At 45.1% G+C, this 63,174-nt stretch overlaps 1 protein-coding gene across 4 annotated transcripts; it reads left to right on the forward strand.

Moving 5' to 3' along the window:
* The first annotated feature begins 32,853 nt into the window (after positions 1-32,853).
* On the forward strand, positions 32,854-60,668 carry DCTD (dCMP deaminase). Of its 4 annotated transcripts, none has more exons than XM_030829827.3 (6): positions 32,854-32,969; positions 34,769-34,883; positions 35,473-35,608; positions 54,898-55,014; positions 56,576-56,672; positions 58,620-60,668. In XM_030829827.3, exons 2-6 carry the CDS (start codon positions 34,776-34,778, stop codon positions 58,696-58,698), a joined length of 537 nt encoding a protein of 178 aa, XP_030685687.1. In that variant the 5' UTR covers positions 32,854-32,969; positions 34,769-34,775; the 3' UTR covers positions 58,699-60,668. The 4 variants fall into 4 exon arrangements, with proteins under 4 accessions (XP_030685687.1, XP_030685699.1, XP_030685679.1 ...); XM_030829839.3 differs by lacking the exon at positions 32,854-32,969 and adding an exon at positions 33,207-33,256; XM_030829819.3 differs by lacking the exon at positions 32,854-32,969 and adding an exon at positions 33,431-33,571.
* The last annotated feature ends 2,506 nt before the right edge of the window (positions 60,669-63,174 follow it).

The raw sequence follows: 63,174 nt of genomic DNA on the forward strand, positions 1-63,174 counted from the left end.
GCAATATTCTCCCACTGTGGTGGAAGGGATGCTTTAAATTTCAACATCGGTTCTTTCTGATCTTTTGAGAAGGGGCAAACACAATTAAAGGGTTAGTGAAATATCCTGTTTCTTTAGAAGTGGGCCCTTCCTAATAATGTATTGTTTCACTAAAGTCTTTCTCTGCACCAACTCCAAATTTCAAGTAGAAATCTCCCCCTCTTTTACGGTGACAAAATATACATAACGTAAAGTTTACCATTTTTAAGTGTACAGTTCAGTGGCATCAAGTACATTCCTATTCTTGTACAACCATCTCTACCATCCGTCTCCAGAACCTTTCTATTTTCTTCAACTGAAACTCTGTACCCATTAAATACCAACTCCCCATTCTTCCCATAACCTCATAACCCCCAGCCCCTGATAGCCACTACTCTACTTTCAATTTCTATACATTTGACTAATCTAGGTAACTCATAAAAGTGGAATCATATGACATGTGTCCTTTTGCGTCTGACTTACTTCACTTAGCACAATGCCCGCCGGGTTCTTCCATGTTGTAGCGTGTATCAGAATTGCATTCCTTTTTAAGAGTGACTGACATTCCATTGTATGTAAAGACCACATTTTGTTTATCCAATCATCCGTTGACAGACATCTGGATTATTTCCATCCTTTGGCTATTGTGAATAATGCTGCTGTGAACATGGGTGTATAAGTATCTGTTTGAGTCTCTGCTTTCAATTCTTTCGTATACCCAGAAGTGGAAAGCTAGATCACATGGTGATTCTATGTTTAATTTTTTGAGGAACTACCATGCTGTTTTTCTCCCCCCCCCCCCATTTTTTTTGTACCTTAAACATATGTGGCTTTTTTATTGGGCAATATATGAAATTGGTTCTGTACACTGAATAGTTTGAAATAGGTTATAGTTTGCACAACAGCATTGGTTGCCGTTTATAGTCTCCGAACAGTAGGTATCTGGACAGTAAGGTAGCAGGTGAGAGATACCCAGTAAGCATTGTTTCCCATGAGACATTATTTCAGTGAGATCAAGCGTGCAGTCCTTAATGTCAAGCCAAAGACAGCAACAAAGTAGATGTCACTAACCCAGGGTGGCTATTCTCCACTTGGGACATGGGACTTGCAGCCACATAAGAACTCCTATGTGTTCTGAATTCAGTTCACCAGTGCAGAGTTCCCTGAGACCTTGGAGTAGTGGCGGTACAGAGAGATTTGGGAGACCTGGGTGCTAATCCTAATCCAGCCATAAATAATGTGTGACATTGAAAAAGACCTTTAGCCTCTCAGACCCATAGCTTCCCTAAGGACATTTGAGTTCAGTGTTCTCTAAATTACTTAGAGCTTTGTAATCCTCTGATGTAACAGTTACCTTGATACTATGCTGTTGTTAAACACTGATGACTCCTTTTAAATCTGGCTCCTTTAATGAATCCAGTAATTTTCAAAAAACCTGTAATAATTCTTCACTTTTTGTTCCCGTTTACTGAAAGCTCAGTTATGGAGGATTTCTAGTTGCAGCAACATTTCAGCAGCTCCACTGGGTGTTTTTGGTTTTGCCTATTTGCTTAGCACTTGTGAGTTTCCCTGGTTTCACCTCTCTCAACATTGTGAGGTCTGAAAAGCACCCTTGGAAAGAGAAAAACATTGGGGGCCTCCCAAAGGCTGGGCAGGTCCAGTGAGTGTCTGTAATTGTACGAAGATACCAATTTCCCTGCAGTTGAAATAAAATTAAGTGCAGAAAATAAGATTTTATGTCTGTACAGAGTCATAGGTTATTGTCCTCTCAAAGGCTACTGTGAGATAAATATGATTTCTCAGGTTTTCATGAAAAAATGATTTGAATATTGGGCCTAGAGTTCCAAGTTCAAACTATTTGTTTATTATAGTTCTTGGTATAACAGTGCTTGAAGGCTGACCAAAATTTCTAGGGCCATTGAGAAAACCCGTTGGTGGGAATTTTTGATTTGCAAGAAAGACAATACCAACTTAAAGTATACTTTCTTATTAGCTAAAATCTTGGCCAAGCTTCTGGTAGAAAAGGCTGGTCCTGTGAAATGTGCCCTCCAGGTCCTCTGATTCTGCGAGGGGTTTATTTGTTCTAAATGGTAGGCACAGATGTTTGTGTTTTGTTTCTGACGTTGCTTAACTTTCTGTGACGAATGGTAGGATTTCAAGCAGTCTCAAATTTCTGCAATGATAAGGAAAACCAGCAAATGACTGTGTCACAGCATTAGGGAGATCATGATATGATTAAATAATGAAACTTTTGCACTGCCACTACTGGTAAGGGGGTATTTGTGTTACACTGAAATCTAAAATACAACGAAGTATATAAAATATATATGTATGACAAAGACCAGTGTCCAAAGAATCTATCACCCAAAGGAAAAAATAGAACGTTTCTAGTGCCTGGGAAGCCCCATGTGTCCTTCCTCCAGTACCTCCTACTGTTTTCCCCTGGAGGAGTGGTTTATAGCCCTCATTACACATTAGCATCACCTGAGGGGCTTTTGAACCATACTGATGCCAGTACTGGCTATACATTAGAATGGGGGATTATTCTAATATAGTATAATATAATAGTCAGCTTTGATTCTATTATGCTGCATAGAGCTAAGGGTAAAACCCGCTGCACTAAAGAGTTCTTCTCAAACTTCAATGTGTTCAAATCCCCTAAAGATCCTGTTAAAGCGTAGCCCCTAAAGGCTTGTACATACTGTTAGATTTCTGATCAGGCCATTCATAAAAGGGGATATTAAAGGGCCAATAAACATACAAAAAGGCACTCAATCTCATTATTTTTCAGGGAAATACAAATTAAAACCACAGTGGGTTAAAATTACAATTCACCAAAACGGCCAAAGTTAAAAAGGCTGACACTATTACAGGATGGCAAGGCATGTTTTGTGGTAGCGTAGTGGTACAACCCCTTTGGAAAATTAGCATTATCTATTGAAGTTAAATATATACTTGTATATACCCTATGCCCAAACAATTTCACTATGAGCTAGAGACCCAACAGAATGCATACTCATGTGTTTAAAAGACATTAACAGTAGTGTTCGTACAGCATCAGTCAGCCAAAACTAGAAACAACCAAATCTCCGATTAACATTAGCAGGGATAAGTAAATTGTGTTATACTCCTGTGATGGAATGCTATTGGTGATGAAAATGAACAAACTGCTGTTCTACATAACAGCATGGAGGAATCTCACAGACATGATGCTGAGTGAGAGAAGCCAAACACAAAAGAATATATATTATGAGTTTGATATATGAGAACATACAGAGTCCATTTATATAAAGTTCAAACACAGGCAAAATAAATCTACAGTGTTAGAAGTCAGTGTGGTTGCTACCTGTGGGGCAGAGGGAAGAAGTGGTGACTGAATGCAGGCAAGGTAAGGGGGGTCTTGGGAATTGGTAATCTTTCTTTTATTAACCTGGATGGAAGTCCCGTGCGAGTATTCACTTGCTTATAGTTCATCGAGCCGAACACTTATGGTCTGTGCCCTTTTCTATATAGTGCACATCACTGTACTTCACGTATGCTGTATATGCTGTCCACCAATAAAATAGTGTATGTATATGTTTTCAAACCTCGGGCTGGGAACTGAGCAGGGTTTCAGCTGAAAAGTGCAAATCACTGTCACTTTCGTTGACCGAAGCCTCTAGTAATTTCACCTTACAGCAGCTTTAAAAAATTGCTTTTTTTTAGGAATGAACAAACTTTTAAAGGTTGAATCTGCATACCTAAAGCAATGAAATGATGACAAATGTCAAGGGTCTTCACTTATGCTTTGACATGCAGACATAATGATAATTAAGAAATCTCTCAAGTAAAGTTTCTTATCTTCCTTCCTCATTTTTTGAACTCTGGGTTACTTTTCAAATTTACAAATTGCTGCTAAGCACATGCTAGCATTAAGTACATTAACGTTCCTCAGAACAAATGTCACAGTGAATACAAACCCTATCCTTACTTAGAACATATGGCTTTAACAACAGTGATAATTTTTCATGCACCAGAGATGAACAGTTTGGCTTGTGCCTTTTTTTATGAATTCAGTCTGTTCTGGTCCCAAGCTTGTAGTATGCCTCTTTCTCTCTGAATGGCTCTCAAAAATGAGATGACAATCTGTAGACATTTCCCTTTACCACCAAGCGTCCTAATCTTTTGGAAGACGTGGGAACAGATGAAAGTATTTGGTTCTGGGAATGGAAATTACAGATGGATAGAATCCCACTACAGTGAGCTTCACTGGCATTTTCTATTGAGCAATTAGCCCTTGTCCGACTGAAAAGGCTTCCTGCCATGTCCGGCAGGGAATGCATAAGGCAATGTCGGTTTTTATTTATTCCAGAAAAAGAAAATATTTTTTTTATTTTTAGCTTCCTTAAATTCCAGATAAATGTATTCTTTTGCCAAAGAGAATGATTTTCCACATCAAAGGCTAAGACTCTGTATGTGTGTCTGTATACATAGTATGTCCCTTATCTTGTGACTGGAATATAAATGTGACTGTAAATAAAAGGTGTATTAGAGGTACTATTTGTTCCATTAATTTGTTTTACAAATTATTTAAAATCCAGTTAATTTAATCTAAGTTTTAATATAGTGAAGCTACATGCCAGAAGGTTGCGTGACAAAAATGCTATAAATGATATAGTAACTCATCTAAAACAAGATTTTCTCAAAGTAGCACAGACACAATAAAAACCACCAGGTGTCTCTTACTTGGGTATATGCTGTCATTAGTCAAAAGTAAGTACACATGCAAGGAAAAATACTGAGAAAGACTTGTTTTATAAAACTGACCAAAATATTGATGGATACTCTCCTTTATGTGAACAGTCTCAGACCTTTTAGAATAAAGCATATTGAAACGCTACCAGTTATTCTGTGTACTTCTGTCACTAGTTTTTCCCAGTCTTTAAAAGGCTATATACTTCTACTCAGACATGCCAAGAACACATGGCTTATTCCTATAATTGTTATAATCTTGTTTCAGACTTCCAGTCTATGTGTATAGTAGGTTTGTGGGAGAGGAGGAAGGATTTGCCAGTTAATGCTTTCTCTTCCAGTTCAAATACACTCCTCCAGGTAAATGCTCAGATGTTCAGAGTTTTTCCCACTTGCTTTTTCCTCCTCCAGATGTTGGGTATAGAGACAAGCTTCAGTGTCCTCTTGGTGGTCAGAAGAGGAGGCCTCAGGTCGGCAAGTTCAGGTCCTGTGCTGTGCTCTGAGCCTTTGTTGCTGTCGGGGTTGAAGTCCCCATCGCCTGCTGCCTGCGCACTGCTGACAGCCACTGTGCTGTGCTCTGAGCCTTTGTTGCTGTCGGGGTTGAAGTCCCCATCGCCTGCTGCCTGCGCACTGCTGGCAGCCACTGTTGGCACCTGAGGCTGATGAGCTTGTGGTCTATCCTCTCGGCTGGTCAGGGCTCTATTGTCGTCCCGTGCTCTCTCAATCCTACCTCAGCTCTTGCCGTTACTGACACTATGACTCTTAATGGTTTCCAGCTTCTGCCTTTGCTTCCTCCCTTCACTCCTTCCTTTCTGCCTTTCTCCCTCCGTGCTCCCTTCCTCCATTTCTCTCTCCCTCCCTTCTGTCTTCTCCTCCACTAATATTTGTTGAGTATCTGCTATGTGTAAAGCACTGCATTAGGTACATGGAGTCCAGGAATAACGCTAAGACCCCTGCCCCCTTGGAGCTTACATTTTAATGAGGGGGCTCAAACAATAAGCAACAAGCAGTCAATCGAATAGTATGTTCAAAGGTGATGAGGGCTATGGGAAAAAGAAGAGAAAAATTAAAGCAGGGTAAATGAGGTCACCATGGGGGAACGGGCAGTAAAGCAGTAAAACAGAGTGGATGGAAGAGGCAGGGACAGCCAGGCTTTGTGGTACCCAAAGCTTGTAAAGTTTGGGGGGGTTCCTCCTTAAGAAATAAATGCAAAATTGGGAATTAAAAACTTGGTCCCCAAAGCGAACATTTGTGGAATGAGAAAAGATTATAAGGAATTTGTCACATCAGAGTTATAGGTCCCTATCTTCTGCTTAAACCATTTATCAGAAACGTTTACATAGAAATACTTCCTAACTGTAAACCCATGTCCTGTTCTCCACACTCGACTACCAGCAACTTCCAGCCCTCATGGAGGCTTGTGTGAGTGATGTGTCTGGCAACTTAAACTTCGCTAGCTTCACACATCACTCTGCCTCTACAGGTGTGTCTCACTGAGAAGGGAAGATTTGTCCAGGACTTGAAGGACAGAGAAATCTGCAAAAGACTGTTCCAGGAAGAGGGAACAGCTAGAGCAAATTCCATAACAGTCTCCACCTGTGCCACCTGGCTGCTTTGTTCATGAGCACTTTTGCAAGCACTGGGGTGGCAAGGATAGAGGCTGGTTAACATCAGCTGGATGAGCCATACCATCTCTCTGGCTGTTTAATGCCCTGTATGTGGCAGAAGCTCTCTGATAGGCATTATCGCACAATGGAAAGAGCCTCACACTTTGTGTCCACTTCCGTAGGTTCATCCATATGTCTCTTCCCTATAGACCTCCTTGTTCCCTTCCAAACCTACCCCTCTGATGCCCATAACAAATGTGCCAAAAGTATTCACCACTGCCCGAGAGTCCACGTATATACTTACCTTCGACCACTTCTCTCTCGATACAGAGGGATCACTAGGTACAGTGCCCATTGCTTTGCCCAGTGTAATCGTTGCCTTTCAAGGGCATCTCTGAGTGGATCTACAGGGCAGCAACTGTCTGCTCTAGCTCACTTCAACATAGCCTGTTGACTCATCTTTGAACCAGCCCTTATTTTCTTCTGGTGAACTGGCCGTAGCTGTGAGGTGAGAGAGAGGTGATGGTGCATGAATTCGTTTTCTAGGGCTGTTGTAACAGAATATCACAAACCGAGTGGCTTAAAACAACAGAAATTGTGCACTGTACATTGGTGTCTGGCCAATGGTGAGAATGGAGACTGAAATGCACGCAGTGATTTTCAGGACTGCATCTACACAAAGGGAGGACTTCTAGTTGCACAAAGGCTAACAGAGGTCCTGTGGGAGAATTTTAAGGTGCACTGGTGTCATGTAGTTTAGCCCTACTTTATCAGGGGCAGAGCCAAGGTTAAGGTGATTTGAAGGTTACCCAAAGATTTTACACCTTAAGCATCCCAATTACTTTGTATCTTTGGAGTCATAGTGGGGTCCAAGAAACAGAAAGCAACATATCCGAGTCAAAAATCAGAAAGAAATTTGGCGGATAAGACTCAACAGCAACAAAGAAATTTTTTATTATGTATTTGTCCAACAAAAAATAAAAACAGGTCTTCCCTGGTGGCACAGTCGTTGAGAATCTGCCTGCTAATGCAGGGGACACGGGTTCGAGCCCTGGTCTGGGAAGATCCCACATGCCGTGGAGCAACTAGGCCCGTGAGCCACAACTACTGAGCCTGCACGTCTGGAGCCTGTGCTCTGCAACAAGAGAGGCCGCGATAGTGAGAGGCCCGTGCACCGCGATGAAGAGTGGCCCCCGCTTGCCACAACTAGAGAGAGTCCTCACACAGAAACGAAGACCCAACACAGCCAAAAATAAATTAATTAATTATTTAAAAAAAAAAATAAAAACAAATTTCAAGGCACGTCTTGAAAACGGGTTAGGAAGTACCTGAAAAGTTCCCAGTATATTATAGCTGGCAAATGAAAATAATTTATAGTTACATATATATGTACATTTTATTGCTATTTCCTTAATTGATTGCTGTTTCTTATCTAATATTTATTACTTATTTTGTGGATACAAAACTACTCAGAGGGGTCTCAGTATTTATCATTTTATTTTTCTGAACATAAAAATTCATACAGCTTTCACAAGTTTGGGTACAATCCTTGTCCCACAATTCTGTTTTTTTCCTATAAGGTTTTAAGTTATTCAACTATATATCTCCTACTATGGACTTTTTCAGGATCTTAACTTTCCTGTCCAAGAAGATAATACTGTAGATTCTGCATTATTTACGTGGGCCGTTTTGTCAGTGGCAATTACAGTGTGGTTCACGTCTCATAACTAATTCCCCTTGCTCCTTCCCACCCAGCCTAGCTCAAAATTTCCACTTATTCTTTGATATTTTTTTATTCCTAATATTTAAGATTCTTCTTTTACAACATCTGCATGGCTTTCTGCTTCCCCCATGTCACCACCCTATAGCTGCTATTTAGATTCTTGCAATGCCTCCTAACTAGTCTTTCTAACTTCAACATCTACTCTATCCAATCTAACCCCTATACTGCTTTTAGATTGTTTTTCCCCAAATTCTCCTTTCATCATGTCATTTCCCTGGCCAAAATTTTCAGTGGTGCCCCATCATCCCTAGTAGCAATCTCAAAACTCATTTGATTGTGTACATATCAGTAAAGGTATTTTGAGCGTGCACCCCTAGTGTGTCTGTGTCTGTGTGTGTGTGTGCGCGCGCACACACGTGTATTTATTTATTTATTTATAACTTATACATGTATACTCCTATCTCTACATATACTTAATTAAGCTTAACTTTAAACTCTTTTAGATAAAAATAATTATAAATGGAAGTTCTAATATTTTTCTCCTGCCATCCTAAAGGAACATTTAGTGCAACTCATTTTGGGTAATTATATGTAGGCAGAATATTTTTAAAACTCAGAGAGGGGGCAGTGGAATGCTGTTCCGCTGTCCGTGGTGCTGAACTATGATTGCACATTACCACATCATTGTATCTCCTGACCTTCGGATACTGGGGATTCCTTTCTAACTTTCCCCCATATTAAAAAACAAAAACAAAAACAAAAACTTTCTGTTTATTTTGCTTGTTTGTTTGTTTGTTTTGGGCCACGCTGCGCAGCTTGTGGCTTCTTAGTTCCCCAACCAGGGATTGAAACCGGGCGCTCGGCAGTGAAAGTGCCACATCCCAACGACCTGGACCTCCAGGGAAGTCCCTCCTCCATATTTCTTAAACAAAAGGAAATGCTATAGACTATGCTCTCAATAGGATTCTAGTTCCTAACGTGGAATTCCAGAGGAGTAAAGATTCTTTTTCCTCCATACTGAAGAGCAAAGTATCTCTTTTCCTTGGAAAGAAGCAGACTGAGAATAAAAAGAAATGGAGGGTTTAAGTAAGTCTCCATATTAGCTGAATCATTTCGTTTCTCTGTTGAAAAACACAGTCAAGGAAGATGTTAAAAGAAGATTCTAATACTCATGTTTTCTTAATTTTATAGCTTCATAACCAAGAATGATTGAAAATAGGAGAAAGAAGTACTGTCAAAGATTATACAGTACAATGAAGTTGTACAGTGAGGCTCAAGAATATAAATGTTAGCAGGTACTTGAATACTTCTGTGACTGTTGGCTATTAGAAACAAGACTGTAAATGTCTGCCTTGAGGAAGATTCTGATGATCTATAAAATGTCAACTGATGTTGTCACAAATCAGTGGTTCACATGAATCTCATAAAGATTGTAGAACCTGCAGCACTTGTTATATAAATGATGAAAGATTATTTCCTCTTTAAATCTCCAGCTAGCTGCAGTTCAACTGAATGCAAATTAGAAAGCTTAAGTGACATCCAGAGTGTTGAAAAATAGTTAGGGGTTTCTCATATAAGTAAAAATATATTGAGAACTTAGAAAAACAGAACAATATCTTGTTATTAATGGTTCTACTTTAATGTTATTAGAGAATTTACAACGATTATAGCAAATTCCAGTAGACCATTTTAAAACTTACTTTTTCCTCTCTATGGCAACAACTCTCTGGTCACTTGACACTGAGAAAAACTAGTATTTGATTGTGGATATCACCATCAATGTTCAACTTCAGTATTAACTGTAACATTTGAATACTCAGTGCACTGAAATTCTTCTGTGATGCAAGTTTTTAACATAGATTTCCATTTAATAAATGTTTGTTTGCAAATGTTATGTGCCAGGCCATGCAGATACAGAGATTAAAAAGACAAAGTCTGGGGGCTTCCCTGGTGGTGCAGTGGTTAAGAATCTGCCTGCCAATGCAGGGGACATGGGTTCCAGCCCTGGTCCGGGAAGACCCCACATGCTGCAGAGCAACTAAGCCTGTGCACCACAACTACTGAGCCTGTGCTCTGGAGCTCGCAAGCGACAACTACTGAGCTCACGTGCCACAACTACTGAAGCTCACATGCCTAGAGCCTGTGCTCCGCAACAAGAGAAGCCACCACAATGAGAAGACCGTGCACCACAACGAAGACCCAACACAGCCCAAAATAAATAAATTAATTAACTTAAAAAAAAAAGACAGACTCTGACTTTAGAAATTTCATGATCCAGTGAAGGACACAGACAAGAAGATAAACTAATATCACTATATTATATTGCATGGTAGATGTATAAACAGAATAGCATGTCAGCACATAGAGAAGTACCTAATCAGACTGGGACAGTCTTCCCAGATGAACTGATGCTTCAGCTCACTCTTCCAAGGACAGTAGGAGTCAGCTAGGAAAGCAAATGGAAGAAAGTCATTGCAGAGAAAGAAAGCAGTATATGCAGGGGCAAAGAGGTGTGAGACAGCAGAGCAAGATTTGGAAATTAAATGCACTTCATTATCGTGACACAACAGGTATGAATGGGCAAAATTCAAGATCAGAAAGAGCTATGTAGAGGATTCTAAGGAGTTTGGATGTTCCCTGAGAATAAAGGGGAGGTATTATTAAAGGAATCTGAGCAGTGAGGGGACATGATATTATTTGCATATTAAGAAAGTCCTTCTGACAATAATGTAAGGAGTAGATTCACAAATAGTCACAAAAAAGGGAGATGATTTTGGAATATCAGAGAAATATTGAGTCATCAATCAAGTCATTGAAAGTGAAGATGGAGAATAACAGATAGATTTAAAAGATATTTAGGCTATAGTTTCAATAGACATAATGAACAATTAATTTTTGGGCAAGGAAGAGAGAAAAGTCTCAGATAATCCCAAAGTTTTGTGTGGGGAAAAAGATATCACTTGCTGAGCACGGGGATGCAGAAGGAGGAACATAGTTGGGGGACAGATAATGTGAGTTTTGGACATGCTGTGCTTGAGTACCTACGGGTCATATAAGCAGAGATGTCCAGCAGGAAGAAGCATACTTGATTTTGAAGCTCTGAAGAGCAATGTTGGCTCAAAGGAGATATTTGGGAGTCTTCAGTGGTAGGTGGAACCATGTGTACGATCCTCAGAGAGAATGTGTAGAATGAAGAGAGAATCAGGTAAAGTCTCCAGGGAAAGATAATATTTAAGCAGTGATTGGAGGAAGAGGAACCGTCAAAGGAAGAATAAACTTGAGTAAACAGAGAGGTCAGAAGAAAACAAAGAGAATGTGTATCATGGAAGCCAGCAGAGGAGGAGTTTCCAAAAGTGGAAACAGTCAACAGTGACTACGAAGACAGAGTCTGTACCTGACTCACCCTCGTTGGTCATTTTTTGACCAATTGAAATTTATATTCTATTCATATTAGATACTAAATATAAAAATATTATGTTTAAATAAATTACTTAAAATATACATGGTCAAATTATAGACATTACAGCTAACAATTATGACCAGACCAGTACATCTTCACTCTTTTATTCTTATGGTTATGCCAGAGGCGTTTCTTATTGTGCTTGAAGCAAAGCCTGGAACCATATAGAGCAACTATTCCTGAGATTCCCCAGTGTAAAAATGAAATTTTATGTTCTAGAAATGAACTCTAATATATGACTGAGGGGACCCTTTTGAGAGAGTCTTTATAATGCCATAATATAACTACTTGGCACTCACAAATTCAGCCATTCAGGTTTTTATATTTGTCATAATGTCAGAAATTACCCTGAGGAGTCCAGAGAGTAGAAATACTTTGAATATGATGGAAACATATTCAGAGTTCTCAACACTGTCACGTAAACGTTGAACCTAAATAATTGAATGAGAAAAATACATTTTAAAAGGTTTATTCCATGAGTTAAGGTCATAGCATTTTATAATAATCTCAAAAAGAATGCTGAAATCTAAAACTGGGATACCAGTCTTTCAGGGCTAAAATACAAGTTAGTTGAAACTCAGAAAATTACTTGTTAGATGTGGTGCTTGCATGTGTGTGTATGGGAGTGTGTCAGTTTTATGGGGTGTCTGCCCATGACACATCTAGAATCTAGATTGCCTAAGAGGCAGGATGGCATATATGAGCAGGAAATGGTGCACACCTCCCAAAGGGGTATAAGTTTTAGATGATCTGCTCAGTTTCCTTCTGGTTTCTCAAAGGGGATGCATTGTTTTTTTGTCTTTTGTTTTTTTTTTTTAGCCGTGCAGCATGCAGGATCTCGGTTCCCTGACCAGGGATCGAACCCATGCCTCCTGCAGTGGAAGTTCGGAGTCCCAACCACTGGAACGCCAGGGATGCATTCTTATATCCCATATATCTGCTCACTTAAACAAGATGTGGTTTGAACAAAAGTCAACCAGTTTTTCACAACTAGTTAATTTGTTAGGAAATAAGTGTAGGCATCATATCTGCGAGAGCTTATGGTGGTTGCCATAAACAACCACCCACAAAACATACACTAGTTCCTTCAACTTATTATCTTGAAAATTTACAAAACTAAAGAAAAGTTGAAAGAGTAGTGCATTTATTTACCTTTCATCTAGAATCATCAGTTGTTTAGCCACATTTGCTTGATCAGTCTGTATGTAGGACCATTTTTTTAAAAAATAGTTTTCTTTGAACCATTTGAAAATAAGTTGTAGACATCATGACACATATTCCTAAGAATGAGGACATCTCCTGTATAACCACAGCAGCATTAGCAAACCCAAGAAGTGTAACACTGGTATAATAATCTTATCTACCCATGTTTAGATCTCCCCAGTTGTCCCTTTAATAGCCAGGATCTAATCAAGAGTCACACACTACATTTAATTATCATGTCTCCTTAGTCTCCTTCAACCTAGAACAATCTCGCACCTATTTTCTCTGTTGGCGCTGTTTATGACATGGATATGTTTAAAGAATCAAACTAGTTGTCTTGTAGACTATCCCACAATCTGAATTTGTGTGTTAACAGTTTACTAGGGCTACTGTAACAAAGTGCCACAAACCAGGTGGCTTGAAACAACAGGAATTTGTTGATTCACAGTTCTGGAGGCTAGAAGTCCAAGATCAAGGAGTTGACAGGGCCACACTCCCTCCAAAGGCTCTAGAGGAGAATCCTTTCTTGCTTCTTCCAGCTTCTGGTGGCTCTTGGTGTTCCTTGGCCTTGGATAACATAACTCCAATCTCTGCCTTTGTGTCTTCACATGGTGACCTTATGAGGACACCACTTGTTGGATTTAAGGTCCACCCTACTCCAGTATGACCTTATTTTGACCTAACTAATTATATCTGCAAAGACCCTATTTCCAAATAAGGTCACATTGTGAGGTACTGGGGGTTAGGGCCTCAACATATGAATTTTGAGGAAAACACAATTCAACCTGTAATAGTGTGATTGTTTCGTATGATTCAATTGAGCTTGAAGATTTTTGTCGAGAATATTTCGTAAGTGATGTGGGGTACTCCCAATTGAATCAGTTTGTCCCATTATTGGCGATGCTAAATTTGTTCACTTAGGGTGGGGTCTGCCAGATTTCTTTTGTTATTAATAAGTAATTAATAAGTAATCTGTGAGGGTGGGAAAAAAACAAGACAAGGTGAAAAGCAAGTCATTATTTGGAAGCTCCTACACAGGTAGGAGAGGGGAAGAGTGAGACAGGGCAGGAAAGCAGCCTGTGTGGGGAAGAGCATCAAGCTACTCATCGCTGTGGTTGCGAGCTTAATCCCACTGGGAATCAGTGCGGAACAGAATACTTTCTCAGTCCCCAGCTGGGGGCCACGGGGGTGGGGCTGAGTTGCTTAATTCTCTGGAATTTCCACCCTCCCCTGCTGCAGGCAGAGCTGGCTCTGGGACTGGAGAAAGCCCTGAGGCCTTTGGGTGCTTGTGCTTCACATTGTCAAGGCTGAGGCGATGGCCAGGGCACAGACACCATGTCCTACAATCGCCTGCCTTTACTTATTTATTTATTTATAGTTGATTTACAGTGTTATGTTAGTTCCTAGTATACATCAACGTGATTAAGAATATATATATGGAATGTATATGTACATGGAATATATTTATGGAATATATATATGTACACATGTATATATATATATATATATATATATATTCTTTTTCAGATTTTTTTCTATTATAGGTTATTACAAGATGTTGAATATAGATCCCCGTGCGGTACAGTAGGTCCTTCTTGTTAATCTATCTTATACATAGTAGTGTGTATCTGTTAATCCCAAACTCCTAATTTATTCCTCCCCTGTCCTCTCCCCTTTAGTAACCATAAATTTGTTTTCTGTCTGTGGGTCTATTTCTGTTTCATAAATAAGTTCATTTGTACCATGTTTTTAGATTCCACATATAAGTAATATCATATGATATTTGTTTTTCTCTGTCTGACTTACTTCACTTAATATGATAATCTCTATGTCCATCCATGTGGACTTGCAAATGGCATTATTTCATTCTTGTTTATGGCTGAGTAATATTCCACTATGATGACCTTTTAAACTTACTTTATGAGCAAGTTATAGACCTCAGCTACTTGGTCTTTAACCATACTTTTAAGAGTTTTCCCTATACAATGTCCTGCCTTGTCAATTTCAATTAATTTTGATTTCATTTTGATGACCTTTGGAACCAGAGTTAAGAAAGAATCCACTACTCACACTCTACAGATTCTGAGTTATCAGTGACATGGCAGGGGAGCAAGGGAGTGAAGTGAATTACCGGATGGCCAAGAATGAATGAATGGTGAAGAAACGCATATGGTACAACTGCAGGCCGGGAATGTGTCCATCTCCCTCTCTACACAAGCTTGCCGTACGTCCTGCTGCTGCCCTGTAGCCCACACTGAGGACAGCTCTCTGAGTAGCGGTCAAGGCCTGGTCCTGTCATGGACTGAATTGTTTTCCCCAAAAATACAGATGATGAAGCTTAATCCCCAAGGTGACTGTATTCAGAGGTAGGGCTTTTAAGGAAGTAGTGAAGGTGAGGTCATAAGGGTGGGGCCCTAAGGATATGACTGGTACCCTTCTAAGAAGAAGAAGAGACACCAAGGATGCGAGGACACAGAGGAAAGGCCGTGTGAGGGTGCAGCAAGAAGGTGGCCACCTGCAAGCCGAGGAGAGAGGCCTCACCAGAAGCCAACCCTGCCGCCACCTTCACCTTAAACTTCCAGCCTCCAGAACCATGAGAACATAAATTCCTGTTGTTTAAGCCGCCATGTCTGTGGTAATTGCCATGGCAACCCTAGCAAACACATAGAAACGGTTGTGCTTGCCTCCTCTTTTCTCAGCTCGTTTACCCTCTTATATCCCTCTTTTAACTTAAAGGAAGAGATACCTTACTTCCTGGCTCTAAATCCCTTTTCCCGCCCAGGAGGTAGTTTATTCCCAAACATATCCCATTTGCTGTCTTTCCAATTCTTTAAGAAAATAAGGTAGAATGTAAATCATAAATAGATAATAAATAACATTCTTTTCTTTTTCTTCTATTATCTTCATCCTCTCCTTCGCCAAAGACTCTGTTCCTTTTCTGGCCTGAGGCATGTGGATGGCTCTCAGGTAAAGCCTGCCAGGACAGGAGGGCAGGTAGTGGTGTATTTATCACCGAAAGGAAGATGCTCTTACCATGAGTTAACTACAAACATGAATCTAAAGCAGTGCTTCTCAAATAATTTCTGAAAAAAAACCAAAACGAAACAGAATTGCTGGGCTCCCCTGGTGGTGCAGTGGTTGAGAGTCCGCCTGCCGATGCAGGGGACACGGGTTCGTGTCCCGGTCCGGGAAGATCCCACATGCCGCGGTGTGAGCCATGGCCGCTGAGCCTGCGCGTCCGGAGCCTGTGCTCCGCAACGGGAGAGGCCACAACAGTGAGACGCCCGCATACCGCAAAAAAAAAAAAAAAACAGAATTGCCCCCCACAACCCCTACCAGATCTATAGTTTTGTAAAATAGGATAAAAATGAATTTCTAGAAAAAAATAAAGACATACAAAATACAAATCCCAACTTTCAACAGACAGAAAATTACTCTGTCAAATTGCTTTTGAAGTTTCTAAACCATTGTTTCTGTACTTGCCACATACACTTAACAAATAGTTCAAGGACAGGCACTGGTGTATGGACCACACTTTGAGGACAACAGTTTCAAAGGACAGGTGAATTATTTCCTTCCTTTCTCATTGGTTCCTATCATCTCATTCAGAGTCAACCGAGCTCTATGTCTAGGAGAGCTTCTTCCCTTTGACTCTCTCTCTGTCTTTTTCTGCACCTCTGCCTTCCTGTTGGAGTTCATCCTACCAGACTTTCCTGTATGGTCAAGGGCATGGAGAATTGAGTTATCCTAGGAGGATCTTGGGAAGACCGCTAGTCCTCTGTAAGAATTAGGTTTCTCAAATCCCTCTGATTGGAGCGTCTATAAGATAGACCACTCTCTCTCTCGCTAAGATCGATAGCCTGGCGTATTTGACTCTCTGATCAATCTCACTTTTCTGAAACTCTTCCTCTGTCTCCTTCATATCAGTCTATCCATGGACAGTCAGACTGGCAATGTGTCAGATGAAACTAGGGTAACAGATTTCTGGGTCTAGGGACTTCACCATCTGTAATGGTAAGTGGGAGGGCAGAGAGATTGGCAGAGATTCCTGGAACTCTTAAAGAGGCTTGGAGCCTAAAGATCTACATAATTTACTGGAATAAACCCTCTCCAGGGAAGTGACTGTCCAGACAGTACGTTTAGTTTATTGCCCAGCAATAAATGAAAGGTTGAAGGACGACAGTCGTTATGTGCCGGCATACTGAGAGTGTACAGCCAAAGCCCAAGCGCATGGTCAGTACTCACAGTCTCCCATTGTTACCTGGACAACAGTCTTTATCCTGTCTCTCACCTGTCTCATGAACATCTATGTGACAATTGGCCTCTAGCGGGGTCAGCTTTGTGAGGCTGGAGCCCCAGGAATTATTCCAAGTGGTTTAGAATATAAACCTCTTATAAGAGATCACTGCATCACCATGGTGTTTCCCACACCAGGACACCCTACCTCAGCAAGAAAACATCATATCCAGCCAGAGCACCTGGTTTCTAGAAGAGGTGATGCACACGCCATTCCTGTTCTCTTGGATGACAAACAAGGACAGCGCTCCGGGAGCAAAGGTCATGTGGTCAGGCTGTAACAGACGCGGGTAAGTCTGGTCTGAGCCTAGCAGACTAACCCTGACACTAGCTGATTCCAATAAAAAGTGGTCCTATTATTCACCCTAACTTGGCCTTGCCTAGAATATGCTGAGATGTTAAAAGATGGAAGATTCTGGGCTTTTTTAGGAAATGAGCTAAGGGAAAATTGAAAATGAAATAAGGGAAAACTAAGGAGCAAATTCCTTGAGAAGGGATGAGTTCCAGAAAACACATGAAGCATTGCCCTTGATAGGAAAGGAAGTTGTTTGCTCAGTTGCCAAAGGAAGGGAAACATGGACAATGGCACAAGTGCAGAGAAGTTTGTAAATCAGGTGGTGCAAAGGTCCTATTTTCTCAACCAAGTAGAAGGTGAAGTATATGGAGGACGTGAGGAAGCCACTAGGAAGGGCAGAAGGTTTGAGAGAAGAAATGCTTCCCTTGGAGACAACAACAATAATCTTATTGGCAAACAAGCACTGGCTTGCTGGGTTGTAATGACAGCCCATCTGGGGTGTGGGATCGTGAAGTATAAAGTGAAGCCAGTTTGCCCAGTTGTGTGAATCTGGCAGAGTTCAACTGCTGGGTGCAGACTTGGAGCTGATGGGAATCTGGGTCTGTTCGGCCAAGTGTGATGGAGGGAGAGAGAGACGAGGTGATTAAAGGATAGGTCGTGGAGTCTGACCTGGAGAATAAATTCGAAGAAAGGAAAACTAAGTTCAAATGCTTGCTGGCTCCGCCATTTACTAGCTGTGTGATCTTGGCCAAGATTCTTAAATCTCTGACTCAGTTTCCACAATTTAAAAATGGAGAGAATAGCAGAACGAATTATGTTATCAGTAAGTATGAGGATTTAAAGGAATAATTGTATATATAGCAGCTTACCACAATGTCTGGCCTACGGTAAGTACTCAAGAAATTTTTCTCTTTCTTCTTTAAGATATTATGAAAATTTCCCAACTATTAAGTGTTTTTTCAAATGTAGGATTCTGTCTGGTTGTTTAGTATTCCATAGTATTTATGAACTCTATGTCCATCCCTTTTTGATGAGAGCACAATGTAGAAACTAGGACAGCATAGCACAGTGGCAGGCTCCAGAGTCAAACAAAATGGCTGGGTTTGACTCCTGGCTTCACCACTTACTACCTGTGTGACTTTGGAAGAGTTACTTAACTTCTATAATCTCAGTTTTCTAATCTGTGAAATGGGTATAATTTTATTTCTCCCGAGTTGTTACGGTAATTAACTGATGTAATACACGTGAATGCTCAGTAAATCTTAGTGGCAATGATGATGATAATGATGATGATGTTGGTGTTTCCAAACATTTAAGACATTTCCAGAGTATGCCAATTGCATTGCTAGTTTTATAATTTCTAGAAAGTGAGGTTAACCGAGAAGGGTGGCTCTGGTTGGACAGAATATTCTTCAAGATTCTGAAAAGCACAAGTTAAATAAAACTTGTGCAGTGACAACTAATACGTCATATTTTTTTAAGTAAGACGAATGAAAGAAAAAGATCAACCATCTCAAGAGGACATGCAATTTGATTATAAAGTAATGAGACAGACTCCACAACAGTCAATCGTATTATTTTGAGTTACAGCTAGAATGCTTACTTTCTTCTGGAGATAGGAAGCTTTGGTGAGCCTAGTGATTATGTCACTGGATATCAGTTTATGATAAATAAAAGTACACACATAACTATTAATATTCTCTCTGGCTTCAAGCCTTGATACTAAAAATATGACTTAGCATATGTTGTACTGGCTTTCATGTGATCACTAAAATTATTTTCCCCAGGTATAATCCTCTGTTTGATGACTCACATACTAATGAATTCCATACAATATTTGTTATTGTCGGAGAAAAATCCTGGTAGATTTTCAGTTATTATCTCAGTTGATGATACAGGTCTGAATTCAAAAAAGTAATTCAAATTCTTTTGAAGCTGTGTGAGATCTGTTTGCTTCATCTTCTACTCCATGCGTGAAGCAATTAACTTTGGTTATATTCATATAATACTTTCCCATACTAAAAGAAAAATTATTCCAACTTTTTTCAAACGAAGCTTTTTCTTAATATTAAAATCATAGCCTTGAGAGTATCAAAAATAATGGAAGGTAGAACCTGGCCAAGAGCAATACAACAAAAATATTGAAGATTGCTGCCTGCCAGCCAAACGCTGTTGCCAAATTAGAGGGAGGAATGTGGATCGTGACCCTTTCTCACCCTTCCTTTGATCGGTCTTTTGACGGAAACATTGATGGAAAGGATTTGTGCCTAATGATAAAGGCTGTGTCTACAAGAGGCAGGAAGTTGGACTGGGTTTTTCATGTTCTGTAGACGATGGTCTATAATAATCTAGAGTAGTGAAAATGTCATCTGTAGTGATAGATTACAAAATGACGCTACAACAGCTAAGTTGAGATCAATTACATTAACTGAACTTAATTTAACTGAAGTACGTTTCCAGGCGGTAGGAGTAGAAAACATAAAGAGAGGACTGTGATTATTGGAAGAGCAGCTACTGGCCACAGGATGGAGCCTAAAGAGGTCCAGGGCCCCAGGACCAGTATTTCTACGGGGGTGCCTGGGGAGCCCCTTTGGAGAGCTCAGATACCCTCGTGACCGTGATTCCTGCATAAGTATGCTGTGTTGAACTTTGGGTCTTTGATTTTCCCCTGTGAGTTATTTTTTTCCTTTTTTTCTCTTTTAAAAACATCTCAGTTGTTCCATATTTCTTGGCTTCACCTATTTCTTGTATTGTCACATCCAGAGGCAAGCTTTACTCCCCTGGTGCGTGGTCTATGGATAGTGCATTGAATTTGTATAAATATTTGACAGATGTTCGCACATATAACCCATGTCAGGCCATTTTGTGGGTGTTCAATAACCATATACGGTGCCTCGTGCTTTTCTATGCACAGACTGTCACATCTTATCTGAGCCTTACAAGAGCCCTGTGAAGAAAGCAGGGCAAGTGTTAAGGCCGTTTTGCAAGTGAGGAACTTGGAAAAGAAATTAAGAAATGGGAACAGGTTCCCAGAGTTGTCAGGAATAGAACCAGAATTTGACCCTTGTTGAGCTTCTCACTCTGAGGCATTCAAAACAGATCAGCAAATATTTGGAGCATAAGACCCTCTCCCAAAACCTCCAGTGTCTTACATGCTTCTGAAATGAAATTCGTACCGAGCGTGGGCTTCGAGTCTCCACAGCAAGAGGTCCTTAATCGAGAACCCACGGATCTCTGTGAGATTTATGGATGGGTGACTGAGAACTCCCCAAAACTGTGTTCAAACTATGTTTTTGCACCTTTCCAGAGATGCTTCAAGGCTACCAGAAGATTCTCAAAGTGTCCATCACTTGGGTCAATCTTACACCTAAATCTCTTAAGGATTTCCAAACCGCTAGTCTTTTCTTCAGTAGGAGATACAGATTATTAGTCACGTTTCAACATCATGAGAGGTTTCTTTACACCAGAACCTTATTAAAATAAATACACAAGAAATTTCTAGTCAACAGGAATTTGGAGATAAACAAAGCCAATGCTTGGTTTCATAAAAGTACAGTGGGAGGATAATGAATCAGAGCTACCTGGAAGAGACTCGCGTCAGTTAATATCAGTGATTCCAAACTTTGGCTTGTGTAAGATACTCCTTGAGAGCCCATAATGCTTCAGGTCCTGACCCACTGACTTAGAACCTCTGAGGGAGGCATCCTGTCATTTGCATTTTAAATGATGACTTCGGGTAATCCTGATGCTGGCCAGTAGTCTACACTAGGAGAAAAAGTGCCTTTTCCATTTCCGGCATGTCTTTTCTTATGCATAAAAGAGTTTCATTTAAAAAAAATGTTATTGAAGTAAAAACTGCATACAGAAAAGCACACGGCGTAAATGAACAGCTCAGTGAATTCTCACATGGGAACACACTTGTGTAATCACCTTCCAGGTTAGCAGACAGAGTGTTTTCAGCTTCCCAGGAGCCTCAGTCCCCACCCTCACCCCATCCTCCCAATGATGATTCCTCTCCCTTCTCTCTAAAGGTGCCAATATTTTACCTGTTTCTGGACTTTATACAAATGCAATCATACAGTATTATTTTATGTTTGGTAGCATCAGGTTACAGAAGAGCCACACCAGTCCCTTTAACAGAGACAATTTAATTGAATATAATGAATTGCTAACTGTGTATTGGAGAACCGAGAAGGCAAAAAGAGACACTAGAGTCGAATCAGGAAGTAGCAACCTCAGGATGCAAAAGGGGAGACGCTGGAATTATTAAAATTGAGGAGACCAACTTTGGGGGGTTCCGTGGAGCTGAAGCTCAGACCTCTGAGGGGATGTAATGATGTTTTTTCTGTGAAGAAGGAAAAACCGAAAATAAGAAATAATTGATGCTACAGGAAGGAGCAGGTCCATTTTCCTCCTCCAGCCTTGCAGTCCCTAGTGTCCCCTATTGGCAGAACCTCTCAGGGAGGCAGCTAGCAAAGCAGGAATGTGCTTCACAGAGTCCCAGCCTCAGCGCTGCAAAGCACAGACTGGAAGGCTGGGCTTGCAGGTGGAAGACAGCAGCTAAATAACTCGCAGAGTTTCTTTAGCTCAATATGTTTGTGAGATTCATCCATGTTATGTGTGGCAGTAGTTCAGTTTTTTTATTGCTGCATAATATCCGGTTGTATGAATATACTGCAATTTACCATTTTATTGTTGATGGGCATTTGGGATGTTTCCTTTTTTTTACTATTATGAATCATAATGAAAATAAATATTCTTAGATATGTTTCTTGGTGCACATGTGTATATTTTCTACAGTATATGCCTAGAAACGTAATTGCTGGGCCATAGGGTTGCATATATTCAGTTGTAGATAAGGCCAAACAGTTGTCCAAAGTGGTTCTACCAATGGACACTCCCACCGGCCAGTGTATGAGAGCTGCCAGTTCCTACGCATTCCAGTCAACTCTTGATGTTGTCAAACTTTTAAGTTTTAGCCAATCTGGCATGAGGATGATGGTATGTCATTATAGTTTTAATTTTCATTTCCCTGAAGACCAATGGCATTGAGCTCGTCTTACGTATATCTATCAGCTATTTCTATATCCTCTTCTGTGAAATGTCTGTTCAAAAAGTCCCTTGTACATTTTTCTATTGGACTATCTTTTTCTTATTGATTTGTAGGAATTCTTTTTTTTGTTTGTTTGTTTGTTTTTTGCGGTACGCGGGCCTCTCACTGTTGTGGCCTCTTCCGTTGCGGAGCACAGGCTCCGGACGCGCAGGCTCAGCGGCCATGGCTCACGGGCCCAGCCGCTCCGCGGCATGTGGGATCCTCCCGGACCGGGGCACGAACCCACGTCCCCTGCATCGGCAGGCGGACTCAACCACTGCGCCACCAGGGAAGCCCTGTAGGAATTCTCTGTATATACCAAATGTAAATCTTCTATCAGTTATATAGTGTGCTTTTTTCTTAGCTGTAACTTACCTTTTCCACTCTTTTAATGAAGAACAGAAGTTACCAATTCTTTAATTATAGTAAAAAACACATAACATAAAATTTACTATCTTAACTATTTTAAGTGTGCGGTACAGTTGAACAGTTGTAATCTGCTGTGCCACAGATTTCTAGAATCTTCTCATGTTGTAAAACTGAAACTCTGTACCCATTAAACAATAATTTCCCCTGCCCTATGTCCCCAGCCTTTGGCAACCACGTGTCTACTGTCTGTTTTTATGGTTTTGACCACTTTAGATACTTCATATGAGTGGAATTGTAAAGTATTTGTCCTTTTGTGACTGTGACTTATTTCACTTAGCATAATGTCCCAGAAGTTCTGAATTTTCATTAAGTACTCTTCGATGTCTGATTTAAGAAATTTTTTCCTACCACATGGCCATGAAAGTATTATCTTGAATTATCTTCTAGATCTGTGCTAATACAATAGTAGCCACTGGCCATATATGACTATTTAAGTTTAAATTAACTAAAATTAAATTTAATTTAAAATACAGTTTCTCAGTTGCAGTAGCCACATTTCAAGTGCTCAATAACCACGTGAAACTAGTGGCTAATGTATTGGGCCGTGCAGAATTATAGAACGTTCTACCACCATAGAGACTTCTGTTGGACAGCACTGATCTACAGGGTTCATTGTTTACTTCTCACGTTTGGATTAGCAGTCCACCTGGAATTAATTTCCGTGGACATGTTTGGTAGTGGTCAAGTTTAATTTTGTCCATACGGACCTTCAACCAATCCAGCACTATTTATTTTTTTCCCCACTGCTCTGCAGTTGCTAACTTGGTAATTTATAAAGTTTCCATTCACAAGTAAGCTTGTTTATAGATTCTCTTTCTGTTCCATTAATCCGTTTCTCTACCTTTGTGCTCATACATATGATTGGCTTTTACTTAGTTATTTTCAGTATGATTTTAAACCTGAAAAGACCAAGTCTACATTTCTTTTGCTAGACAGCATTAAAGCGCAAAGTAAAAGTTCATCTAAATTCTAGAAAGGTAAGAAAATTTACTTTTCTCTTTTTCGTACCTGGGTTTTGTGGCTTGAAATTGTTCAGACTACTTAATGCCTGACACTTTTGGAAGCAGGAAACCTGGGCTCCCTGGAGGTGTGTCTCCTAGAAGCACCTATTGTTATGTGTATTTCCCTCCCACTAAAGGTGATTGGATAGACACACCCAAGTTTTAAAATGTGTGTTGCCATGATTTTCTAATGTGTTCCTTATACGATACCAAGTCTTTTGAATTCAGGAACTGTGCCTTCCATCTGATTTGGAAACTTCCAGATAACGTCTTATATGGTGGTCTTCCAGGAAGGGCGCTGTGCATATTTTTTTTTTTTAATTTATTTACTTTATTTATTTATTATTTTGGCTGCGTTGGGTCTTCGTTGCCGCACGCGGGCTTTCTCTAGTTGCGGCGAGCGGGGGCTACTCTTCGTTGTGGTGTGCAGGCTTCTCATTGTGTTGGCTTCTCTTGTTGTGGAGCACGGGCTCTAGGCGCGCGGGCTTCAGTAGTTGTGGCTCGCTGGCTCAGTAGTTGTGGCTCACGGACTCTAGAGCGCAGGCTCAGTAGTTGAAGTGCGCAGGCTTAATTGCTCCATGGCATGTGGGATCTTCCCGGACCAGGAATCAAACCCGTGTCCCCTGAATTGGCAGGTGGATTCTTAACCACTGCCACCAAGGAAGTCCCTGTGCATAATTCTTAATGCTTAAGTGGCTACCTTCAATGCTTTTCTTCTTCTTTTCTCTGTCTTTGTCTTGGCTCTTCCTGGAGAAGTTCTCTTTTGAATTTTCTCTTTCTTAAGAAGCAAACACCAAATTTACTCTGGTGCTGATGGCAGGAGGGAGAGGAGGACTGATGTTCTAGAAATGGAGGCGTGACCCACGACACCTAACTCAGCCTGGACCACAGTCAGGCTGGCTTGACTGCTGATGCCACCGCTCTCAGACTTGTGGACTGAGATTCAGTTTTCTTATCACAGGACTCAGCAAACTCTGGCTGGTGGCCAGTACAGCCACTGTTTCTGTGCGGCTTGGTCACCTATTTTTGTATGGCCCGTGAGATAAGAATGGTTCTTACATTTTGAAATGGCTGAAACAAAACCAAAAGAAGAATATCTTGAGACATGTGAAAAATACATGAATTCCACTTTTCAGTGTCTGTAAGTAAAGTTTTATCGGGATACAGCCACTCCCATTCGTTCACCTATTGTCCTTGACTACGTTCACAGTGTAACCGCAGAGTTGAGTGAATACAGAGATGTGACAGAGGCTGGATGGCCCTCAAAGCCTAAAATATTTACTCTCTGGCCTTTATGGGAAAAGTTTGTCAACCTCTGCCTTATTTGGAAAAAAAAAATCCAGATAATGATTCCTCCATCAGAGGCTTTTTCGTGAGGATTAAATGAATACTTGAGATAAAATATGGGGCTGTGCTTGGAATACACAGGTAGTTGAGAAATGATTCCCTTCAGCCAAGCCTAATGCCTAACCTTATCACATTCCCTAAACAGTGACTTCTGCTTAAGATGCTCTGAAGCACAGCTCAGAGCATTCGCACGGACAGATAGACGGTAAAGCTAAATGTACTCTGTATTCTATTTAGATATAACTTTCACTAATGAACCTCCTACAAATGCACAAGGATTCATTTAAACCTGAGCGCTTTCATTGGCAAAGGCAAATTTGCTCATAAAACCTTCCCACGGATCCAGGAGATGCCAATTGCTCTAGGCAGCATCTCTACCTTGCCTTTCCGAGACATCTAATTCTGAATCATCCCCCGACGTGCTTCCAAGCATCAGATAATTTTATGTTCCTCTGGCCGCTAGAGAGCACTTTGAGACTAGCAAACGTGGGTCTGGGCACCCAGGCCTCCGTTTGAACCCTGCTCTCCCCAGGATCATGGGACTGTGCGGTCAGTCACTGCGCCATCTAGCTACCAGCGGCGGCTTGCAAATGGCTAGCAAGGCTGATGGATGCATTTTGTGAAGCTTAGTGACCTGTGGTAGCGATAATGAAGTATTCTGAAGCCCAGATCACATCTTATTCCGTCACTCTGGTTTCCTGCCTGTGGTGGCATCGCCTCATTTGGGCGGCTTCACAGCGTGTTTCTAAGGCAAGCATTTTAGCCAGGGTCCGTTTCCTCATGGCTCCTTCTCTTTTCTGCCAGATTGAATTTCTCTCAAAGAGAAAATATCGCTTGATATTGATTCCAGTGCACGAGATAATTTCAGCTTCTCACGCTGCAGTTCATCCAAAGCCCTGTTTAAAATCTTGAAGAGGTTTTCCGAGGCTAAGAGGCACAGTTCAAAAGAACAGTTCTTAAGTGTGTTTAAAAGACCCTTGGCTACATTTTCTGATGTTTCATCAGCAGTTTGCACTGATACACTTTCCATTGTTATTACAACTGAACCATATCATAGGGAGTTGTACCAGCAAGACCATCAAGTTTTCCAAAAAGCTATAAAGCTTTGATGTTTTCTGGCCTATTTCTTACTGTGCTCTTAAAAATGTTTAGCTTCTGCTGAGCCAAATGTGTACCTCTAAAGGCATATGCAGTGAAAAACTCTTCAAGCGTCTCAGTTACTGCTGCAATCTCTGTACATACAGCAGGAGGATGCAATTCTGTTTGGATGAAGCAAGGGGGGGAGTTCTTTGTGGTGTGCACCGTGAATGAATAATACCCACCATCAGCTGGGCTTCAGCCCATCGGCACTGGGGTCTGGCTGTGAATATAGAAGAATCCACTTTCCCAACCACTGCTTATGAGCATTTCCCAAAGCTATTCCATTCTGTATTATTGTTTGCATCAAAGAGAAATCAAAGGCATCAGTTCTGGCCCTGATTCCTGAACTGATTGAGGCATTTATGAGGATGGTTTGCAGGGGATTTCTTTGATGTTTTCAGAAATCCTAAATAATTTCTCCCTCTTTTGAATGACACTTGACTTTCAAGTAAAGGATATGCCTGCATGTGAAATGTCAGCGCTGTCTAATAATAACCGGCTTATGTGCCACTAAATCACTAGCAGCATTTGTCACCATCTTTAGAGAATGAAGCTCTTTCCTCTGCCCCAGAGCCTGGCTACAGGATCTGGCTGGAACAGGGCAGAGGCGCTACAAACAAACGGATTGCTCCGTAAGGAAATTACACTCTACAATGTAAACTCGCTATCTCACCTTCTGCCAACACGTAGCATTTGCGATATGTGACATGAGTACAGCGAGGGAGTGAATAGGCTATTAACAAAGACTTTCAAGAAAGGGACTCCTCTGGGTTTCACAGGGAGCCATGAATACGAAAACATAAAGGAATGGAAGGCAAAGATAAGGAGTTTACATGGGGGTCTATGCATTACTGTGGAGATATTATCGGTTCCCAGCAGCCAGACTTAGTTTTTAGCTATCGGTCTCTAAGCCAGATCCAGGCATCTTCTCCAGTCCGAGAGGGTGGACTCCCTGCACACTCTTGATTGATTGATTGATTGATTGATTGATTTCATGTGATGCTTTTTGTGTGAGTGCAAAGATAGTAGATCTCTATCTGAAAGGTAATGTTATCCCTGGGATTTCAACACGCGTTGAGTTAAAAGTACAAAGCAGAAAGACCCCATATGTGTGTGTTATATATTTATTTGCCCAGAACTCCATGGTTCTCAGGGGGCTCTGATTATGTCAAGGACATAGTAACATTTAATATTCAGTGAATACAAAAAGAGGGCATGCACTCCTCCTTGTGTGAGCTTAAGCACAGCTCTAGAAACACAATCCGATTTCTTCAGATGGGATCTTTTCCCCAGGTTATGAAGGGCTACGGTTAGAGCAACTTCTAATGCTCACGGTTGAAATGCGTGTGACCCTGTATGTCTGTGCAGGCTTTTGTTCTTTGCATCTTGTATACCTTGCACTTCCTCCAAAACAGAAACTGGGTTATAAACAGAATATTGCACTTAATGGCAGCAGTGACAAAGGGAGCAGGGGACCCCTGTGCCTACAAGCTACCTCCTGGGTGGGCAGAAAGGACTAGTTTTCAGTAGAACACACACACAACAAATCATGTTCTACGTTGAACAGCTCTTTTAAATTGATTGTTTTTTTCGTTTTTTGGTTTTTTGGTTTTTTTTTTGGCCGCGCCGTGTGGCATGCAGGATCCTAGTTTCCCTGACCAGGAATCGAAGCCATGCCCCCCTGCATTGGGAGCGCAGAGTCTTAACCACTGGAGCACCGGGGAATTCCCCTGGACAGCTCTTTTATTGTCATCTTACACCGCGACTTAACTATTGAGTCAAACTGTTAGGTAGTTTTCTCTCTGGCACAGAGTTAGAGGAAGCTGATTCAGCTTTCTTTATGCTCCTGGAAGGCTCAGCAGAGGGCCTTCCACAGAGGCTCCGAATGAACAGTTGTGATTGACTCTAAGACTCGGGATGGGCAGTGTGGTACCTGGAGGAGATCTCACCAGATCAGCTATGTGAATGGGAGCAAAGCCAACTCATCTTTCTGGGCCTCTATTTCCTCATCTGTAAAAAGAAGGGGCTGGACTCAGTGATTGCTAAGGTCACTTCCAGCTTTGTAAATTCTGTGCTTTTAAAATATACTTGGATCCTGAAAGAAGAGCATCTTCTTGGGTTTCGGACAAAAGAGCCCAGGTTGTATTTGTGCTTCACCTGCCACTACATCCTGACTTGCTGCTCTAATGAATCCGAGTTTGTTCTTCAGTGACATGGCTCAGGTCCAGGACCCCTTGGTGTGATTCTAACACTGTATAGATATTGATTTTTCTTGCAGGATAGTGGCTACGGGAACCACCAAACTACTAAATCTCTCCCGTTCTCATAAGGATGCTTTCACAGGTATCCTTCCACTCCTTTTCGTTGATATTTAACTCAGTCCAGGGCTAATTCGAAGACAGCATTACTAGCTCTGTGGCTGACACCTGGCACCATCTCCGGTTGTCAGTCAAACACTGCAGCAGACAGAGGTTGGTCCAAAAGGGGCTTTTGAAGACTTTGACCTTGTCACTGCCATGTTGTTCTCCATCACCTCCTGCATCAAAGCTTAGAATTCCTTACTGTGAACAGTGACAGTAGTTACTCAAATAGGATAGGCTTCCTTCCGTATTTGGTTTGTTTGTGCCTGTAGCAGCTGACTTTTCACCTCACGGCATTGATTGCTGTTGTCATAGCAAGACCACAGATGTTACCCTCAATATACACATACGCAGTGAGCAGCCGTACTAAAATACCCACTTGATTCTTGCTTTCTCATTTTAGACGTTTACCCGCAGTGAGCGCTCCAGTGAGCTGACGGAAGGTACAACATGTCAAGCAGATTATGATAGCCATTAACTTCCCAATACGGTTTACACAGGGGCTTTCATTTACAGTGGTTCTTGGGCGCTCACCTTGTTACATCAGTGAAAATACACACTACAAAATGAGTGGGGACTTTGATGTCAATAAAGAATTCTCTATCCAGAACCGTAATACCTTGTTCATTACCTTTCCATGGTGACCCCAGAGTAGAGGGGGTAATTTAATGAGATCGTTAATATTTCTACAAAACCAGCAATCTGCTAAATTCTCTTTTGGTAGGCACGTTTGCAGAACTAACATAAGTGACTGTTCCACACGAAGCATTATCTTTTCTTGTACAACACTGAAAGCCTACATGCTGCTTGACAAATTTGAATTTTAAAAAGTAAGAATGATTGGCATGTGGTAACTTACACAGAAATATAAAGTGGTACAAGAAAATTGCCCATTTCTTTTAGATCTACATTTTATAATTTTTTTTTCTTTTAAGAAGTGATAAGACATGTAATTTCCATCAGCTTCAACCAGTTATGTATGAAAGAGGCTGCAAGTTCAGCCCTGTAGCGGAAAAGCAAATCATGGGGAGAACTGACATACCGCAGACGCCTCCCAGCTGCCTTCCATTCCGGTCCTGGAGATGGTTGGTTACTTTAGGCCAAGACTCAAATCCAAGGACTGAGATACCGCATGTCTTGAAAACAGCTTAGCTCACCCTCGGCTCCCGACCCAACCAGCTCCAGTGTCTTACTCATTAAATGTCTTTCCAGGTCCATCAAGTGTAAGGAGAAAAAGGAAGCAGATAGAGAGGTATAATAGAGTTTACAGAGGAAGCCTTCTCTTGACACGTGGGATGCTCCAAAAAATTGGGCGTAAAGCAATTATTGCCTATTAATTCTTTTATTTAGTCAGCAGCATTTATTGATATACCATCGCAAAGCAGCCAGCTCTGCGGACACGCCGAGTTAACACTTCCTCACTGATCTTCGTTATCATTTTGAGATAATTGGGGGCCTCAGCTCATAACCCAGATCCTGACGTTTCGGGGATAGGAACGTTCTGTCAGTGTGCAGTCTGTCTGACTTTCATTAAACATGAATAACTGACTCCTTGCTCTAATACACGTATAAAAATGTATCTATTGACAAGACCATATTTTTTTTTCTAGAATTTACATTGACTTCTTTTCTGGTCCACTCATCCCCTTACTTAAGGTTTAAACAGTCTAGTTGGGACTGCTGCATGGAAACATAAACAAAGATTTCTTTTTTAAAAAGTGAAAGTGAAATAAAAATTAAAAAGTGAAAGTGGTCCTTTGCCTCTAAGGGCAGCTGTTGAGCTATGGAAAGAAGGTTTTGGTCTTGACAATCACGGGACTAAGAACAAAGATATTCCGACAGGCGAGTTATCTCATGACAGCATTTATTGTGTCAACTAAGCCAGCAATGAGGCTCTTTGATTCAGCATTTATTTGGGGCGGGGCAGCAGTGGTGCTAAGCTCTAGGAGGGCAAGAACACGGGTTTATCTTGTTCGTCGCTGGGATTCACAGCACGTAGCGCATAGAGAATTAATAAAAAACGATCGAATGCGTGAATGTTGTTGATTTTACAGATGAGGAAACAAAAGACTCTGAAGGTCATTTGGGTAGTAAGAAGTGGACCTGGAGATCAAGGTCTGGTTAGACCCCGAGGCCTGTGCCCTTTTTCACATGACAAATTAGATACCCACAGATTGGTGACTTTCCAGACTTCCTGCCTCTGTTTCTGGGTTGCAAATCACATCCTTTCCTGGGTAACAGAGGTGATGGGAGAGGTGGTGAGTGGTATCTTGATAGAGCAGACATCTATGAATACCATCAAAGCCCCATGTGAGGTCACCCTAGAAGACTCTTACTTTGACTTCTGTCTTTTTGACCTGGATCTGCCACCTTCAAGGTACTGAATATATTCCAGATTGTGCTACAGACCAGACGCAGATAACCTGCAGGCTGGTAAGTAGAGGCGCCGAGCCGAAGCCTGTGGCAGTAAATCCTTCGCACAGCTGATCGTCTTCACCCCCTGTGAAGTCCCCTCTGCTCACAACTGATGTGGCTGAAAACATAGCAAGCTTCTGTATCTGTGGTGGGTGGAGAAAGATCTTTAACTATAAACCAGAATACAGGTATTAACAGGAGAGCTTTAACACCCACAGTTACACTTGGAGTTATGGGGTGTTAATGAGCCAGATAAACCGAGGAAGGCGTTTTTTTCCCCTCCTGGGCTGCCCGGGTTCGCTGTGGGGGTAGAACAATTGAAACCTCAAGTTGTGAGACCATGAATCAGGGGGGTTTCCTGTATTATGAATGATGTCATCTAATAAGATGAGAGACTTTCAGTGAAATGCAGGAACATTCAGGGTAATGTGTTTGCAGCAAGCAGGATCCTGAATTTATGGCAGAGGGGAGTGTGTGAGTTGACCAAAGTGGAGAATGATGAGAAGTAACTAAATTATGTATGACAGTCTTTACAGAGCAGAGGAAGGAAGAAAGCTTAACGATGTTGTGCTTGAAGCACCAGCAGCAACTGGTGACGTATAGGTTGGAGGTTGGTAAGAAGAGAAACAGATCTATGAAGGCTCAAAGATTATACATGAGTGTGACCCGGACCCAGCAGTGGATTTGGGAGGGGGAGGGGAACCAGGGGCTCAGCATATAATAAACTTTAGTGGCAACGAGACAGCCAAGTCAAGTTAACTTGACATAAAAATCACCATCTTAATCTATGTAGCTCTTTGCAGCCTGAGTCTTATCAAGGCAAAGAAAAGAAAAGAAAAGAAAAGAAAACATCTATAGTTAATGATGAAGAATTTTTCCGCTTTGCTTTCCCGGCATCCACTGAAGGCAGTACATAATTTAATTATTGAATCTACAGTATGGACCATGGAGATGAAGAATGATGTGCCTGCTGTAGTGAGAAATTAGATAGAACCAACTGTTTATCCTGATCATTCTTCCTCTGTTAGGCTAAAGGAATACAGTTAACAAGCTTTTGTTTGGATTCGAGGCTCAGATCTGGAATGTGCTGATCGGAACTCAGGATTGCTACAGTAGCCATTATTGATGGAGTCCTGACAGTATCCTCAAGCCCCACGTGTGAAACACAAAGGGGTCCATTCCTCATTCTCTGCCGTGTAACCAATGTTCCAGCGACTGCGGGGCTAGACGTCTGAAGAGAATAAGAAAGTTCAAGAAAATCAGATTTCGTTCCTTGGAGCAGCTGCCTTCAGAAATGTCACCCCAGGTCTTCCCTATTGACCTGCACCCAGTTTCTCGGATCTTTCTAACAATCGTTAACAAAATATGCACAATTGTATAGCCGGCAAGCGTTACGGGGAGCACCAGGAAGGCGTGTGCACAGTGGTGGGGCTGGGAAGGGGGAGCAGGCTTCCGTTCAGCACGCGTCTCAGGCTCTTCCCCACGCCTGGCGTAGGAAACGAAGCCGGCCAAGCCCAGCGCTTATGCAAATGCAGCTTCGAGGCATTTGTGCCTTGAGGGCAGCGCCTCCCCGCCCGACCCGGTTCGCTGCCTGCCAACAAACCCCTCCCGCGAGGAACGGTGAAGCTGCTCCGGCGACGTCGCAGGCCCGCTCCAGGGGCCCAAACCGCTTCCCCTCAGTCCTGCCCCGAAAAAAGTGAGGAGGAAAAACCCCAAACCCTCGCCAGCAACCGCTGAAACGACCCTCAGATCCCGAGATCTGAAACTGCAGCGGTTTCGAAGAAGTCGGAGGCCTGGGCGCGGCCACCAGCCGTGCCGTCCGAGGACCCGGGGCGGCGGGGCGACCGTGCAGGTGCCGGCCCAGCGGCCTCGGCGCTCGTTCGCGGGCGCCAGATGGAAGCCAAGGGCGAAACCCAAGCGCCGCTACGGCACAGGGGGCGGGCGGCCCGGGGGCGGCCGCCCGTGCGCCAGCCCGGAAGGTCGCCGGCCGGCCGGGACGAGGAAGCGCTGGCGACCTGGGCGTGGAGACCCGCCACCTTCCGGCCACGCGGCGGCCCCGCCTCCTCTGCCGACTTCCTTCCCGGGCGGGACGGCGGGACAGTGGCGGCGGCGGCGGCGGGGACGGGCGCCGGCCTGCAGGTCGCGGGCGGGGAGCGGAGGGGCGGCCGGGGCAGCGGGCGGCCGCGGGGACGCCCCCTCCCTGTCCAACGTGCTGCCGGGGAAGCGGCGCGGGGCCGGCGGCGCTTGGTCAGCCTGGCGGGGCGCGCGGCGGCCTCCGGGGCTTCCGAGAGGAGCTGCCACGTGGGCGGCGGGGCCGGTGGCTGCGTCCCGGGGTTGGCCTCGAGGGGCGGGAGGAGCGTGGCTTGCGGCCGGGCCGGTGACCAGCCGTGTCTCCCTGGGTCCGTTCTGCAGCGGGGCTGCAGGGCACCAGTGAGCGCTAATCCTAAGCCGGTAGTAAGTTCCCTTCCCTCCGCTCTCCTTCCTCGCTCTCCTTCCTCGCCTGGCCTCCTGCCTAGTCAGCACCCCTCCGGGCCCCCAGCAGCGGTTTTGGATGCTGCCCCTTAAACCGCGTGGTAAACCAGTTCCGTCCAGCGTCGCTTCGCGTTAAGAGGGTTTACAGGACCCTTAGGATCGGGGAAGCGTACCTTACCTAGTGGGTAACCAGGTTCCCAGCAGGCACCGACGTGCTGCACGGTCGCGTCAGCTTCACAGCGAGGTCCCGAAGCCCAGCTGTTGGGAAAGCCTCCCCATCCTCAGCCCTTGACATTAAAAATGAGACTTTTCCCTGAGAGCCACCGGGTTTCTGCGTTGCCCTCCTTCCTTGCCCTTGGTTCCTCTCCCTTGAAAGGATCCCCCCACCCGCTTACTGGAAGCTTTAGGTCCCTTCAGGGCTCTCTTCCTGTTGGAGAGACCGCTTGTGCCTGCCCGGGAGTAGAGCGCAGTGTTACCGAAATCTTGCCTTACTCACGACACTTGGCAGTCTTCATCGTTTCTCCTCTTTTGGTTCAGTACTCACAGTGGATAACGTCTGTCCCACCTGGGGAACCTAAGCGAAAGGGAAGGCACACATGACTATCACAGTTGGGACAGCTCCAAATGGAATCCAACTGGCATGGAGAATAATCCGGTGTGGTTTAGGGAGAGTTGCTTATATTCTCTGAGCCTGTCTCTAAGAGGGATGTTAGTTACCTTTAGCTCAGAACGAGGCTTCAGTGAGATAATGTGTATAACCTTCGGTGTCTGAACTATATTAGATGATCAATAGTTGTTCTCCTCTCCCTTGCCCTCTTTTGCTGGCTCCATGTGATAAGGGAGAGAGGTAAAGGATGCCAGTGATATGTAGGGCAGGCATGTGTAGTAACCGGCAAAAAAATCCTATGAGAAAGCAGTAAATAGGTGTAATATCTGGGGATGCGCAGCCATACAAGCCGAATCCAAACTTCCGAAATAGTAACTTCATTTCTTATTTTTTTTTTTTCTGAAGACCAGAGACCGTCTGGGGTTCACGTGCTGTGATTTCTGATTGATAAATGTAAATTGAAATTGTCTGAGTTTGGAGATCCAAAGTTGAAATGTGCTTTGGGTTGAACTGGAAAGCAGATTGACCAAAATGTGTTTGCCCACTGCTATTTTGTCGTGTTTTTCTTCTAGACCCAGCATGAGTGAATTTCCCTGTAAAAAACGTGATGACTATTTGGAATGGCCCGAGTATTTCATGGCAGTGGCCTTCTTATCGGCACAGAGGAGCAAAGATCCAAACTCCCAGGTAAGTGAGTTGTTTTTTTTGTTTTGTTTTGTTTTTTTTTTTGGCGGTACGCGGGCCTCTCACTGTTGTGGCCTCTCCCGTTGCGGAGCACAGGCTCCGGACGTGCAGGCTCAGCGGCCATGGCTCACGGGCCCAGCCGCTCCGCGGCATGTGGGATCTTCCCGGACCGGGGCACAAACCCGTGTCCCCTGCATCGGCAGGCGGACTCTCAACCACTGCGCCACCAGGGAGGCCCGGTAAGTGAGTTTTACAGGAGAATGTTTGGACACTCACAGACACGGAGGTACCTACAAGTGAGCAAATTACAAGAGGAAGAGGCTCAGTGGACACCTGCCAACTTACAAAAAGCAGAGGAAATCTGCTGTCTTTTGTGCTGCATTCCTGCCTGCTTACCTCTTCCTGTGAGACAGTAAATTGTCCCATGCCATCGTTCACTGGCTCTCGTACCCCAAGGAGACAGAGCTCTTAGCCCCTCCAGAAGTAGCGTGCCCATCTTGGAGCTCTGCAGGCCTCTGGTCTCCCTTACTGCCTCTCCACTGGCAGACCAGCCACCCGAAGTCACCAAGCCTTTGGGCATGTCTTCCTGTAGGTCGGAGCCTGCATCGTGAATGCAGAAAACAAGATTGTGGGCATTGGGTACAATGGAATGCCAAATGGATGCAGCGATGACCTCTTGCCTTGGAGGAGGACAGCGGAGAGTATACTGGATACCAAATACCCTTACGGTAGGGCATGTTGTGTGTTCCATTCTGCTTGTGTCATAGCCTCGGTGAGTGCTTAAATACGGTAGATGGTCAGAAAGCCTCATCTTCCTTTTCAGTTGTTACCGACAGCTGGAAAGAAAAAAATTCCTATTGAAGTACCCCAATTTCCCCTAAGTGCCAAAGGGAGCCAAGAAGTGGAGGCGTGGTAGTGGTCACACAGCCTGGCCCTGGGGCCAGGGCTCTCTCATGGGCCTCGCGTGTTTCACTGGCGGTGGGCTTCCCTGCAGAGTGCCACAGCCCCCGGGGGAGGTGGCCCTGCCATTTGTTTCTTGGCTACTTGGGAGCGGGGCCAGCTAACCAAGTACTGGCCAGGGCTTTGCTCTGATGAGAAGCAGCGTGCATTTCCATCTACTGAGGAAATCTGGCTCAAGCTCGTCTCTGGGAAGCAGGACACAAGCTGTGAGCTGGACACCCGGAGAGGGATGATGCAGTCGCTTGCTCCTGTTTCCCCGGGCGCCGCATTCCCAGAGTGGCCGCTGGCCAGACCGCGAGCCAGATGCGCACGCGAGACCTTTGGCCTGGCCAACTCTGGTTTTCATCTTTAAATTAGGAGAGGATGCTTGTTATAATCTGTTGGCTATCTGAGCCCCAGGGGGACTCGCTTCAGAGATTATCTGAGAGTGACCAGCCAAGCCTCACTTTTCCTTTAACTCCCTGGAGAATATGCAACTAATGCTGTAAAGAGGCGCATTGGGCTGCATATGCTGGTTGCTGAATTTTCTTAACGTTTGGACCTGAATTTATGTCTGGAAATGAACAGACTGCCTCTGCTGGAAGTGCCGTAGATGCAGGCCATCCGAATGGGAAAGCTATGCCCTCAGGAAATAAGGGTCCGGTGTCGTGTGAGCCCTTTCTGTTTCATTGGCTCTTCCCTGCTAGGTTTTCCTCTGGAGTTTTTCTCACGAAGAGCTCCAAGTCTACATGTAGCCTAAGTTATATATTTTTACTAATGTTCCTGGGCCTTAATCATGTTAAATAAGCCCCATAAATTTCTTTCTAAGCTGCTTCAGGGCAACTGCTTCGTTTTTGAAAGAAAAAGAAAAAAAAGTGCCTGGAGGTGGAGAAGGAATTGAAGAATGAGACTGGGGAGAGCTACAAAGCACTCAGGGTTCTCAGGGACTAGAACAGTTCCGTGATTAAGGGGATTTCATCGTCGGGTTAGTCCATTTAACTCGCCCCCTTGGCAGAGAAGGAAGAGTCGGATCCCGGGGAAAAGAGGGTAGAACTGCCCTCTCAGCCTCGGCTTTATAGCCGAGTGGAGCGCGCAAAAGATGCGCCAGTGTATCTGAGAAACTCGCGGTCGCCCTGCTGTTGGTTCTGTGTGCTTCAGTGACGAGAAAGAAGGGAAATGATTCGTCCATTGTAGGCACACGCAAAGGTGCTTTTTCACAGGACAGTTCAAGGTCCCATATAAAGATGAAAGGGCTGATGAATTCAAGGTCCACAGTGATGTGTGTAAGGACCGCAGCCCGTATTCACTGAGTCAGGACAGTGGGCTGTGGGTCCCGGCGCTGAGCTTCCCTGTAGAGGAGTTCCTGGGAGGTGTCAGTCTGTGACGCTGAGGCTGGTGACAAAACGATGCCAGTGGTCTGCACGGCGTAGAGGGTCCTCACTGGTTCCAGGGCGGCTCTCCCGTAGGACCTGTGCCTCCTTCAATCACCATGAGCCCCAGGCACATTTCTGGCAGTGACCTAGAAGCCCAAGGCTTTGCAGCATATTTACCGTCCCCCGACTTCCCACTTCCAGAACGTCTCCAGTAGCTAATTGTGTTGGTTCTGAGACACTTGCCTTTTGTCCAAGTTGGAGAGTACCTTTCAGAGCTCCTTTCCAGAAGGAATTAAAAAAAAAAAAACCCACACCGGCATTTGTCCAGCTCCACTGGTTGTTTTCTATTGAATGGTTGCTGCGTTTCAGGGCACTGGTTGTCTGTGTGCATTATTTTTTCCTAACCATGTGATACCTCTAGGTTTTCAAAGCTCTTTGCCCCTTACTTATCAATTATTCATTTTACATGTAGCTGTGTTAGAATGTAGACAGTTTTCTTTCACGAGAGTAAGCCTATAATTTGATGTGCCGTAAAAGTCGGAGAACGTATTGAGTGGTTTTTAAAAGGCATTTAGTATCACTACCATCATAATACATGTAAAGATGGGCTTTAAGTCTGAATAACTATGACTGGCTGTAAAGTATCCACTCGGTCTGGTCTTTTGAAGGGATTTTGGGTCACAGAGAAGTAAATGTTTAGGTAGCCTTGGATGTAATAGAAATGTTCGCTGCTAATTGACTAAATGCAAATTCTTTTTTTCTGTTTTAAGACTTAAAGAAAATTAATTAAAAAAAATAAGTGATGGGGCTTCCCTGGTGGCACACTGGTTGAGAGTCCGCCTGCCGATGCAGGGGACACGGGTTCATGCCCCGGTCCGGGAAGATCCCACATGCCGCGGAGCGGCTGGGCCCGTGAGCCATGGCCGCTGAGCCTGCGCATCCGGAGCCTGAGCTCTGCAACGGGAGAGGCCACAACAGTGAGAGGCCCGCATACCGCAAAAAAAAAAAAAAAAAGAAGTCAAAAAAAATAAGTGATAATGTGTGGACTTGGGTGAGCGTTAACGGCGGCTGGGCTGCTGTCTCAGGGATGACTCTGTGTCCATCCCTGTAGAGGAGCTTTAGACGTTATCTAGATTCCAGACCACTGGCTTCCTAATTCTTCTGAGTATATGGGGACCCTCTTTTAAATGTCAAAAAAAACGTTCCAAGACCCCTATATAATGCTAGTTAAACTAGTAGTATCTTTTTTAAACAACTGAGGTGTAATTGACATAGAAAGTTATATTAGTCACAGGTATAGGACATGATGGTTCGTATGTATCAGCATTTGATATGTTTACAAAGCTTTTTTTCTTACCATGAAGATTTGCAAGACCTACTCTCTTAGCAACCTTCAAGTGTGCAGTACTGTATTATTATTAACTACAGTCACAATGCTGAACATCACAGGACTTCATTTTATAACTGGAAGCTTGTACCTCCCACCCACCTACCCCCTCTGGCAACCACCCATCTGGTCTGTGTATCTGTGAGCTTGTTTTTGTTTTTTAGATTCCACACAAAAGTGAGATCATACCTTTTATTAGTATCTTTTGAGTAAGAAGATCCATGATGACAAAAAGCTATTTGATATCAGTAACACTTTGCATTAATCTGAACTTTCCTGATGTTTGGAAAAAAGTGTATGTAAGTGCTAGACATATGTTTGCCAGTCTGTGGACCGTCCCTGTAGCCCTGGCAGAACCTCAGTGGTACCTTGGGGTTTGTGCCCACGGGGTCTAAGCTACCCACTTCATTCATGGATGGGAACCTGAAGGCCCAGAAACGTTAAGTAACTAATACAGTGCCACACAGGCAGGGTGACATCTTCTAATGCCGAGGCCAGCGCTCTGTGCTTCCTTGCGGGGGCGGTGGGGCACAGGAATTCGGCTTTTCTGAAGCGGGTACATGGCAGCACAGTGGGCCACCCATTTTCTTCTCGCTATGCACTTGAACAAACAGAGGTTTCGATGAAATGACCCCCCAGAGGTCGAGAGCTCAGGTGGTGGTGCCCTGCGCCTAGGATGAAGCAGGAAGCCGTTTGCCCCTGGCTTCACATTTCTCCCAAGGGGAGCTTGGGAGCTGTGTAAGTTTAAGTTTACTGGTTAACATATATAGCTTAATTCTCCTTATTAATTCTGTAAGTTTGGAAGTCATTAGTCTTGATTGACACTCTGTGGAAGGGGAGGTAAACACAGAATACGTGTAACAGAGTAGGGAGATGGTGTTTTTTCTGGGCTGTGTCTCTAGAGAGGCATTTTTAAAGGGTGTTTTTGTTCTTCCAGGCTTAGGATCAAAACTTCATTGAAACGATTTGATTATAATGTGGTATTAATATGGAAAATGAAAATTCCCCCTGCCAAGGAAACTGCCTTTTATCTCATCTTTTTCCTGAGAAATCCAAAAGATAGTATGATGTCAGTAACAGTAAGTGGCAGGAAGAAGCCAGCGTTATTATAGTGACACCTTTTCACATGAATGACAATGAAAAAAAAACTGGAAAGGAGCAGATATATCTAATTTACCTTGTAAAAAACTTTGGAAGACTTTAATTTTTATGAGGGGTGGTTGCTAACCCCAGAGCGAAGCGCTCAGCTGACACTTTGAGTTCCTTTCTCTTCGTGCGATTCATCAGTGAAGCACCTTTAATCAAAATACCAATTTTATAAAATGGAGGCGAAACACTTGTGGTAATTCAGAGATCACTCTTTCCTCAGGTTTTCATAACCAATTTTGATGACATGGTTTACAGACCAGAGTGCTGGCATAGAATCAACTTCTTTCTTCCTTGGGAGCCATTGTTAAACTTCACGTTTTTAACAGAGCTCCCACGCCCATCAAACTTGAATGCATTTTCCTGCCATGCTGGTTCCCATTGAGGAAGGGATTTGTGGGGAAGCAGGCCTCTTTGCTTGGCCTCCTCTTCCATCCCAGTCAATCAAGAAGCCAGGATTGCTTTGGCTGTTGCATCGCACTCGTGGAGGGGACCATAGTCTTGATGTCCCAAGATGGGGGTAGCCCCACACTCTGATACATCAGGCAGACATAGAGGCATGAGACTTTTTCCAGAGTCAGTTCATATTTATGCAGGAAAACTCTCACTGGTTAAGAATCTGCGCTTCCACTGCAGGGGCCGCGGGTTCGATCCCTGGTCGGGGGACTAAGAAATCCCACATGCCGTGCAGCGTGGTCAAAAAAAAAAAAAGTATAATGCTGGGAAGGAAAATGCTGGAAATGAATTAAGGCAAGAGTTCAGCGTGGCAGCTTGAAACAGTTTTGCCAGCGTGTGGCAGTGCTTCTTTAAATTTTCTATTTAAATGTAGTCTTTATTTTTCAGATTTAGCATGTTGTTAAGCATGCGTAGATGTCGTTTTAGTGATTACTTAGCCATTTACCTTTTACCCCTTTGAACACTGACATTTTCCCGACTGCCATGCATGTGATGTATTTCTTTGGCATCCAAAAGGTTAGTCTTGAGAAACTAATTTATCAGGAAGTTAGGAGGCTGATCCTTCTTAAGCTGCAACTTACTCACAACGTAAGAGCTTCTTAGTAATTAAGACCAAATTTATTCCCTCAGCCGGTTGAAATTGAATGCCCTCTGGTTTTGTTAGGCAGATTCATGGATTTGATGACTTGCTGTTTCTTTTCCTGCAGAATTCTAATTTCACTGGTGGCGACCCAACATCCCTCCCCTGCCTAGCCATCCAGTACTTGTGGCCTGACAGTGGGCCTAATTAGGGACTTTTGTACAAAATAACTAGTGTAATCAATGGAAAACCTTGGAGCAAGTTTACAGTAAAAAAATAAAGTATATTGTTTTTAGGAAAAGAGGGGCAAACTCGGGTTTCACCGTGCGGTGTTTTAGACAAACAGGGAAACACAATGGCTTATGAATGAGGCTCCCCCCAGCTTAACATAAGTGTATTTCACATTCAGGTATAAGTGTTTATAAACAGCCTTCAGAAAAGAATAAATCATGATTTTGTTCATTTATTTGATTTTTATCTATACATTTTAATCTATAAATTCAGGGCTAGTTATTTTCTAAGAGCTAGAGATTACTGTTTCACCATGAATGTCTACAAGGGATGTGTAGTAACAATGTATTGTAACTACCTGTCCTGAAGAGCAGATGTAGGAAAAGCTCAAATGCTTATCTATAGGATCAAACCTCCCCTGAAAATACACATATCGGTCTTTGTCTGTAAAAAGTCAGTTTATTTCATGGACGTTTATAATAAAACTTAAAAATCATTCAAGGTTAGTGATTTCCAAATTGATGACCAGGAAGGGGGCTGAAGTTTGTCTTTGTACAGTCTCTCTAAATAAAAGGTTTGTTGAGAGATTAATAGCGTCAACAGAATTTCAGGGCCACACTCAACCTATTTTAGGTTGTATTAAGTATGTGAGCTCATTAATTACCTGAATGATAAATATAACTTCTTTAATTCTCTATGTTGATAAGCCTTTGCTTAGAAACTCAGGGTTGCCATCATCGTGGTTCCAGGGAGCACCTGACACTCCTTGAACCTTGGAGTCTTTATTCTGTTGGTCTGTTCTGTCAGTTATGTGGGTTTTGATTGATCTATTCTGAAATTGGCCTGAATTATTAAGGTTTTGTTTTGAGTTTTTTTCATCAAGACTCTATCTTTCATAAGCTTTGTTAATACTGGTATTAAAGTAGAATATATATATATGTATATAGTTTGCTCCCAGAAATAGGCAATAAAATCTGGTTCCCAGAGATTTTTGCAACTATTTATATTGTTTATTACTTTTACTTCTTAGGACTTTTGTTTTATATTTGCGTGGTACCATACAAACCTTTAATATGCATGTTGGCTAAGAAAAGCTCCACAGTGCTTAAAATGACAATTATCAGGTTCAAGTGAGAGAATCCTAGACTGACTGTCCAGAGCCGGGGCTCCAGGGGTGGCGTATGTACATAAACCCAGGGATTGTGGGGTTGTCAGATACACGACTTGACATTCACTTCTCAGTATCTTTTTGAAATAAATGATCACTGAGGACTCCTCCAGTTCTAGAATTTTCGGGAAAAATTAAACAATATAGCTTTGATTTTATTTGATTAGGGTGCTGTTTCTCTGCTTAAGGGGTTTTAAGGGTGTTCGGGAAGCATCCTGGGGTGAAAGCTGCAGTAAACAGCTGTTGATGGCAGCGACACAGAGGGACCGTGCATCTGTGCGTGTGGACAAATTAATAGAGAGAAATAGGCTTTGTTCCCCCGCAACTCCTTCTAGTGATTCAGATCTGCTCCAGTTCTGAGATGAATATAAACCGATGGAGATGGTACACAGAGTGTAGGTTACCCCACAAACATGGATGAAAAAAGGTTGGAGGACAGCAATGAAGAAAAAGACCCCGTGCGTAAATACAAGAAAATATGTATGAAGAGAGGAGAGACACCTAGAACTCTTTGGAGACAGGAGGTTATTCTAAGACCAAATAGAAAGAAAGGACTTGAGAAATCCTTTTGTGAATCAGTCCGTGTGGTGATGTTTATTGAAACATGGATACTGGCCTGGCTTCAGGAAATCCCTTGATAAATGGAGAATATTGGTGAAAGCAAGGTGGTTGGAATGTGCCCGTCTTCTCTCTGCTCATGCCGTCTGACGCGCAGGTCCTAGCCAGTGCTTGGAGGTGTAAATTTCATCTGTGTGCTTTCAAGTGATAGATGCCATAGTAAATTTAAAAAAATATTGAATATGATAAGTGAGCATGAATTTTTAAATTCTACAATTAAAAGACTTTGTTCAAAATGCCATTAATTTTGAGTTTAGGTGGAAAAGGGAAGCAGAATTCCTCATGTCCTTTTTCCTTCTGCGAGTGAGTTATAACTTCTAACTTGAGTTAGAAATTGAAATAAATACAAATGAGTCATCTACTCATATCAGGTTGAGTTGTCTGTTGGTGAGTTCTTAAGGCGTCTCGCTTTTTAAAAATTGTAACTATATTTTATAATACATGACGTTTTTCCGAGCATGTTCACCTGTAGTTGCTCATTTACTCAGCAGATACTTACAGGGCATCCATTTTATGTATTCTGTGCCAGGCGCTCTCCAGCAGTAAACAATGTGCATGTTCTCTGTTCAGGGAGCTTGCAGACTGCCGGTGGAGCAGGTAGACATGAATGGGATAAACACATGGCATTGAATGTTTCTTTCTGAGGAAGTGACTGTTACACAGAGATCTGAAGGGTTTGATGGGCCCCCGTCAGGTAAAGATGGCGTAATGGGTGTTCGGGGATGGGAACCGCGTTCCACAGAGAGAGATGCTTGGGTGAAGGCCCTGGAGGAGGAAGGCTCTAGATCACTGTGCAGCAAGGAGAGCGTCTGGCCCAAGCCTGGCGGGTGAAGGCCGGAGTAACACGGCAAGGCTGGGGGCCCGCAGGGTCAGGAGTTTGGGGGGTGTGGGAAGTGGGTTGTTTGGGGGCAGGTGGAAACAGGGACACAGCCGGGGGCAGCTGCAGGAGGCCGGGCGAGAGGGCAGTGGGGAGGAGGTGGGGAGAGGGGCACTTGGGAGGCAGCATCATGAGGGCTGGTGGTGCGGGCTTGGGGAGGGAGAGCCGCTCCTTGCAAAGGTTCTGGTTGAGCGCCTAGGTTTGGGGGAGGGGAGGGGGGGAGATCTGGGCCTCTGGGGTTGAAGGTGTGTGTAAGAGCTCCCAGGGAGGGTGTGAGGTCGGCAGGTTGGGTGTGCGAGCGGACAGCCGAGTCAGCATGGCGTGCCAGCACTGGGTGGCATCACGGGTGTAGGCGAGGTGATGCAGGGAGAGGGTGCAGAGGCCGGGCCCTGGCCAGATCCCTTAGCGGCGGCTGGGGGAGTGGAAGGGCCCGCAGAGAAGGGCTGTGGTATCAGGAAGCACACAGGGCAGCGCTTCCAGAAGGCGGGAGGCCACGCCAGAGGCTGCCGAGAGGTCCGGGAAGGTGGGAATATGCCTGTGGGGTTTAGCACCGCGCAAGTCGTGCTGGCAGCGCAGAGGGCAGCTCCGTGGGGCGGGCCCGCTGGAAGGCAAACTGGAGCAGCTGAAGGAAGAGCGGAAGGCGAGGAAATGGGCAGGGCGGATGCAGATCCGGTTTTGAGATGTCTGGGAAGAGAGCAGAACGGCAGAGGCAGCCAGCAGGGAGGGGCCAAGGCAGAGGTGCGCGCCGTCTGTCCGAGGGGAGGGTCCGGGTGTGTTTGTCTGTCGTTACAGCACGCGTTTGCCTGCAGCTGAGGATGGTCCAGGAGGGGGAGATGGCTGAGGATGTGAGGGGGGTGGCCCCCAAGCTCATGGATCAGCAGTGAGGGGAGGACGCCAGGCGAGGGCAGAGGGGCGGTGACAGCCAACCTGCCACCTTCGGGTCATGGAGTCACAGGTGGAGACATGATCCACTGCAGCATTCCAGTGGAGGATGAGGGCGGTCACGAGCTGAAAGGGGACGGAGGCAGACGAGAGGTGGCTGTGTGGGGCAGGGAGCTGGGCCGCCCTGGAAACGTAGGACAGGGTCGCAAGTGTAGTCTCTCCTGGGAGTCCTGAGTTAGATCCGGTAAGCCCCGTCTTCTCCACCCCAGACCGGGATCCGCGCGTCACCCGAGGTGTGCCTTGCAGAGCTGGGATCGTTTAGAACACAGGTCCTGACTGCTGTTCCAGTGCCCTTCGGTCAGTCCCGGTTCACCTTTAAAAGCAGTTAACGCGAGAGGGAAGCTTTGAAGCTTGACAGTGGGTCTTTCCGTCACAACGCTGTCCAGCAGTGGTGAGTGTTCTGCTGCTATCTGTGCTTCCTCAGGACGTATTAGACGTCAAGCAATGTATGTATCGCGCGTGGACAGTGGAAAGGGAGGTGGGCTCAGCTCACACTGTCTCCACTCCCTCCTCCTTCTGACCTGGTTGTGTGTCCTTAGCACACAGGGAAGCAAAGTAATTAGAGTTCTGGGGGCTTTATCGTCAATAATGGAAACACCGCAGCCAGGAGTCTCTTTAGCCCTAAGCACTACCACTGGGGCTAAGTGGATCCCCTGGGTGCCCTGAGTTGCTGCCAGCAGCCTTAGCAAGAGGCAGTGAGGAGAAGGGGGCAGGGGAGGGAGGGAGGAAAAACGCCTGTCCTCCTGTCTGCCCAGCCGAGCAGCCCGGGAGGAGAGGTCAGGCGGCACCGACATTTACCAAGTCCATCTTCGGTGCTGTGCTCATCACAGATTTTAGTCCTGGTGGCGGGTCTCAGAGGCAGGTCTTTGTGTGTGTACAAAGATCACAATTTTTATTTTTTTTAAACTTTAATTTAATTTAATTTTTTAACATCTTTATTGGAGTATGGAACTACCATACGACCCAGCAATCCCACTACTGGGCATATACCCTGAGAAAACCATCATTCAAAAAGAGTCATGTACCACAGTGTTCATTGCAGCTCTATTTACAGTAGCCAGGACATGGAAGCAACCTAAGTGTCCATAGACAGATGGATGGATAAAGAAGATGTGGCACATATACACAATGGAATATTACTCAGCCATAAGAAGAAACGAAATTGAGTTATTTGAAGTGAGGTGGATGGACCTAGAGTCTGTCATACAGAGTGAAGTAGGTCTTTTTCTTTCAGGTTCATAGGCCAGGAGGCTGAGGCTTCACCGGATGCAAAGGGTCATTCACACTAGCAGCTGGGGGCAGGGGCAGAGTCTGAGGAGACGGCTGGGGTACATGCAGGAGGAAGCGGGGCTCTGGGGCGTCTCTGGACCAGCCCAAAGCCTTGTTCCAGGAGTGGCCTGGGCCACAGGCAGCTGAGCCTGAGGCTTCATGCAGAGCCTGGAGGATTTAACTGCCTTTTTGAATTTTTTTTACATTATTTTTATTTTATTTTTTTAACATCCTTATTAGAGTATAATTGCTTTACAATGGTGTGTTAGTTTCTGCTTTATAACAAAATGAATCAGCTATACGTATACATATATCCCCATCTCTCTTCCCTCTTGCGTCTCCCACCCTCCCTATCCCACCCCTCTAGGTGGTCACAGAGCACGGAGCTGGTCTCCCTGTGCCATGTGGCTGCTTCCCACTAGCTGTCTATTTTACATTTGGTAGCGTATATGTGTCCCTGCCGACTGCCTTTTGAGGGAGCTCATCCTCTTCAGATCCCAGATCTGGCCAGAATTCCCTTGTGCTGTCCTTTTCTTCCAGCAGAGACCTCCTCTCTGGGCACAGGTGGTAACAGAACAGACTCCAGATGTTTTCCAGGGGCAGGGCTGGGATCCTCTGCACTATCACTGCTCCTTGTTTTTATTTTCACTTACAACCTTAGACTGTAATAAGGGACGACTCTCCACTGAACTATGCGCCCCTCAATGCCAGAAGCTAGGAGGGCGCAGTTGCTTTATCTTCTCAACAGAAAAGCCACTAACTGTGCAGGGGGTGGGGTTGGCGGGGCAGTCGTATCCAGTTCTTAGCAGAGGGGTTCCCACTGTTTGGGGTGTGGCCAGGTGAGGCCCAAGTGCTGTCACCTGTCGCCTCTGCATAGGAGGGCCCTGCTCCTGGCTCCCACAGGTCTTCATCATAGCAAGACCCAGCTGGATTGGACGCCGCTGTTCTCAGAAAACACGTGCAGTTCTGACTTGGTAACAGTGGCTTCACCGGCAGAATTCTCTCTAGTTCACAAAGCGATTTTCTGCCGTGCTCGGCATTGTAACCTTGCGAGCTAGGAAGGGAAGGTACTCGTGTTCCTGTTCATCGTTGATGAGGCTGGGCTTGAACCCTGGTGCCCCGGTGCAGGCAGATGCCAGGTTTTAGCCCCCTTGGTTCTGAAAGCCATCTGTAATCCAGATACATTTTTCTGCAGGAACAATATTGCCTGCGGATTCAGCTCCCCTCTGTCTACAAACGGTGCATTTGAGCCCTTGTTTCCTGGGTTTTTGCCACACTTCCCGCCTTCCGTGGCCTTTCTTCTGCGGTGCCTGCAGCCCTGGCTCTGGTTTGTCCGTGCTTGGGCGTCTCCTGCCTGGCGGGGCATGGGCTCTGCAGGGGGGACCTGCCAGCTCCTGCAGTGCCAGCGCCCAGGCCCGTAGGTGCTCTGCCGGCAACCAAGACTTAGAACGACACGCATCTGGGAGGCGTCTACAGTTGGAAACCACTTTCCCTCCCTGCTGCAGCCCGGCGCCAAGGGATGCTCCTCCGGCGGGGGTAAGGGGGGACGGGGATGGGCAGAGCTCTGTGTGAGAAGCCGTGGGAGGGAAGTGGGCTTTGGAACATTAGCAGCTGTCAGAGAGGAAGACCGTGGCGGGGGCTCTGGGGCAGAGGCTGAGAAGCGCGGGCGGGGTCCACCAGGCCTGTGCCGCTGGGTTTGTCTCGGAGAAGTAATGTAGTTGTCCCTTCCTGAGCCGGTTCTCCCTCTCCCCTACCCACCGTAGCCTCAGATCCTTTGGCGACTCGATAGCGAGTCCAGTCACTGCCTTACCAACATGGAAACTTCATGGAGCGGAGGTGAGGCAGAGGGGTGACGTCGTTTGGGGCCAGATTGTGGCTTTGGATTGGGGGTAGCCGTGACAGTGAACACTTTGCGACCTTTGTGGGGTGCTGGGGGTGGGAGGTTGGGGAAGGGTTAAATCTGGAGGCTACTCTCCTGTTTAGTTCTTGACTTGAAGGATGGGTCCTTTGCAGGCTGGTGGTGCTAGATGAGGCCGTCAGGCCATCTTTCAATAATTAAGAAATAAGTAGTTGCAATTCCGTCCCAACTCCTGAAGCAGGGAAGCGCTTCCCTAAATGGATCCGAGGAGTGGGTGCACGCCCCACCCCTCAGCGGAAGCCTCCGTCGGGCGCCTGAGGGGCACCCAGAGCAGGGGGGCACCCGTGCTCTGAGAGAGACGGGTCCGATTCAGCCACTCTGATCCCTGTATGACGCCGGAAGTCAAAACACTTGGACCCTGATTTCAAGAAGTAATGACCAAGAGCTTTGTCATCAGAAGTGGAGTATCTTGTAAAAATTAACGTTGCGTTATTTTTTTAAATGCACAGGTCAGCCTTGAACTCGGGTACCCCGTTTTGTGTCAGTTATTAATTGCAGGCTGGAGCGTCCCACCTTTTCACGGCCCTGAGCGCACCCTTCTTGGCTCTCGAGTCCGGACCCTCCCTCTTGGCAGCAAGCTGAAGTGTCCGTGCTCAGAACGCTGGTGGCCGCCTGGCCCCGAGAACCGTCACAGCCATCAGTCAAGGGCACGGGGGCAGTCCCTAGGGACGCCGAGCACGCTTGTACAGACCGGCCTGGAGCGTGTTGGCAGAAGGCAGGGCAGGTCGGGCTAAGTTCCACAGGTGCTCTGTGTCTGGACCTCTTTCCTGCTCCTAACCCAGCTGTGTCACCAGGCTGCCCCACTTTCCAGGTCAGCCCTGGTGGAATAGCCCTCAGGCCCCAGGAAGTCATTTTCTTCAAGTAAAAATCCTGCACTACTAAAAATGAGGAATTTTAAACAACCTGGAGGCTTTCTCTAACTGGAATAGAAACATAGTTTTCCTGACCCTAAATTTTATCAGGCCCCAGTATCTCCCATCATGTCCTGGTAGCCACATGACGATCGGTTTGGGGTAAAATCGCGCTATTAAATTATTTGTGCAGCAGTTAGCAATTGTTTAGCCTTATTCTGAGGGTTTTTTTTTTAAACCTATTTAAGTAACCTTAACAATGCTGCTGTCTGAAATAGATGTTGTATCAGTCTTACATGAAACGAGATGAAAGTTAAATCTATAAAATGTTGAATCTCTTAAATCTAACCAAGGATGGAATATATCCTGTTAATTTGTCAAACTTCTAGAGAAACGCCTACATGAGACAGTAAGGATTAATCAAGCCCTAGTAAGAGGGAATTTGAAAAATACAGTTTTCTAATTATGCAGTCTCTTCTCAGCGGGCCAAGGTTAATGCAGTTCTGAATTCTGACAGTTAGTAATAGGAAAGAAAAAAAAAGACCAAAGCGTGTGAATTGTCTTATAGTTACCTGAAACAGAGGTTCTCCTTCTATCAATCAAGAACTTCATACGCGTTAATCTGGTATTTTCAGCATTTGATTCTTTTCCTTTTAAACAGTGGAGAATCGTTGAAGCTTCCTGTGTCACTTTGTGTTTAACAGATACAATGTAGTATTTGGAGATTTCTTTGGCTTATTGCTCAGCCACTGATGAGTAATTCTAGGTAAATGGAAAGTTTGTCTTCTTGTGTGTATATAACAATTCAGCTTCTTTTGAATACTTTCTAGACACTGTATCTTTGGAATACTTGGTCCTGATTCCTGCTCTGAATGTAGAAACTAGGCTTATCTCGAGGTCAGTAGCAGAGCCATCCTCCTTCGTTGGTTTTTGTACTCAGCCCTATTTGTAGTTCTTGCATTCTAGCGTTCATAAAAACGCTAGCACTCAAAAAAGATAAATGTATTCTTTAATTTAGTGCCATCAGATATCTACGGAGTGTTTCTATCATAGTGAGAAAAGTTACAGAGAAGACTCAGCCCACCCAGAGAAGAGGCCTGCAGAGAAGGTGGGAAAAATTGGGGTTAGAAATGTAGATTTCAGGGTTTTACAAGTAGATCTGTTCTCTCAGAATCTACGGATGGATGAATCCTTAAAGTCCAGGACTATGGGAGGAAAACGAAAGAGCAGGCTTGAGCCTTGGGAAACGCCCAGAAATGTGAGAGCAGCACAGGGACCCACAGAGAGGTGGTCTGGTGATGCTGAGCGGGTTAGAGCGGGGGTGTGGGGTGGTCATGCGTCAAGGGCCAGCAGAGCAGGGAGCCCAGAGACTGCAGCCGGAAAAGGACTGCGTTTAGGTAACTATGAGGCCGCCCGGCAGGGTGTGGGGATGGCCTCCTGTCGGCTCACGGAGCAGATCCGACACATCACGTCTCTCCCCAGCTACGCACCACACGTTGGGGGCTTGGAATTAGCCCTGCAGGAGTATTTCCACCACAGAGATGGGCAGAGGCTATAAATTAGGGCTTAGTTTTTTGTTTGTGTGTTTATAGTAGTTGGTTGTATGCGTGTAGTAGCACGTTACAGAGGCCAACAGGTTTCCACAGACTGGTATTTCTTAAGCTTTTTACACGGCGACGCAGCAAACATAGTTTCCACCCGAAACAGTTTTCAGGAACCTCCTTAACCTTTTGCCTCGTGGGTGCATTCTGACCTCTCGCCTTCTCTTTCCACCTGTTCCCTTAAAAAGGAGGAAAAAATGCTGTTTATAACTCACTAAACTGATTTCAGGACGTACAGCTGAGAAAACCTTGTTTTACAGAAAACTAGAGGTTCTATGTGCATCATAACGCCAAGAGGTGATTATTTTAAAAATAGAGTAGCAGTTGTAGGTAAGACAGTTTCATCTCGAAAGGAAGAAGAAAAGAGACGCAAAGTGCTGAAAAGGCAGCGTCTTCAGAATGGGGGCTAAGTGTATATGTATAAAGAAGAAGAAATGGGGCCGCGGGAGCCTGCACCACAGGAGACGCCTGGTGAGGGGCTGCCGAGAGCAGGGCCCAGCCCTTGGCGGCAACAGAAGAGAAGCCTCATGTTTTGTTGCGACAGCCTGTCTTGGAGAAGGTCAGCTGTTCTAGAGGTTGAGGGAAGGAAACTGGACACATGGGGAAAAGCTAAAAACCGGATTCCCTTGGGATGGTACAAACTGCTTTTATTTAGTTAGTTGGAGCCACTGTTATTCCTGCAAACCAAAGAGCACAGCTTTAAGTGGCAAGACTGGGCCTTGAACCCTGGGCTGACTCCCGTAGCAAAGCTGTTTTTCCAGACTTGCCTGAGAGGACGCGAATACAGGGAAGGACGCTCGGCCTTGCGGTCAGGCCAGCCAGGGCCCCGGAGCAAGCCCGTCGCAGGCAGGCCCTGCTGCTGGGCGCTCCTTGGGCCTGGAGCAAGCCCGTCGCAGGCAGGCCCTGCTGCTGGGCGCTCCTTGGGCCTGGAGCAAGCCCGTCGCAGGCAGGCCCTGCTGCTGGGCGCTCCTTGGGCCTGGAGCAAGCCCGTCGCAGGCAGGCCCTGCTGCTGGGCGCTCCTTGGGCCTGGAGCAAGCCCGTCGCAGGCAGGCCCTGCTGCTGGGCGCTCCTTGGGCCTGGAGCAAGCCCGTCGCAGGCAGGCCCTGCTGCTGGGCGCTCCTTGGGCCTGGAGCAAGCCCGTCGCAGGCAGGCCCTGCTGCTGGGCGCTCCTTGGGCCTGGAACGGCCTCCTCCAGGCGGTTACCTGTTAAGTGACCAGTGGAGATGCCAGGCCAGGTGAATGAATCCCCAGCCTCCGCCCTGACTGGCCCACGTTAAACAAGCCGAATGGACAGTCGTCAGTCACGTTGGTCTGCCCAGGGGACAGTCTGGGGCCCGAGGCCTGTCTGCCTGGTGCCGCCTGGGCGGATCAGCCCCAGAGAGAAACACAGGGCGGTCTTGGAGGGTCAGGGCCGCAGAGACTGGAGGCCGTGGTGCCGAGAGGCCAGGCCAGAAACGCACAGCCTTTCAGACTTGAGGATCTGGACCCACAGCGCAGGGGGTCACGAGGTGGGAGGGGCCCGGCTCAGTGTCAGGGGCTTCGCGGGCCAGGGGTTCCTCCCCTCGACCCTCAGGTGCAGGCTCGGGAAGCAGGTGCCCGGTGGCTGGGGGGGGTGTTCGCCACGTCTGAGTTTGGGGTGTGCGGTGGTGAACGAGGGCAGCGAGGTGTGGAGGGGACGCCTGAGTTTCGCTCTTGTCTTTGTCTGCTTTTGAACGTGTGGGATTGTGGGTTGTGACCTGTTCCCTTTACAGAGCGTCACGTGCGCCTGGCACTCAGCTGCTCTAAATGCCCGGGAGACCTCTTGTTTCTCTAACAAGAAGCTTTGTGTTTTCCGTCCTGTGATCTTGTGGTTAAGAGAAAGGAAGTCTGTTTATAGTCCAGCGTGTTATTTCTATGAACCACCCTTTACACAGGGGCGTCGGATGCTGCACGCGAGAACCTGTTTCATCTGATAGTTTTCGTTAATGAATCCAGACATAGTATATTTTGCCCCAGGCTGCCTCGGATGAATTAGAGGAAGACACTTGTAGTCAATGTGACAATTTTTAGAGATTCATAAGAGGACGGTGTCATAGAGTTTCCTAACGGATTCAGAAACTCTGGTCCTGAATATTAATACCAGCACCATCAAAAAATAGTTATCAGGTGGGAAAGCATATTTTTGATATTTGAATTCAAGAGGACTTTCTGTATTTCCCCACGTTGCCATCAAGAATTGGAATCTGAATTTCCTCCTTTATTCACTCAGTAAATATTTAACACCCGTATGTTCACGGCATAGCATTAGGCTCAGGGAGCTACACAGAACCTAGAAGCCTGGGCTGTGTCCTCAGGGGGGAAATAAAAGCAACAAGTTCCTCTAATTGTTTCTACACTGAGCAGTGTTGATACCAGCTTGGGAACATCTCGGTCACCAGGGAAGGGAATGGGGCCGGGGGGCCCCTCCGAGGCCAGTGCCCTGACAGCCCTGAGGGTCCCCCACCCCTTGGGGTTTACGGGACAAGGTCTCAAGGAGCCAGGCTCGGGTCTGTCTGCAGCCAGTGAGGATTGTTCTCTGATGGGCTGTGATGTGATTAAGCACGGCTGTTTTTTTTCCCTTTAGATTTTCTTAACAATGCCAGAGACTGTTCATTTCTACACACAACTAAATCGTGGTGTCCGTAGGCTAAGGTGAGCACTCGCCAGGATCTCCTGAGAAGGCTGCAGCTCGGCTTTCTGCCTGCAGGATTGCAGAGCTGCTGCAGGACTCACAGGGACACTTGCAACGTCCCCTGAAGACGGGAGGCCTGGGAGGACGGTGGACCGGGGTCTGTATCCTGTCTGAGCCAGAGTGGGCCCCCAGTAAAGTTTATTGACTGAGCGAGGACATTCGAGCTAAAGTGTGCAAGAGCCATGAGTTTAGGCCACTCTTCTTTTAAGGCCTTGTCGACTAAAAGAAAAACGCAGAGTGTAAGAGCCGGGAGTTGAGTTTTATTCAGGGTCTTGCTGAGGACCAGAGCCAGGAGACAGCCTCTCAGAGACCCTCTGAGAGACAGCTCTGAAGACGTAGCGAGGGAGGTCCATATATATACGGTCTCGGCTAAGGGGCTTGTGCGGTCAGCATACAGCATAACCAGTCACAAGGAAGAGATATCTCAGTTGATGAATTTAGTGCTTTCCTAAGTATGGGAAGATGCAAGAATCTGGGTTCATAAAAAGGTTTTCTTGGAATTGATCCCTAGTTTTTCCTGAATTGTGGATCTAACTAAGGGCCTGTCGTGCCTGTTTTCCCAAAGCACAGAGTGCGTCCTCCCGTTCTTTGCCCTGAATTCCTTTCAGGGCGCACGGTAGGTCAGCGGTGCCGTGGCTGATGACTTGTCTTGTAGAACTGGGTGGTGGGCAAGAGTCTTTGCTTTACAGCCTCAGTGCTCCTGGACGAAGGTGCTCAGGGTAGGAGGGTGATAAGTTGGAGACAGAGGGGGAGACCTTCGAAGGCCCCCATGTTTATAATTAGAAGTTTTGTATGATTTGGACCAGGGCCAGATGGTAATTCATTCAGTAAACATTTATCTAGCACTCATGTGCCTAGAGTGTGTTAGGGCCCCTGCAGATGTGAGAGGGTTCTACACGGCAGTGTTTTCTAAACGTGTCTGCAGCTTAGAATCATGAGGGAGAATCTCTGAAAAATTCCAAAGCCTAGGCCACACCCCAGACCATCACGGTCTCCAGGTGGGGGACACAGACATGGCGGTTTCCTCCTTGGGGGGTTCCACCAGGCAGACAAGTCTGCGAATCACCACCACAAGGAGAACAGTTTTAGAGAACGCACCCAGAAAAGTAAGTAATGATATTAGAAGTCAACACAGCAGCTCACAAAGCAGGTCGGGGGTTCTGGAGTAGATCCGAGAGGCGAATACTACAAGCCCCCTCAAAGGAGCACCTGTGGATTGGGTGGTGGGAACACCTAGCCTGGCAGCCTGGGAAGATGGGTGGGCGTCAGCAGGTGCGGGACAGGAGAGGAGGGAGCCTCCCCAACCTTGAACCCAGGCAAGGCTGGGGATGACCTTGGATCACCATTTGGGGATCACTGACCAGTCTGGCAAGAACTTGACTTTCCACGGCCATTAAGTGGATGGATGGTTTTCGTAGGGAAGACAAACCGCTGGTTATCCGATGGCATTTTTCTTTGGTGTGTGTGGGCTGAGGGCCATGAGGTGCAGCAGATCCCTGGGGACAGAAATGCTCAGCTTCACTTCCTGATTGTCTTGCTCTCAGAGTTGCCCTTTGCCCGCTAGTGGCCCTGGCGAACATCCCTGCGTGTGCGTTACCAGCACACAAGTGAGCCGTTTTATGCTGGTGGTTCCGTCCCCGCCTTGTGGGTCTTGGGGAGCGGTGAGCCATCGCTCTGCTTGGGGTGGATGGGGACAATTGACCTTGGCCCCTCCTGGCTGCTGTAGGTGCTAACAGACCCAGGGCTGCTGCGGTCCACGCTGCTCATCGCCAACCTGTCAGACCACGTGGCCTGCATTTCTCAGTACTTCCCGTCTCTAATCAGTTTTTTAAAAATTGAGCCTGTTATCTGTGTTATTTCATAGGGGCAAACGGAATGCCTCAACACTCTTAGCGAATTCTTCATGAGCTTGCAATCTAAGTTTTTCTTTCTTTCTCCTTCAAACCCACAGTGTGCCACGCCGAGCTGAATGCCATTATGAACAAAAACTCAGCAGATGTGAAAGGCTGTACCATGTATGTCGCCTTGTTCCCGTGTAATGAATGTGCTAAGCTCATCATCCAGGCAGGTAGGACCCGGGCCGTTCCCATTTGTCACATTTGCATTGCTGCCTGCTCACTGCAGATGTGTTTGATCTTAAATCGCTATTGTTTAGATCTAAATTAACTGCACTATCAGCTTTGCAAGATATTTCCTGTGTTTTGTTTTTGAATGGTGCCAGGTATTCTAAGACTAATTGCATCCTCTGTGATTCTTAGCATGTTTTTAATTTAGTTTGCAACTTCCCAAACTGCAAGCTGCTAAAAAACACCACCAGCATTGCATGTACGTACTGTCAATTTACTGTTCTCTGACATATTGTGCATAGATTAGGGGGGAGGGAGAGAAGTGAACTTCTGTCAGAAACAAGGTCAGCTGGGAGTCTGTAAATGAAATTTTAATTTGTGTCTAATATATGGGAGATATATGAGGACCTAAACATCTCTTTGCATATAAATGTCATAAGACTCAAATGGTACAACTTGAAGTTTTTCTTACATTACTGTTACCATAAATCTGCACCATTGTGTTCGGAATATTTCACCTTTTTCAAACTGTCGCATCTAAGATTCATCTACACTTTATCTCCATAAAGCTCTCAGCTTGAGATTTAAAGACTTACCACGTTAGCCAGATGTGTGCTTTAACGGGGCTGTGTATCCCGAGCCCTGGATCTCTGAGCAGAAGCGGTCTGGTGGAATCAGGATCAAAGATCTCAGTTAAGGAGTCTCGTGGTCTCCCTCCCTGGGGGTGTACGACCCTTCGCGAGTTTTCCTCGCCATCCTTAGCACAGCGGCGGCGGCAGGTGCATGGGAAGAGCAGCCTCCTGTGGTCCCTTTTTTTTTTTTTTTGGCGGTACGCGGGCCTCTCACTGTTGTGGCCTCTCCCGTTGCGGAGCACAGGCTCCGGACACGCAGGCTCAGCAGCCATGGCTCACGGGCCCAGCCGCTCCGCGGCATGTGGGATCTTCCCAGACCGGGGCACGAACCCGTGTCCCCTGCATCGGCAGGCGGACTCTCAACCACTGCGCCACCAGGGAAGCCCCTGTGGTCCCTTCTGAGGCTTGTGGAGGAGCGAGTGATTGTCAAGTGCCCTCCATATTCTTGGCCCTCAAGTTAGAACTGCCTGGTGAGACAGGGGTAGGAAACAGATCTGCCCTCTGTCAAGCTGGCTTGAACTGGTCTGCAGAGCCATTCCTGGCAGCACGGTGGTCCTCATCTCTGATTCTGCCCGTGTTCTCCACCACCCCCGTTAGCCTCTTGAGTTAGGAGTCGTTGCCTTGCGAATAAAGAATATTTGATTGCCTGCAGTAAAGAAAATTTGTTAATCGGATCAAGGCTTGACTATTTGACATGTTTTCACTTTGCATTTATTTTAAAAAAATCCATAAAGACTGGAGGGCAGATTAAGTAGAATCCATGTGCTGCTGTATTTGAGAGCAGCAGATGCATATTTCAGTCACTGGACATTGTGTGCTCGCACCCTCAGGAAAGTTGATGAATCAGACTCCTCCAGGGCTTCCGTCCGCATGCCTCTTGTTGTATCTCTATGTGCACATAATGACGTTTCTTTCATTGTTGCCTTTTAAGGGATAAAAGAAGTTATTTTCATGTCTGATAAATACCACGACAGCAATGAGACAAGAGCCGCGAGGCTCATGTTGGAAATGGCCGGGGTTTCCTTCAGGTGAGTGGGAGACGTGTGGAGGAGAAGGCGCTGGAAGGCCTGATGAAGAAAACACACTTGACCTTGTCTGATGTTTAATTTCTATGTGGGATGCCTGACCTCCACACTTGGAAGCATCTTTTTATTTATGTTATTTATTTTAAAAATTTATTTCTTAATTGAAGTATAGTTGATTTACAATGTTGTGCTAATTTCTGCCGTACGGCAAAGTGATTCAGTTATATATATGTATACATTCTTTTCCATTATGGTTTATCACAGGATACTGAATATAGTTCCCTGTACTCTACAGTAGGACCTTGTTGTTTATGCATCCTGTATATAAAAGCTCACATCTGCTGACCCCAACCTCACACTCCGTCCCTCCCCCAACCCCTCCCCCTTGGCAACCACAAGTCTGTTCTCTATGTCCACGAGTCTGTTTCTGTTTCCTAGATAGGTTCATTTGTATCATATTCTAGGTTACACGTATAAGTGATATCATATGGTATTTCTCTTTCTGACTTACTTCACTTCGTTTGATAATCTCTCGTTGCATCCATGTTGCTGCAAATGGCGTTATTTCATTCTTTTTCATGGTTGAGTAATATTCCATTGTGTGTGTGTGTACACACACACGCACACGCGCACACACACACACACACACAACATCTTTCTTATCCATTCATCTGTCGATGGACGTTCAGGTTGTTTCCATGTCTTGGCTATTGTGAATAGTGCTGCTGTGAATATAGGGGTGCAGGTATCTTTTTTGGATTAGAGCTTTGTCTGGATATAGGAAGCATCTTTTTAAATATGGTGGGCTAAGGCTCTAAAGATTATTCTAAGGGTAGATTTTATGGGCAGTGACAGAAGTAACTGCAGACGATCTGTAATGACTACACTTTACTGTTAGTAGATTTCCAGGGCTTGAACTAATTATTCTGATAGTGAGAAATTTTAAAATTCACAAGTTTTATAATATTAACATTAAATCTTTTTGCAGATGTAACAACTCTGGCATAAAATATTTAAGGTGAAAATAACCTGCCAGGTTGGAACACTGGGAATTCTCTTTACAGTCGTAGTTTAAACCGAGATTTTAAGTCATTGATATTTATATGCTTTACCTTTGGTAGGCGCAGATTGGGAGGTATGTGTTACTCACAAGTCAGTTCAACCACCTTTGGTTTCTGGTAGAAACTTCTTTTAGACTGAAAACTTTTGAAGAAGTTCCTTTATAGTCTTTGTGTCAGCAGTTGGGGTCCTTGTAATTGGTAACGTACCTAACCTTTTGGGTTACTCATTAGGGATATAGGTTATACGTAATGAATCTCTTGCACTATTGTGCCTTCTGAGACACAATTTATTTACATAATAATTAGATATTTACTGTATACTGATTTTTTTTAAGGAATATGTTTAGTCTCCATGTATGTTCTTTTCACCTGCTTGAGAAGGTATATTAATGAGTAAAAAATATCATGGGTTTATTTTACTTCTGCATTTATAGAACATGGTTTTAAAAATGACTCCACTAGAGCTGGTTGTTTCGTATTGAGAGCAAAAGAAAATTTGCTCTTTTTTTTTGCTTTAGAGCAATTCCAAGTTGGCTGCAAACATTTCCTAGACAATAAGATAAATCTGGTGGGGAAACTAGTCATTGGATGTCATGTCATGCAGCTAACTTGTTAGAAATCCTCTGACTTCCCGATAATTCATGAACTCAGCTAGCTGACGAACACACAAACCAAGCCGCCCCATGCATCTTTTTTTGTCTTAGTCTTTTCCGGTCCGTGCTTCTCTCGGTATGGTGCACTGTAATTGGCTCCTATAGAGACAAAATATCAAGCGAATACCGGGAATTTTTTTTCCTCCCCGCAGAAAATGTAGGTTAAGCCAAAGTAAACAAATGGCTCTAACTACTCACTAGATAATATCTCTATATGTTTTGTTTCTTACCTTTAGGAAATTCACACCAAAGTGCAGCCAGATTGTCATTGACTTTGATTCAATTAACAGCAGACCGAGTCAGAAGCTCCAGTGACTTACATCTCATTAAGTCTCCAGAAGATCGGATTATCCTCTTCTGAGAAGCTGCTAATGCCTTTCATCTTAAAGTTACACATAACTTTTTAATAGCCGGGACGGCAAAAGTCGAAGTGTGAAGAATGTAAAAGCTCAAATCTTCCTGACTCGCGCTCCTGTCACGTGGAATCTGCATGTGTTGAAACTGTCGATTCAGGGTGTAAAATAAAGGAGCTGTGGGTGCGCACGGGGCTGGAGCGGGCATCTCCCCTCCTGTCTCCTGGTTCGCTGGGACGCTGGTGGCTGCGCAGAAGGGCGTCAGCCGTGCGTCGTCCACTGCGTTTCACAGCCGCTCTTCAACGCCACGTGTGCTGGGAGGACAAATAACTGTGGCTGTGTGCCTGCCGGGATGAGCAGACACGCTGATCTGAACATCGGGCCCGAATGAAGCAGCGCATGTAATGCCCTTGGGGGAAGGAAAGGAGCCGCAAGACAGTAGCATTTAAGTGTTTGCTTTTGAGAGTTGAGGGGGCCCCCAGCCGCCCAGCCACCCGCCCAAAAGTCCTGGACGGGGTGCGCCTTCGTCCCGGCAGATGATGAGCGCAAGTGAGCGGGCGTTCTTTCCCCGCTCTGCTGTCCTGCCTCCCACAGGGCGGTGCCGCGGTGTGCCTCTGCATGGTGGGGACTTCTGTTGTTCGTGCTTCTTATTCTGGCTTTGTGGGTGACACAGAGCTCTTACATTAGTTTATTTGAGTAATGAGTCGTGCCCGGGGAAGGCAGCCCGTCGCCCTGCGTCGCCCGCAGGTCCACACCCTGCCCGGGGGCGGAGCCCCGCACCGCTGCTGCACGTGCCAGCACGGTTCATTCCCAGGGCTGCTGTCTCCCGTCCTGTAAGTGAAATGAACGTGAGGAGGTGTCAGTTCCGTCCAGATCTCCTGGTGACAGGAGCTCACTTGCGCTCCTGGTGCCCTGCCTTCACTGACACACATCTCACCTTCCTAATCACTTCGATTTGGGGGATGGGTAGCAGTGCACCTTGTCTTTAATCTCATTTCATTTTTATTAAATGTGCTCAGTACCTTCGTGGAGAAAACGGTTTCTTTAGTGTAAAGATCGTGACCGTTTAAAGTGCTCTTACATCTTTATGAGTGTTTATTTTGTCTCTGAGGTTTTGGATTCCATATTCTGGGGCATGTCATTTCTGTGTTGTCTGTGAAGCACACTTGCACATGTTTTAATGCTCAGAGAACAGTCTGAGGCACGGATGCCATGTGCCTTCCCCAGGGCTGAAGGGCGATGCGTCTCTATGGACCAGATTGGAGGTGTCCGGGAAGGCTCTCTTCCCTCTCTCCATCGTGCCCTGCTCCTGTCTCAGGTGTGGCCATCTGATCTGACAGGTCATCTCCACCACCCAGTAGGTCCCAGGCCTCCTCCCTCCCATAATCCTCCAGTCTCCAGTGCTGGCTTATCTGCTGCTTTCCTACCGTATTCTTTCTCTAAATCTCCTTTTCTCGCCTCAAATTTTTTCTCTCTTATCTCCTCCAAACCCCCTGCCCTCTGCTCTAAAATGCATAAAACAAAAACAAAAGGTATATAGAAGCAAGAAATCAGTAAAGATACCTAAAGGTAGAAAATATGTTAGACTTTTGTGTTGCTGTGAATGAGTTGTGAGCCCTTCTAGCAAGGAGTGTGTCATTGTTCATGTCACATTCGTAAATACGTCTAGGGGCTAGTGCCCTGTACAGTCAGCCCTCTGTGTTTACGGATTTCTGCATCTGCGGATTCAACCAACCTCACATCGAAAATGTTCAGAAAAAAGTTCCAGAAAGTTCCAAAAAGCAAAACTCGGGTTTGCCGTGCTCCTCACAGGCAGATACTGCGTGTTTTACGTATTGGAGGTCGGTTGCAGCCCTTCTTGAAGCAAGTCTCTCAGCGCCATTTTTTCAGCAGCATCTGCACACTTCATGTCTCTGCGTCACATTTTGATAATTCTCACAATATTTTAAACTTTTTCTTTACTAACGTTTATTATGGTGATCAGTGATCTTTGAGGTTTTACCGTTGCAAAAAGATTATACGACTCCCTGAAGGTTCTGATGATGGTTAGCATTTTTTAGCAATAAAGTATTTTTTGATTAAGGTATGTGCATTTTTTAGACATAATGCTGTTACACACTTAATGCACTACCGTAAACGTAACTTCTGTATGCACTTGGAAACCAACAAATGTGTGTGACTTGATTTATTGTGATACTTGCTTTATTGCAGTGGTCTGGAACCGAGCCGGCAGCATCTCCAAGGTCTGCCTGTACATGGTGTTTATATTGTGTACAACTATTTACATAGCATTCACATTGTATTAGGTATTATAAGTAATATGGAGATGATTTAAACTGTACAGGAGGATATCCGTAGGTTATATGCAAATACTACGCCATTTCATTTAAGGTACTTGAGCATCGGCGGGTTTGGGTATCCACGGGGGTCCTGGAACCAGTCCTCCAGTCCACCAAGGGTTGACTACAGTGCATCTAATCTATTTAACTTTGATACTGTCTTATATTTTGTCCCTTTTTGTTACATTGAGTTTTAGTGAAAAAAATTTTTTTTCTTTTCCTTACTGGGAGGAGGTGAATGGGGGGATCCTTGCTAAGCAGGAAGCACGTCTTTTGACGGTCCGGGGGGCTGTGTACGTGGTGCTCGTCCCCCCAGTGTGGGTATATAAGGCTTCCACGTATAGACCATGTTGCTGAACTTGACTTCCTGGTGACTGGAGTGTACGTAATTACGTGTTAGTTTCCCATATCACTATAGGAGGAGTGGAATCTTCTGGCCAGAGAACTCTGTAGATATCAATGTTCCAGTCAATAGAGGTTTGCTTTGAACTGTTGCCTTTGGGAACAGTATTCCAGAAGAAAGGTGGTTTGAGCCTTCTTTTGCCTTGCAGACTCTTAGATAATTGTGGTGAATGGCGGTTGTATCTGAGGCAGTGTTGCTGCCTGTCATGGGTAATAAATGACAATAAGGAAACCATCTTTCACTGAACCGTTGGTGGGAGAACTCCATTTAAAAGGCAAAATTTCTGAGGGAAATGATAGGAATTCCATTTCCCTGGCACATTTTATGCTTTTTCTTCTTTTTCAAAGAATCCATCCTTAAAGACTTCTGAAGCCCAACAAGATACAGCAGTGGAAGTGATCTAAGATATTGGCCATTTCCTCCTAAATTAAAAATGAAGCAAAATAAGGGAACAAGCATAAAAAGAAAAATTGAGAAGAGCTTGAATAACAATTTAGGCCTCTACAACCAGTGATCTAAACTTCCTCTATTCCAGGCCTAAGTTTTGATCTTCCGACGTCTACATCCACTTGAGGATTGAAAATATTTAGGTTGGCGAATCGACTGTTGCAGGAGAGCCCGAGAGTGCAGGGCAGGAAGTTTTCCTGTGAGTGACACGGGTGAGAAGTTTTCACACGCAGAGTTCACTTGGTTTTGTTTTTTAAAGTGAGGCTACTCTGAACATGGTAGATTCCACAAGTCATCAGTCGGGAGGGCTGCCTTAAGCTCCGTGGGAGGAGCCGGCTCTCCCCTGTGGGAGAGCCTGTGCTCTGCCCACTTACCTCCTGCCAGGGAACCATGGTGATGGGGGATTAGCATCGGCAGAAGCAGCAGCATAACCCTGGGCCCAGGACTTTTTGGAATCGGGATCACATTTAGAGGGAAAGGCTTGTCCCATTTAGATGAGAGGTGCCCAAGAATTCTGGAAAGACGTAGAGCTAGGCCGATTTTTCAGGACTGTTGGAGAGGTCGAAAGCCATTAAATTCAAAAGCCATTACTTCAAAAACTGTATTTAAAAACAGAAAGACTAGCTGCTGGCAGCTGAAGATATGGACCGGACTTGAAGAGGGAGCGCAGGGCTGGAAGGAAGAGGTCTACTTGGCAGTTGGCCTCCAAAAATAAGGGCAGCATCAGGCTGTACGAATCTCCAAATGGTTGTTGAGTGCCTCACCAAGTATAAAGTGGGTTCTCCAATGCTCCCTCGTTTAGAGTCGGAAGACACAGAATTGTTAGATGAAGCCCAGCTTTGCCAGTCTCAGGCTAAACAACACTCTCCACCTGCCAGGGCCTGCTGACGCGGCCTGCAGTTTATTTTCCCCGGGATTGAGTTGTCTGCAGTGTCCATAGCCACTGAGTGAGGCCAGTGGGGAGAGGGCAGGGGTCAGAAGTGGGTGTGCGCAGATGCCTGGCTCTTACTCCATTTCCAAGGTCACTTATTTTAAAAGATTTTAAAGGTGTTTCACTAAATTAAATTGAGCTCAGTATTTCCAAAGAAAATTGGGGAAGAGTTCTGTACACCACCTGCTCATCACTCAGTAGCAGAGTTGCTTGGTGAAGCCCACGGATCTCACAGGCCTGGAGCCTGAAAATGATGCTGCCCTTATTTTCGGAGGCCAACTGCCAAGTAGACCTCTTCCTTCCAGCCCTGCGCTCCCT

The sequence above is a fragment of the Globicephala melas genome, chromosome 21, assembly GCF_963455315.2.
Source record: "Globicephala melas chromosome 21, mGloMel1.2, whole genome shotgun sequence".
Taxonomy (NCBI): Eukaryota; Metazoa; Chordata; class Mammalia; order Artiodactyla; family Delphinidae; genus Globicephala; species Globicephala melas.

Coding starts and splice junctions, on each gene's coding strand:
- DCTD (XM_030829813.3), top strand. CDS start 34,728: ATGTGTTTGCCCACTGCTATTTTGTCGTGTTTTTCTTCTAGACCCAGC. Junction 35,609..54,897: donor GGATACCAAATACCCTTACG/GTAGGGCATGTT, acceptor TCAAACCCACAG/TGTGCCACGCCGAGCTGAAT. Junction 56,673..58,619: donor ATGGCCGGGGTTTCCTTCAG/GTGAGTGGGAGA, acceptor TCTTACCTTTAG/GAAATTCACACCAAAGTGCA.